We start from the raw sequence: 72,089 nt of genomic DNA, 5'->3' as shown, positions 1-72,089 counted from the left end.
CATTTATATTGCAAGGTAATCAATAAATTATTATTTCAATATTTATTGGAATCTCAGAATAAAAAAGAAGATAGATTACGCAAATTCATCTTCTGTGATTAATGGATGTTCCAGCAGAAGGCATACACTGATGGAGTAGGTCAGTATGCAGACTATATTACTGAATATTTCAGCCCGGGTTGTAAATATAGTATCTGTTTCTCTTAGGGACTGTCACACTGAGTGCAGTATAAAAGGCAATAAATTTCAACAGATTAATTAACTCTTTGGTTACTGGGGCTGTGTGTCACCTATCCTGGCACCTAATAAAAATTCCTTTAATGCCAAGACATAAAGAAGGGCCTCTTTGGAAATGAGTTATTAACAGCATTTCGTGAATAGATGGAGAAATTGTAGCCGAGCCATTTAAGTGTCATAAAGTGCAGCAAAGGCTGCTGGAGGCCTCTGAGGGACGCCAGGCAATACCATAACAATCAAATCTGAGATGGAAGAGGGATTGAGCTGTCCACTCAGAATTTTTATATTGTCAAAGAGCAGCGAGGAAATAATGTGATCAAGAAGTGAATTAACCTTGTGTGTGAAAGAAAGGGGATGATCTGATGGAAAAGGCAGTAAAGTAAAAATCACTCCATAATGCCTGCATTGCAGGCAAGTCATGAGGGGCTCCTAATGTCTGCAGGCTGTCAGAGGACGGACGCAAACCTCTAAGCACCATAAACCCATTACCTGCATTAGCCTGTAATTGGAATACATTTATTCATGCTTTTGTAGTTCTTCAGGGCCGGCATCTTGTATACCCACAGAGCATTAATTCCTATACGTGTTCTATCTTTGCGGACTCCTGCAAACAGCTAGATAGTCTTGGGTGGGAATTAACATTCAGCAAGGAAAGAGGAAAGTACTCTGTGTGTAGTACAAGATTCATATCCACCTTCCATTTCATACTATGTTTTAATTTAGTACTTTGACTGCTTGCCCTCAAATATTTCTGGATGTTTTCTGATAAATATCTAGCTCTCATAATTGTATGTTTCAGGAAAAGAGTTCCAGCAAGCAGAAAATAATAAACATCAAATACTAACCAATTGTTTTTTACTAATGTTCAGAAAACTATCATCCAAAATGTAAATTTCACTGTGTTACTTCAGGCTTCATCTCAATATATAACAGTTCTACACATAACCCAAGATATATGTAGAAATAATAATAAAATTTAAATCAATAATTTTTTCCTGAAGGCAGCACCTTTAGCCTAGGTTACGTAGTAGAACCCAAACCAGCAAATACTATAACGTAGGTACCTGGTACACAGATAATCTACCATGTACGAGGCACTGCTCTAAATGCTTTGCGTATGTCAACTTGGCTCACCTTGATGACAACCCTATTAGGTGGGTAGAAGTATTACTAACTTCACTTTATAAATTAGGGAAGTGGAGGTTATGTAAATTCCTCAAGGTCACACAGCTAATTTGAAACCCCAACAATCTAAGAGTCTGGATTTTTAACCACTTCGCAAAACTGTCTCACCAAAAAGTGGACATCCTATGTATATTCCAATAAATAATTAATTCTAAAATTACATTTGGATGTGCATAAATGTGTGTGTTGTTCTTGGGAATTTTACACCTTCATCTTCGATTCTTCATCTACACCTCCTACTTCGTTTCTCCTGCATTATCAATCATTTCCTTTTTCAAGGGAAAGTTCCCATTAGCATATAGTTGTGCTTCAGGCTTTAGTGTCTCCTGGCTTTAGCCTCAATCTCCTTGACCCTACCTAAGCTGGTAGCTATCCTTGCCTCTTCATGGCAAACTTCTCTAGGGAGCTGTGTTTGCTGTCTTTACTTGCTCTCCTCCCTCTTCAGCCTCTTGTGATTCAGCCTCCTTCTGCACCACTCCATAGAACGGCCGTGCAAACCCAGAGGCCACTTTCATGTCTTCATTTTGATCAACCTTTTGGCAAACAGGACACAATTAACCACTCCTTCCTTCTTAAAAACATGGCCTTTATGGCTTCCGGGACAGCACTCTGCCCTCCCTCATACCCCTACCTACCTGGTTTTTCCTTGGCTGGCTCTCTTGTACCAGCTCTGAGATGTTGAGGTTCTTCAGAATGTGGCACCAGCCTCATTTTGCTGCCTCTCTTCCATGGCCACATAGTCAAATCAGCTACTCCACATATCCAAACCATCTCTTTGCTATGTTTACATTTTCATTTCCTCTTTTTACTCCAGATGTAAATATCCAACTGTTCCCTGACTTCTTGATTTTGTCTTATAGACATCTTAGATTTAATATATACGAAATGGAACTTTTAATCTTCCCGCCACACACACACACACACACACACACACACACAGAAAACAAACAAATAAACAAACAGTGGATACCTACATTTCCATATGCTTAAGCCAGAAATGTAGGTATCCTATCCAAAGTCCCTGCTCTCTCCATCTCATTTGCCAGATATTGGTGTAAGGACAATGTGTTACCCAGTTCCGGCCACCAAGAGTGAGGGAAAGATTTTCAGTATCTAAAAAGATGCCGAGGAGGAAATGCCAGTTGTATTAAATATCAAGTTATAAGAAAACAATGAGTTTTTAACAATACTCTATTCCAACTCCCTCATATACAAATCTGCTAATTAAGCACATATAGTCATGAAATATCTCCTATACAGCAAGCACTATATCAGACAGTGAGGATTAAACATATGACATGGTCACTGGTTTCTAAGAGCTCACGGCCCAGTAAAAGAGTAAGGTGGTGGGAGAAGCACAAAACTGCAAACACACTGTGATTACTGCGCTAATAGAAGCAAACAGAAGTGAGTATAAGAGTTGCGGTGCCTCAAGAGGGAGAACTGTTAATCTACTTACCAAACAGGAGAATGGTGAGGGATCTATAAGAAGATGCTACTTCTCACAATCATAGAACTTGAGAATGGTAAAGCTTGGTTCAAATTCAGATCTTTGGATTTCCAGATAGTATTTATTTTGCTACACTGTCCCCTCACAATTTGATCAGAGATCATCAGTACTATAGCTATTGTATACATGTACAGGAATGAGATTTACTTTCAGGCATGCCTTGCTAAAAATTGCTTACTTCACAGAATGAATAAAGACCTTTTAAGAAGCTCTACCAAAAGCATTTAACACTCATGAACATACACAGTATGATATACATATGCATGTATATGTAGTTTCACATAGAAGTTAATAGATATGCACAGCTAGTGAGAAGTGTTATCTCAAAACAAGTCCAATTCAGTTTATTTACAATCACTTTGGTGCTGAAAAGCTTATAAACTAACCAACTGTCAGACTATGTTGTTACAAAACTCTTATCCCAGCAGGGTACTTAGATTGGAAGCAAGAATGAATGTTTTCATTATTGCCATCTCTCTTATTTAACAGAATGTGTTTCAGAGGGATCACCTTGCTTAAAGCAGGTAATTCAATACAAAACTGAGTTGGCTACTTAAATTGTCCAAATAGCCTATCCTCTCCAAATGTGTGCAAAGCAATAAAAACCTCTCATGTTACTTGTGATAAGAGGTAAAGTACTCCAGCATGCCAAATGTCAATTCCCAACAGATAGCCAAAGAAAACATTTAGCATTGTAATAGATAGTCCTTACTCTTTCCAGTAACTGAAAATACTGAGGCAATACATTGCTTTTAAAGGGATAGCGACACTCTACTCAGTCTTAGAACCAATAGCAATAATAATGGATAATAATTAGTGAATAATGCCACCCACACCACATTAATGAGAAGACACAGCTTGTGTACAACTTTTGGTATTTTCAAAGCTCAAGAATGATTGTTAATATAAGAGGAAAATGCCATTTATAAAAAACAGAGTGGCCTTTAAGATCCTGGGCCCATTATTTCTTAAAGTGATGTGCAGAACGTCTCCCCAGAGTCAGGTATTCACAGAGGTTATACTCAGCAGCACACCCTTAGAAATAGAGCTGGTAGCTAATGTTTAGTGTATTGTGACACCAGATATGCTCATTCCCCAGTCCCTCTGCTCTTTATGCTGCCACAGATGTGAATGGCACTTCTGCTTTCTAATAAGCCTGAAAAATACCATTTTTATTCCATTACTTTGAACAAACATAAGACAAAAAAATGGGAGGAAAAAAGGTAAGAAAGAACACCCTCTTCTTTATCAAAGCATGTTAAAATAGAATAAACCAAATGCTACAATTTTTCTCCAAACTATGTTGGTCTTCAGCCTCACCCCCTCCTTCTGATTAATCTAATAGAATATTGCTACAAGATATCTTAAGTAATTTTCTTTTTCCATGTTACCTCTATCATAGATCATTTTAAATGTAAATGAATAAAAAAATAGCCATTCTATTTCTAGAAGAATTTACTTTGCTGTTAAGACCTAAGTGACATTAAAATAATCACATACAGCCCAGCTGGCATGGCTCAGTGGTTGAGTGTCAACCCAGAAACCAAGAGGTCACCTATTCGATTCTGGTCAGGGCATATGCCCGGGTTGCAGGCTCAGTCCCTAGCAGTGGTTATGCAGGAGGCAGCTAATCGATGATTCTCTCTCATCATTGATGTTTCTATCTCTCCCTCCCTCTTCCTTCCTCTCTAAAATCAATTAAAAATTTTAAAAAACACAATAATTATTATGATAATAATATATAATATAAACAAAAGAATATATATATATATATATATATATATATATATATATATATATATATATATATATATCTTTTGGCCCGATCCCTGGCCTGCGGGGATTGGGCCAAAACTGGCAATCCAACATCCCCTGAGGGGTCCCAGATTGTAAGAGGGTGCAGGCCAGGTCGAGGGACCCCACCAGCACATGAATCCATGCACCGGGCCTCTAGTATGTAAATAAAATATATGATGATAATTTTAATACAATAAAGAAAACTATGGGGACTCAGCCATTGCTAACACCAGTGACTCAAAAAAATTGAGCTAATTTTTATGGTTATTAATTATCATTATAGTTTTTTACTATATAGTTTTACTATAGTTTATAGTTTTTTAGACTGCTTTTATGGCTCCTGGACTGTGAGTGGGCGCAGGCCAGACTGAGGGACCTCCCCACCCCGAGTGCAAAAATTTTGTGTAGTAAAATAAAACAAGCAAATCAATTTTTTTTATTTGAGCAGATACTGATAGCCAGCAAGGAAGCAAGCTCTTCAGTCCAAAAACTACAAGGAACTGGATTCTGCTAGCAACTTGAATGAGCTTGAAGAAAGAGCCCAAGCTTCAGACAAAAGTCCTTGCCAACATTTTAATTTCAGCCTTGAAAAATCCTGAGCAGAAATCCCAGCCAACGCAAACCTGGACTTCTAAGCTACAAAACTGTGAGCTGACACAAGGGTCTTGTTTCAAGCTATTACTTGTACAGCAATTTGTTTAGCTGTAATAGAGAACGAATATATATGGTAAAGCAATGATGAAAGAAGTATTGTAGAAACGTTAATATTCATCTCACAAGTTGTACAGTGGGTTAAGTCAGGAGTAGCAGATGCTGTTGGTGTCTTGGCTTCCCCATTCTAGGATGCAACCATAGCGCTGAGGGGGGAAAGCAGCCCCTGATAGCTGGGAGCTGCCCGGGCATTATCTACCTGGCCATGGTGTCCTGTTGAACATAAACAATGTCATAGAACACCAACCTCAAACAAGACCACTCATGACCAGGATAGATCAGGACAAACAAGACCACTCAGTAATTGTGTCTGAAGTAAGACAGAAACAAAAACATTGTCGAAACTCCAAAAATGGCCAAACATGCCCCTATCTGAGCTAATGGAGTGACAGCTACTTCCTTACCAATTACAAGTTTATCTTCTCTTTGTTCCTCCTTCCTTATGAAGATAATAACCAATCATAGATAACTCTGTTTCCTGGCGATAGACACATTTCTGTTGGATTTCCGGGAGAAGTGCCCACTTCCTGGAACCCTCCCCCAAATCACCTGACTGATGGTCCAAATTCTTCAAGTCCTTTCTAATACTCCCTTTCTGAGATGCCTCCCAGGTCCCACTTAATATGCATTCCCCCTCAGTGCAATAGTCAGTAGCAGAGTGTTTTCATCCTCAAGCACGTTCCTGCTGGCCCCTGCTTGGAGAGCACTGACAGTATCTTACTGACCCCCTGCTGAGTGCTTTCTCTTGGCTTTGCTTGTTGGCATGGGAGGACTGCAGTGACCATTGAGGCGCTACAGACCTAAAGAAAAGTCCTCATCCAATAGGAAGGAGTTGGAAGATAAGTATCCAAGTTTCCTCACGTCTTGAGGAAAATAACTTGGTGCTGTGTATTATACTGTCCCTCAGCAGTCCCCAGCGGGAAGGAGGCTCAGTTGACCGAAGTGGTAACCTGCTTGATATCACAGCCTTTATTGGTTTCCTTCACTCCGCCAGCTCGCTCCCACTTCCCTACCAGTATTTCCAGGATCCACCTTGCAAACAAACAACTTTTATGAAAACCCTTGTCTTGGAACTGCTTCTGGGGAAACACAGCCTAACACAGTGGTAAGATTGGTGTCCAGAAGTCCAGCCAAGGGCAAGTGTACTGTAGTAACAGAATAATGCCCCTTCCCCAGCATGCTCATGTCCTAATCCTTGTGACCTGTGAATAAATTATGTCATGTGGCAAAGGGGAATTAAGGTTGCAGATAGCATTAAGGCTGCTAATTAACTGACCTTAAAACGGGGAGATTATTCTGCATTATCTGGGTGGAGTCAATGCAATCACAAGGAGGTAGAAGAGTCAGTGTCAGCGTGATCTGTCAGTGTGAGACAACTGACCTCTGCTGGCTTTGATGGTGGCAGGAGACCATAACACCAGGATGTGGAATGTGGATAACCTCTAGCACAGGGGTGGGAGCGTACAGCCTGTGGGCCATATGAGGCCCAAGCAATCATTTGATCTGCCCTGCCAAGGCATTAGGGGTGAGTTAATTGTTTGACCAAATACAGCAGGCTAATTTTTAAGGTGATAATTTTGTATGGCTCACGAATTATGTTATAAATATCCAACTAGCCCTTGGCAGAAAAGAGGTTCCCCACCCTGCTCTAGATGCTGGAAAAGACAAGAATATAAACTCTCCCCTACAGTCTCCAGAGAGAAATTCAGCTCTTTGACAGTTTGAATTTAGTCCAATGAGACTCATTTTGAACCTCCAGAGAAAGACCACAAAAATTGTCTTTTAAGCCACTAAGCCTGTGGTAACGTGTTACAACAGCAACAGGAAGCTAATCCAGCCACCTGTACACAAGATGAACTGAAGTGTACTAACAGTAAGTACAAGAGAAAGAAATAGAAGTAACAGATAATGAGAGTTTCATTGACAAAAATAAAGAAGTGAGGGGAAATACTGTTTAGTGAAAGAAACTGAGGTCAGGTTTAGGATAATCTTAAGGTTATATTACTACATCCATGTCCTAGTGAGCAATTTGAAATATGAAACTAAAGCATAGGTGGGTGGAGAACTGTACAGGAATAAATATAGAAAACATAGTATGTGGCCTAAATTTGAATGTATGCAAAAGATCAGGGATACAAAGATTGAAATATGTTTACTCCGAGGCCAGAGTAGGTCAAGAACAAGTGAGGAAGGAGACCTGAAAGTACAGTATTATGGAAGTCAGTTTCAAAATGAAGCTGTTTGCAGCCATGAAATAAAGAACAGCCTTCAGAAAAGGTTACGTAGGTTGGACAGTTAGCACCACATTCCCTTCAAGAATGGCACTGCCACAGAGGACAGCAGGAGGAAGACGCTTACCGTGAGCCAAACAGGAGCTACCCAATGTTCCACCCACTTGCACCTACAGCCCTGGTAGCAGTCTCAACTACTGCCCAATCCCAAGCTGGCCACAGGCTTTAGCCTCCTTTAAGTTCACCTGAAATAATTCACCTGCACAAAGGCATTAATGAGCAATGCAGATTTACCAAAACTTTTCAGGAAGCTGGAGTGGTAGAATTGCAACTTACATATTTAATGTATAATTAAGTAATTCCAATGAGATACCTGTGCTGTCCCCACAGCCTCCTCTAAGCCAACCTAACCTGATCGTTCTCTTTTCTCTCTTCTTCCTCCATGCAGCTTTGATCCCTGCTCCTGGATTTTCTGTATTACTTTAAACTCCTTTCCCCTCCAAATGTGTCATCAAAATTCATCAAAATGCTCTAAAACTGCACTGTCTAATGCACTAGGAATACTGCCATGTGCTTTTGGGTACCTGCAATGTGGCTCCTCAGAACTGAATAGTGCTGGAAGTTACCATTCACACTGGATTTTTAAAACTTTATGTAAAATAAATTGTAAAATAGCTCATTAATAACTTTTTATTGCATTTTGACATGATAATCTTTTGTCTATATTGAGTTAAATAAAATATATGACTAAAATTCATTTTATTTGTTCCATTTCACCTTCTTAATGTAGCTAGCAGGAATTTTTAAACTGCATAGGTAGTGTACATTATATTCCTATTGACAGCATTGCTCTAAGAAGTGAAAGGAACTTCATGTTAGGAAGACTAATACTGAGTAGCATTCCACTGTATACATGCACCACATTCTTTACCCAGTCATCTATTGAAGGACACTTCAGTTGTTTCCATGTGTTGGCCACCGTGAATAATGCTGCAATGAGCATAGGGGTGTTTATATCTTTGTGAATAAATGTTTTCAAATTTTGGGTGTAGATAGCCATAAGAAAAAATTAAATACTGCCATTTGTGACAAAAGGAGACCAATACTCCATAGAAAGCATTTTAGTAATAATTTTCCAAGAGACTTACCAAACTCCTTCTTACAAACAAACAAACAAATGTCTCCAAGGAGATTCTCAAATCAGGTGTTAAATGGCTAAATACTTCTCCCTGTCATTACAAATGCTACCTCTTTTGTAGAATTTTCCGGACACAAATTATAGTGCTGGGAAAGAAAGAGAGTCGGGTCTGGTATCCAAGTGGCCCAGCTCTGTGAACCTCTGTGCATTTGGGAGAGAGCAAAGCAGAGACTGTAGCCTGGAAGTCAACCAGCCTACAAGGGAGTTGAATCTATAGCCACAGCCTCATTAGCACTGTCTACCACTCCCATCACATCCTGTAGCTAATTATCTTATCATTAACGCCAATCACATTATAATTACTTGTGTAAATAATTGTCTCCACCACAAGAGTGTGAGCTTGGTGAGGGCAAGGATCCATATCTGCCTTATTCATTGACATCTCCACAGTGCCCAGTAGCAGGTATAGCAAGTGAAAATTGAATTAATTAGATTTTCTGTTCACTTCATCCTAACCTACATATCTACCAATGAACTGCCTAGCTTGAAAATGCTGTCTAAGTTATTCTTTATGACAGAAATAGAAAGAGGCAGCTGGTGATACTAATATGTAAATGAAATGAATGAAGTGTAATGATAGTAAATCATATTAATAAAAATAATAGCTAACATTTACTGAAGGCTCATCAGATGATAAGCATTGTGCTAACCATTTAATCCTTTTTCACTGAACCATCACAACAACCAGCCAGTTAAGTACTATTATCATCCCCATTTTACACATAGGGAGACTGAAGCTTAGAAGATTGAAGTAAGTTGCTCAAAGACATCCAACAAGCAAGTAGTGGTGTAAGGATTTAAATTTAGTCTTACTCTAGAACCTAACTCTTAATGCTATGAAAGATGATTGCCCAGGACATAAGAATGTGAGAAACATGGAAAAGGCATCCAAAATTGTCCTCCTACTGGAAGGCAGGAGCATTTATACATAGGTGCCCATCCCCCACTGGTGGATCACTGCCTGGAGATGTTCACTTCTCCAAACCATCTAAGCAGCAGCTGTGTGTGTGTGTGTGTGTGTGTGTGTGTGTGTGTGTGCGCGCAAGTACATGCATGTGTATGAGAGATGGGGGTGCAATGAGCTCTTCAGGATTCTGCAGCATCACAAAAGCAGAAAACAAAAACACATAATGCAAGCTTGAGACAATACACTGCAGCAGGAAGTGACTGGGTGAGATTGAGAACATTCAGTCTCTACAGAGGATTTAATATCCAAGGTTTAATAGGATAAGCTAGAGGTCCGACTGCTGCCACCTGTCCTGAGGCTGTAGTTGATAGCTACCTTCTCATTCATCCACCATCCATTCTATATTTATCTCACCCTTGGTCAGCACTACAACTGATTGATAGCCTATTGGGGTGCCTTTTCACTAATTTGAGCATGAAAACACCAAGAGACACTCCAGTGAATCCACCAGCTTTGTAGACATATATTCCCCTTGTCCCCACTAGGTGGAGCAGCATTCATAATACTCAGGGTCTACTATGAAGCAGGTCCTGCTAAGAACCCAGGTTTCTTCTCCATCTTCTTTCTTGGCCACTAGTGTGAGGCATCTAAATGATCACGTGGTACATATATTCATTGACTCCTATTATAGTCCATAGTAGAAGAGTTTTTTCCAAGATTTTCTCTAATTAGTAGAGAAATGAGAAGCACAAATTCTGCAATTGAGTCGCTGGGAAGCATTGTGAGAGAGATCAACATTATTTCCACTTCTTGGCTCCCAAATTCATGTATTCTAGTTATTGGAAGCACAAGACCATATCTGTCAGCCTAGGTTTCTTTGCCTATAAATATTCAGACAATGACCTCTCAACCCTATTGGTGTATTGCTCCTGAGGAGAACTTAATGTTCCCTAGACCATGCCATTGTCCTATTAGGCCAGCTGCCTCCAGGTGATGCAATGTACAGTAGGACCAGTAGATCCCATGATCATGTGTCCATTGTCACACATCCTTTACCATAAAGCGGGTCTCAATCAGAGGCAATATGTCAAAAAAATAAGTATTTGGAAGTTTATCAGACTGCAGCGCTGGCAGAGGCACTATGAACAGGACAGAGTCATATCAAGAGAGGTGTCAATTACACAAAGACAAATCACTGCTCTCTCCAGGAAAAAAAAAAAGGGCTTTTATGTAATCAAGCAAGTGGCTTGCTCCTCCTTTTTTTGGATTTACCATCAATCTTTGCTGCTGACAGGCTGGACATTCTAAGAGGCAGTAGTTGCACCAGCTTTAGTAAGCAGGAGCGTTAGCTGCTTGGCCAGGCATGTGCCACTCCTTAACCTCATGCTTTTTCCATATGTGAGCATATCAGGCAAGCACTGAAGCTGCTCACAACAAAGGCTAACACACATTGGACAAGTCATCCTGTCTACTTGCTTACTGTGTGCCTCCCCTGCAGTAGGGCTTTACATAGGGCATAAAATGAGACACAAAGATTCAGGACTTTGTGCCCACTCCTTAGGTATATCCACATACCTCTTCCCCAGAACTCCTTGTATTCAATCTGCCATTTTTATACCTTCTTGTCCCCTGACCAAAGATATACACTATTCAGGAGGGAGAGGCAAGGCCATTTCTCACTCTATACCAAGTGAATATCAAGTGTCCACAGTTCTGTGCACTGGAGGCATTTCACCTTAATGTCTTTTTAGAACCACCCCTGAATGGGGCAACAGTAGAGCAGTAATTCATTTTCAGCACACACCAAGGTATCCAACCAACTGATCTTTGAATAAAGGTCCATGTTGTGATGGTTGTTGTTGTTTTCTCTTTCATTAATTAGTCACAGGAAAGGCCTTCCTGAGGCCATAGGTGTGAGCTGAGGGAGAGGCACTGGTGCAATACAAGTAGGTAATATGAGAGTCTAGCCCACTCTCTCATCTAATTTATTTTGCTGCCTAAACTTGCTCAGGCCTAGTCCTTAATGCACCATTTTCATCTTACAGCAGATTGCTCCTGCACCTGTCTGTCTTTATGACTCAATGGATCTGAATTTCACAACAGCGAGGTCATGATGGGCACCTGCAATTTCATAGCCACTGGATGTCCAATGGTCAGCACCCAGTCTCTGGTAGACCCCAGAAGCATCACGGGAGCTTAAAGTTGAGCAGTTCTCAGCTACAGAAAGTGGGGGCCGGTCTTCTAATCTGCCAGTATTCACTATAATTCTTCTATTGGGGTTTCCAGAGTTCCATTCAACAATATCCACCACAGATTCCTCGACCCATTGAATCTACTGGGTCACACAAATCCAGTGGCAGAGTAAGCTGACAATCCAGTACAGCCTAAATCTTGCTCTGGGCCCCACTGTGCTGAAAGTTAAGTCGCCTAATGAATGGAATGAAGCAGTGTGGTATATGTGGCTCCGAAATTAAGGGCCATCAAGTGCTGGATCTCTCTTTTTTGCAATAGGAGCTACAAAGCGCAGTAGCTTTTTCTTCACTAAAGGATGTAACCAATGCTTCTGTGCCCACATGACATCCTTTCAGTAAATCTCTGATTTAAGCCATAGTCTGGAGAACATTTTTGTGGACAATCTGATCCACTTTTTACTGACAGTGTTTCAGCTCAAGCAGGCACTGCAAGTCTTTCTGCTTCCTGTCTTGTGGTCTTCTTTGATACTACAGATGTCCTTTAGAAAGTACATTCAGGAAGTCTGAGCAACAGGCGCTGTGGAGAAATGTTTCAAACTCTAGTCCTTCAGGCTTTCAGTTCCTGAGGGAATTGAGCCCCGCTGCCCAGAGCAGCTTCCTCCATATGAACCCTAATATGCCTTTGCGTTTTCTCTCTCTCCCTCTCCTTTTTGTTTACCTTCTGCTTCCTCGGATGACTTTCCAAACAAACTACCTGCACACAACTTCTTGTCTCAAATTCTCACTTCAGGTAAAACCAAAAGAGGATGCCACAGACTCTCCCAAATCATTAGATGCCCCTAACTTTGGCAGGTTCTAAATCCTTATAGGTTTTCTTTCTCCCTTGGTGGAACACAGGTATCTTTCTAGAGTATCCAGACTTGTCTCTTTTTCTCTAGGTCCAATTAGTATGATGTCAATAGTACAGAGGAGTTCATGACAAGAAAGATTCCTACAGGACTCAATGTTAACAGAGTGGGAAGGTTGTCCTAGCCCTAGAAAAAAGACAGTGAATGCCTACTGAAGTCATTTTCACAAAGGATAAAATTGTTCTGCTTTTGTTCTGCTTTACCAAACATTTGCCAGCTCAATAACTACATAACATATATGAAATGCTATTTTTATCTATTTTAGTAAAAATACAACTGGCACAATCGCAGCTGCTATTAGAGCCACAACTTGTACAAAGTCTACCAACATGCACCATGATCCACCTAATTTTCCCAAGGGCTAAAAAGGTGAATTGAACGGGTGTATGATGGAGGTCATCATCTGTACATTTTTGAAGTCTTTGCTGGTAGTACAATCTGCATTTCTTCCTAGGATGCAAATGCTTCCAATGTACTCTCTTGGCCCAGGGAGAAGAGACGATTTCAGAAGCTTCAACTTGGCCCTTCCTACCAGAAGAACTTTTATCACAGATGAGAGAGGGTTCTATCCGTTGCTAAGCATGTCAATACCAATTATACTTCAGGGAACCCATAGACCAGCCGTGGGCAAACTACAGCCCGCGGGCCAGATCCGGCCCATTTGAAATGAATAAAACTAAAAAGAAAAAAGACCGTACCCTTTTATGTAATGATGTTTACTTTGAATTTATATTAGTTCACACAAAGACTCCATCCATGCTTTTGTTCCGGCCCTCCGGTCCAGTTTAAGAACCCATTGTGGCCCTCGAGTCAAAAAGTTTGCCCACCCCTGCCATAGACCCATTGGACATGCTATGAGACAGATTTTGGGCAGAACTCCTTTTATCACCTGGCCTCCATTTTGAATTCTTCATATCATTCAATATCCATTTAGTCCTTGTATCAAACAGCCCTTGAATCTGGTAATTCATGTTGCATACTAGTATGCTTGTCCATGAGTAAATGGCTTTTGGTACCTTAGGGGATATATTGGGAATTCATTGTAGATAACTCATGGTGGCATTGCAAGATTCTTCCTCAAGGGACTGGGATCCCCCTCCATTGATGGGTCAGGGTATGAGGTTACTTTTGTTAAGGCAATTAGTGTCAGCCTTCTGCTCACTAGTTCTTTTGTTTGCTTTCATGGTTATTCAAGGCAAACAATATTCTTAAGGTACACATCTGTCTCACCCTTAGGAACACTTTGATTAAAAGCCTGTGGACCAAGGCAACATGGTTGCCACTCTGGCTTTGCTGTTATTTTGGTAATTACATCCACCTTGCTTCTATTGGCCAAATGACGTCACTGGGCTTCTGCTCCTCTAGAATTACATCCCCCATGTTGTCCCTATTGGTTATTAGGGATCCTACATCCATGCATCTTCTACTTTAGCCTTGTTTTACAGAGGACACTAAGCTTCTCAGAGATGCCAACATCCTTCTCACTAGTGTATTCTGTGTTGCCTTATTGAAGGCAGCAGTGTCCACCAAGCCTTCCCAGGGAACATGGGCAGGTGTTGGGTTCTTTGTTCTCACATAACAAATTCATTCTAAAAACACCATCTCCCTGGGGCTTCTGATTCCTTCCTCAATATCACCAAGGTCATTTCACGATCCCTGCTTCATTTATTGTTGACTTTCTGCATTCAAGCTTCAAGGAACTGTCTCAGCAGGTCATTGGGACTAGCTATAGGTGTCCTCATCCCCTATTAAATTCTGAGCCATAGAGATTGCTCCTATGTCCTCCCTTATCCAGCCTGATATTCTGTTCCCTATTCCTCTCTCCCCAAGTCCAATGGATTCACTCCTGGATTCTGGTATGTGGTCTCATAATTCTTGTTATTTGTTACCAGCTAGATTTAGTGATATTTCGCGTGACACAGCTATTTCCTCCCCAAAGTGAGCTGCACTTCCCCACTCAGGCTATATTGAGAGCTGACCCTAATTTTTGGTCTGGAGACAAAAATTGGAGGTTGGAGCAGACCTTGAGAACAATCATGATCTTGTCAGGCACCTGTCTCTGATGAAGCTTTTTCATGGTGTTCAGGTGAGGGAAAGTTGTTCTCCTGATCAAAGGGAAAGGATTGCTTCTACCATCCCAAGGGGCTCAAGGGGATTTAGAGGTTCATGGTTCCTAGAATTGCCCACTCAATTGTCCCCTTCCTAGAGCTCATGGTCCTTTTCTTCCCCTATCAGGACCCTGACTTTAGCATAGAGATCTCCAAGGGTATACATTTAATCATCATTGCAACCTTGCTACCCTTATAATTAAATCCTGAACTGATGTTTAGCGGTCTTTCCTGAGGCTGCAAGAGATGAATGTCTCTTTAAATTCTAATATGGAGGCTTTCCAGCCCTTGCATTGAGTACTGAGCTGATAGCTGGCTGATCATGAACGTTTAAAAGAAAAAATAGCCAACAAATTTCCTCATTCTTGTAAGTACCATTGCCCCTTTCCCATTCACATGTCAGAACTACCATGCAGATTGTTTCATGTTCATCTTCTGGCCACCACAGGTAAGAAGAGCCTGAGCAATCGCGATGCCGTAGCACACCAGGGGGTATTCCTGCGGTCATCTGAGTGAGGAGTGACCCTCTTTGAGACTGGGGAGGCTGCATTAAGGCTTTCTTCTTACACCAACTTTAGTGACGTGGTTTTTCCACAAATGCAAACTTAAGACAATTACTTCAGTGAAGTTAGATCATTTGGGTGGTGATCCTAGCAAGAAGCAGTGAGGAAAATGGGAAGAAAATATAAAAGATGCAAGAGTGTATTATTAAAGTTGTTGCTGTGGGCAACCAGCACTCAGTTTCACCAGGACCACTTGACAAGTCCACAAATGGCCTACAAAATTGTCTTGCTAAGGAAAATTAGCCCTTGGGAGGCAAGGTGAATTTTCACAGATGAGCTATTAGCAGTTTTCCTGTTTAATTATGCTTTTATAGATCAGCATATTAGCAATTCTATAGATTGGATTACTGCCTTGTTGAATGCCTCTGTTTATTTTGGTTGACTTTGCTTGGACTACCCTTTCTTCCCCTCTTTTCCCCATACCAAACCCTCAGCATCATTTAGGTTCTGCCTTCTAAAGGAAGCTTTCATAATCCACTCCAGTCAACATTTTACTACTTCTAATTTCCATTCGGCTGTCTTAGCACTCATTTGGCACTTAGTCATAGTCATTCATGAAGTATTTACTGAGTGGAGGCTATGCCCCAAGCACTCTGTTCTTGATGATGGTAGTATAGCTGTGAATAAATGAGAGAAAATTCCTGTTCTGTGGAACAAAATTGCAGCAGCACAAAAGATGTGGGGGAGCTCTAGATGGTTTGACTCAGTGGATAGAGCATCGGCCTGCGAACCAAAGGGTCCTGGGTTCCATTCCAGTCAAGGGCATGTACCTTGGTTGCAGGGTCCTCGAGCCCTGACCCTGGTCGAGGCTCATGCAGGAGGTTACCAATTGATGTGTTTCTCTCACATCGATATTTCTCTCTGTCTTTACCTCTCTCTTCTACTCTTCCTAAAAATCAATGAAAAGATATCCTCCAGTGAGGATTAACAACAACAACAAAAGGTGTTGGGAGAGACTGACAATAAATATGTAGGAAGTGATCAAAACTGCTATGAAGACAAGTAAAGCGGGGTGAGGACAGTGTGTGTGTCTGTGTGTGTGTGTGTGCACGCACTCACTTGCAGGGGTTAACTCTCTGAGAGAGGGAAGTCATGAAAGAACTGTCTGATCAGTTACCTTTGAGCACTGGCCTGAATAAAATGAGGAAGTATGTGTTGTGGACATCGGGGAGGGCAGCATTCCATGCAGAAGGAACAGTAAGTCCTGAGCACTGATGCTTAATATGCTTGGAGAGGGTTGGATGGCTTTTGAAGAGTAGCTGTGGATGTGGTCAATCCATATCAAGTTCTTTCTTAGAAATCACAATAAGGGTTTTGAACTTTAATCTGAGTAAAACCATAAGCCATAAAAGGTCTTTCAGCAGAAAAATGTATATTTGGTCACAGATTCTGAAAGGATCATTTCAGCTGCTGAATGGATTTGGATATAGAGAAATAAAGGGAAGTAGAAAGACCTGTTAGGTTACTGCAATCATGCATGCCTGAGTGGATGGTACCTTATGACACCTCTTGTAATGTAAATTGTTTTGTACCAACATTTACTTTTTTGTCATGTATATTCATAACTCCTTGAGGGCAGGGAGCTCATACTGTTAAATGATGGATCATGTATATGACCTATACACATGTCTATTTAACACAGCTCAATAAATTATTTAAATGCCTAAGAGTAGTATTAAGTCCACATTATTTGGTAACAGTATGGGATCACTGAAAGCCTTTGTCACTTACTATTTCTTTAAGAAATTTTTGTTCTCCAAGCCTAAATTTCAACATTATAACATGCTTATAACACCTACCTAACCTAGTCTGTTGTAGGTGGCAGGAATAAGACCAGGCATTAGACCACTGGGATCAGACCAAACCTGGGTTCAGCAACCTCAGTACTTCAGTTCTGGTTAGGAAAGAATTATTCAGAGCCAAGACTCAGCCATAAGAGAACATTTATTTATAAAATCACAGAGGTGGAAGAAGTAACTCGTAAAAGAAATGAGCTTAGGAAACAAGTTATAGAGGCCGAGTTTGGGAATGAGGAAGCTAATGGTAACAAGCCTGGGGGGGGGGGGAGGGAAAGACATGGATGGGCATGTTCCTAGAGGGAGAGCTCACTGGATCCTCCATCCTAAGGGTTTCAAGAGTGGAGATTTTAGGGGAGGTCCCAGGGGAAGATCTTAATAGAATATCCATCAGCTCTCCAGGTGTGTCCCTTCAGGGTCTAGGTCTCCACTGATTGATTGGGTGGCACCAGGGCAGGGGGTCATTATCCAAAGCAGGTCCTGAGGTCAGCCTTGGTGACCCTTGTCTGGTTTTGCTGCTTTTCTGGGACTAGAGCTGAATACAACTGAGGCCTAGATGTTATCCCTAGGGAGGAAAGGTCAGGGGGTCCAAACCAAATGACCAAAGATATGCTAGGGGAGGAAAGGTCACCCTGGCGGGGGAAGTCCCACCCAATAATTGTCCTCTGCTAGGCACCTGGGATTTTTGCCCTGGTGACCTTCTGAACCTGCCCTGGTGGCCTTCTGAACCTGGCCCATTGTCCTTGCTCTGCTCCTGTCTGTCTAATTGCCTACTACAAGTCAATAAGGATTGAATGAAAATGCCTGGCCACACCCACCACTTACAATGGAAGATATCTGTGTTACTTCAACAGAAACCAAACACCCAATACAAAACACACATGCTCTTTCTGTAAAATGCCTGTGAGATTTTAAAAGCTTTACATAACTGACTGGATTCTAACATATATTAATCCAATTCATTCCTTCCTAGTTATACAGAGCATGCACTTAAAAATGTTCCAGCTCTGCCTTAGCATCTTTGCCTTCGGTATCATTTTAGTGCTAACTAAAATCAACTTATCACCTCTCCATCCCATCTTGGTTTGTCACATCATTACATCCCAGTAATTGTGGGTGTAGCCCTAAACTCGAGGTAGATGTTTGGGAGTTTGATAGATGGTCAAGCTATGGAATCTACATTCTGAGCCTTAAGGGACGCTGTCAAAGCTATGCTGGCAACACTTCTGTTGTGTTGCAAGGACCGGGTTGCGATAGCTCCAAGCTGAACTATAATGTCAGAGGCAACCCAAGCGTTACTTCAGTCCATTTACACCGGAAAGCAGGTGCAAGTCAGGTAAGAACAGGGAAGCCGAGAAAGGTACATCGACTTTGCCTCATCTCATTAGGATCAAGTAGAGGAAAGAGGGAACCCCAGAGATTTCTAAATGCGGGTCATCTTTCTCCTCTTGGCCGCCTTCTCAAATTTCAGTGCAGGGCCCTTGACAGTGAGGTCCCCTCCCGCTTGGGCGCCCACGGGGCTGGAGAAGCCAGGGAGTCCCAGGCCCCTGCTAGCAGGAGGCTGCAGAAGCTGAGGCTTGCACCCAGGAACAAGCGGAGCACACTTGCCCCCACTGGCGGTCTCCGCCCCTAGGCCATGTTTAGTGGGTATGGAGCGCTGTCCTCGCAAGGTAGGGCCCACCTCGGCTGCACGCTTCCCGCGCCCCGAGGAGAGCGAGCATGCGCGAGAGGTAGCCGGGCGCGGCAGCCGGAGGCCAACCGGGAGGCGGGGCCATGAGGCTGCGCACGCGCGCCGAGACACATAGGCGGAAGTGGCGCGCGGGCGCCGGCACCGCGAGGACCTTTGCGTGGAGGCGGCAACCTGGCGGACAGTGCAAGATTAGTCCGAGAGGAGGAGAAGCCGGAGGTGATGGCGGCGGACGTGGGAGGGGGAGATGCTCGTCTGGCTGGCGCCACCCATTCTGTGGTCACCTGGAAGGCTCCGGAGGGGACGTGCCGCACGGGCCTTGCGTCCTATTTGGGACCCGACCGCCCCGCCCCCCTGCCCCCCCCCCCCCCCCCCCCCCCCCGAGAACCTCTCCTCATCCCTCAGGAACCTGCGGGGAGAGGCTGAGGCTGGCGTGGAGAGCGCGGGTCATTTCCTCCTGTGCAGACCGGAAACCCGCTGTCACGGTTTCTCGGGAGGAGCGCTGCTCTTGGCCCCATTCCGCCCTCCCTCCTGCCTGGTCCCTGGGTCGCAGGTCTGCGGCCACGCTCAGGGGCCCCTGGAGGAAGACCCGTCCCCCGGGGTCCGAGCCCGCATCTTAGTTGGGAGCTTCTTCCGGTTCCGCGCCCAGGAGGGTGCCGCTGGCCTTTTGGTTTGCAGGGCAAGGTGATGGTTCTTACACGTTATTAAGTGCGGGTCTTCAGCCTCCCCTGGAAGCTATGCCGATCCTCCCGTCCCTGCAGCTCAGTTCTCTCCCCAGCCGTTTTATTTTTCTTTTAAATACGGAACGAAGGCAGGAAGATTTGGTGTGCTAAGAGGGTTTTGATTTTTTAGCGTTGGACATATTCAGGAGGATAGCAGATGTCGAGAATTGTTCGTTGGAATAACTTTCTAAGAATTGAGGTAGTTTGTGACTTGGAAGAGAAAAAGATAGTAGCATTTGAAAATAATTTAAGTGTTTTTTATACTTAATATATATGATATATACATACACACACACACACACACCCTACATTTAGCTTTAGAGCTTGGAAAAGAAGAGTAACCTTCAAAAGGTACCACACGGTTTCTTAAACTTTGTACAATGAGGTGTGTACAAAGAATTGGATAGCATTTATTATTCTCTGTTTTATAATCATTCCCCATAGGTCATGATTACTATCTAGAAACCACTTAATCTAACTATAACAGTAAGATCCTTTTATTTGTAATAATGAGTGTGACAAAATACAGAATCAAGCTTACTTCAGGTTACTTACACTGAAATGGCATAATTTCCTCATATTTTACCCTTTTGTGGGAGACCTTTCAAATGTTGGAAAAGACTGGATTAAGAAATTTACTGAAATACTTTTGACTGCAGTAGGTCATTGTAAATCAACATTATCACCAGTTACTTATAATTTCTTAAATTTACTATGTGCTAGAAATACTGCTTTTTTATTCGGTTTTAGCTGTTACTTGTGCTTTCAGGTAACTAAAATTAAATATCTGGGTTGTCTTTAGTAAGAGGCCTCAGGCAGTGTGTTTTTTTGTACTTAGTTTCAAGAGTTACTGTAAACTTATAAAGCAAAACAAAATGTCCACCATTTAGTTTGAAATGTTAACCAGTGTTAACTTTATGTTTGATTTTTTTTTTTCCTGCACCACAAGGACATTGGCCTAATTTCTTTAGATGTTGATTTGTAATGTCATTAATGTCTGAAATGGAAGGGATATGACAAACATTTAAGATCACAATTATTGGGTTTCAGAGCTCACAGGGTCTTCCTTCATTAGTCACATGACCTGACCAATGATGTTCTGATTAATAAAACTACATTCTAAATGCAGAGCTTTAAAAGGGAGGTTTTCTAATGCTGGTGCCTCAAGTAAGCAACAGAAGTGAATTTATCTTCATGTTCATTTTAGATGCTCTGTGGAAATTTTCAATATGGATATTAATATTTTGGCACAAATGTCCAAGAAGTAACAGTGCTACAGGGATTTATGCGTGTCTGGTATAGGTCTGTGACTCATAAGATTGCCAGTAGGTGTGTTGAAGTGACAAAGTATTAGAAGAAGAATACTATTGATATAGAATACTACGCAAAACAGAGTTTATCCTTATCTTATTAATCATTAATTATTGTATTATTTTTCCATACCATCAACTGTAGACCTACTTTAGTCCCACCATGTATAAATCCAAAGAAAATCGACAGTCATCTATGGAGGCTTCATGATTTTTTTTTTTTACAGGCTAACAAAAAATTGTGTGTTTCTCAGCTTTTTGAAATCCCAAAGAGTTTTTTTTCCAAAGACTTTTTTCTCTTGTTTTTAAACAGCTTTATTGAGGTATAATTGATATATACTTAAAAACAACCTGCACATTTAATATATACAATTTGATGAATTTGGATATATATGCATATGCCTGTGATACTGTCACCATAATCAAAGTAGTAAACATATCTATCACCTCCAAAAGTTTATTTCCCCTTCTGTGTGTTTATATGATTAAGAACGCTTGACGTGAGATCTACCCTTTTAACAAATGTTAAGTGCACAACACCTTGCTTTTAACTATAGGCACTATATTGTATAACAGATCTCTAGAATTTACTCATTTTGTTTAACTAAAACTTTACAACCATTGAACAACACCTCCCTAAAGACTTTTAAAATTATTTTCTCCAAAGAAAAAACTTTTTTTTTTTTTTACCTAAGAGATGCTATTGCTAAAGTATATCCTCCTTTCTGTAGTTTCTGATAAATCTAGCTTTTTAAGTCACTTACAGTTGTTTGACTTTATTTTAAAATGTCACTAGCAACTATATTGTCTTAGTATATGAGAAGCATTAGTTGTTCTTTACTCTTCTGCAAATAAGAATTGACATTAATGTGAAGATGTCATGCATAAACTGTCATGGGCTTTAAAAATTATATTCTTCTACATATAAAAACATAAATGTGTATTTACTTCTTTGATGAAATAAATATGAGATTAGCTTTTGGAAATGAGAATGGTATATGTTTAATGACGTATTGGTCTTTATTAGGTGAAGATAAATTGGAAAGTCGACATGTTTTTGGTTGATTGGAAAATTGAATAGGGGAATTAATATATTAATATCCAGAGACTATGAGATTTATCTGTATAATTTTAAAGTGTGATTTGAAATATTATTTGGAGCATAGTACTTTATGATCCAAATGTTTTGCTTACATGGCCTATTTCCTTCTTTAGGACTTTGCTCAGCAAGCAAAAGAAAAACTGAATAAAGGAGAGGAAACCAACAAAGATACCTTTGGAAAATCTGAATGTGGCAAAATAAGAACAATGGATCTCAAGTTCAACAATTCCAGGAAATATATTTCTATAACTGTCCCGTCCAAAACCCAAACAATGTCACCACATATCAAATCAATAGATGACATTGTAGTGCTTGGCATAAATCTTAGCAGATTTAACAAACTTACTCAATTTTTCATATGCGTTGCTGGAGTTTTTGTATTTTACCTCATTTATGGATATTTACAGGTAAAAATTAGTTATTTGTTTATGGTAATTATAACAAGTATGGTTAATAAGAGCAGTTAAGAGTTTTGTTCAAGATATTTTCCTTTATAAGGTACTGGTTTATTCATAAATTTGAAGTTTTCAGTACAGTAGTAGAAGAGGGCCTCTTAAAAGTAAATCCGCTTCAGCAGAGGTTACGGTTTCGGAATTTAGTATTTTAAGAGGGAAAGAGAGCAAAGACAATCTTAAGAAATTAAAAGTATGAAAAAATTAAAATATTTAACAAAATATAGATAATGTAAGCATGTATTTGTTTTTAAAAGTGAATAATTCAAGTATTGATTGGTTTCTGGAACATAATTCTCCATTAAAATTTAATGATAGCACAAAAGCTGTATTCCAGTTCATTCTTCATTCTTGGAGCTTAAGAATAGCAGGTCAATTTTGAAAAAAGCTTATATAGATGTTTTATATATTTCCAAGGGTGTCTCTTTGATTCTGTGATCATTGAATCCTTTTGTTTTGTTTTTTTGAAACACCTATTGTATTCTCATTCTTGTTAGTTTCTTTTTCTATTCTAACTTTGGCAGAACCTTATTTTTTTTACCTGTGCCAAAATTTCTAACATTTCCACAGTTTGTCTCACATTTGCATTGTGTTATGGCATAGGTGTATACATTTAACCAGCAGTAAATTCCTGACTTTCAAAGACATGGGTTGGATGGGAGGATCTAGGCTAGTGTAAACAGAATTTTGAAATGGACTAATATTATTAATGGTCAGTTCATTAGTATTTTCAGCCATTACCAACTTTGCTTTTTATGCAACTGCCCAACATGAGAGAACCCTTTATAATTCAAGAAAAGGAAGGTGAAGTGTTTTTTTCAAACACAGATATTTCTGGTATGCTGTAGTATTACTCAGAGTGAGCTTAATCATTGTACTCTGACATTGTCTTAAAGATAAAATATAAATAAAGGTGATTTGTGACTATTCCTTAGCTTATAAAAATGCTATGAAGAGTATTAGTGTAAAACAAAAACATGAATTAAAATCTTAATTTTTATAATAACTGATTTTGCCACTACAAAATGCTATAAAAATTCAGATATCACAGTGAACAATAAAAAATAGTAAATTTTATCAAATAAAAGCTAGAATTCTTGCTGAAAACATTTTTTTAAAAAAAAATATCATTCTTACCAATTAACTTGGGAGCAAAGTTAGTCATTGTTGGGAGCAAAGTTAGTCATTGCAAAGGAAAATGAATTAGAAATTTACTGTACAAATTTTATTATATATTAATAATCAGAGACTTTATAGCTAATGTGCAGTTTCTTTTAAAATTAGATAAATTGCTATAAATAAGTTTGTAACACCATTATCATTGTGAAATTGGCGTTGCTACTAAATAACACAATTGCATATTAAAATAGTTTAAAGAAAATGGTTGGAGTTTTGTACTGAAGTTAGCTATATATTTATATAATCTGAATGCCAAAATACTTAATAAAGCTATTTTCATGTTTTATAGTTCATCAACCAGAAAAATCCTAAATACTTTGCAGACTTACTTAACATGAAATCTAAATTTGAGGAATTACGCTGTATCCTAAATGTACACAGTCTAGTTCAGAGTCTGTTTAGAAGCTATGTTTAGTTTTTCTTTTAAAGAAAATTTATACGTAAATCTTATCTTTTTAAAATTTATTTAAAATACAGTTGAAATGTATATTTGTGGGGGAAATCTGATATAGTAAAATAACTATTAGAACACCTCTTAATGACTTTTTAAGAATGTCTTTTAAAAAATTAATGCAAATAATACTTTATGGTACAACATTATGTTTAGGCAAAGTAACCATTTCCTCACAAGAAGTTTTATATAATCTGTGGCACAAGTATTCAAAAAATTAACATTAAATTGATTTGAGCCCTAACAGATTTTGCTCAGTGGATAGAGCGTCAGCCTGTGGACTCAAGGGTCCCAGGTTCGATTCCAGCCAAGGGCATGTACCTTGGTTGCGGGCACATCCCCAGTAGGAGCTGTGCAAGAGGCAGCTGATCTATGTTTCTCTCTCATCAATGTTTCTAACTCTCTATCCCTCTCCCTTCCTCTCTGTAAAAAAAATCAATATATTAAAAATAAATAAATAAATAAATAAATAAATAAATAAATAAATTGATTTGAACTGATTATAGTTTTATAGAAAAACAGACCTGAGATAATAGACTTCTAATGAAATATGCTTTTTAAATAGTAAATGAGCTCTTGAATCAGGTATCTTTCTCACCTTGGGGGCAACTCTTCTAATTTTGGTCTTTTAAAAAAGGAGAGAAAGAAAAGGCCCTGGCTGGGGTAGCCCAGTTGGTTAGAGCATTGTCCCAATATGACAAGGCTGTGGGTTTGATCCTTGGTGAGGATTTGGAGTCAGGTCAGCCAATGAGTGCATAAATAAGTGAAACAAGAAATCCATGTTCTCTCTTTCCCTTCCTCTCTCTCTCTCGCTGTAAAATCAATAGATTTAACAAGAGAAAGAGAGAAAAGCATACAATACTGTTACTTCATTGCTATCCCTAACCCTTTTAATTTTTCTCCTGGTTTTCATACCTGTACATCTAGTGTCAGTTCTTTGGAAAGGCCTCCCAACATCTCTAGTTATACCTCTGAGAAGTATCATGGTTTGAGTGTTTTGTAATAAATGTTGTGTTTATTGGAATTTATTGTAAGGAAATTGGTTGTTCTTTGAACTTAACAGTATTCATGTATCTTTTGACAGGAATTAATATTTTCAGTGGAGGGTTTTAAGCCCTATGGCTGGTACCTTACATTAGTACAGTTTGCATTTTACTCCATATTTGGCCTAATAGAACTTCAGCTTATTCAGGACAAAAGAAGAAGGTATGTGGTTTGTTTTTATTTTTTGACAGTTAAGTTCACTAGTAGTAGTTAAATTTTGTTTTTTAGGCATTACAGAGTGTAATACATGAAATAAATGTAATAAAACATCTAATACCCAAGCATTTTTAGCAGTTTAATCAACTTATTAAAAATATTAAATATGATATTTTCATTATACATTGAAAAACGTAATCTCTAAGTATAAGTTACCAAATAAAAAATATAATTTAGGCTCAACATGTACATATATTTTGAAATGAGAAAGTATTCATATGTACATGTGTGTTTTTATAAATCTCACTGACATAGGTGTGATTACTGAAAGATTTACAGTGCTACTACATCAAAGTGGTGAATTGAAATACCAAAACCTGTTTTTGTAGTGGTTTTTAAAATGTATAGTTAGGTTTTGCTTTGTGAGATATATTTCACTTAACATTGTCATACTTGTAATGTCCAGTGGCTGAAATTGCATTCTTAGACATCAGAGAAATTTCATAATATTCCTTTTCATCAAAACCAAAGGAGCTTGTTTGACAATATGGGTTGATTGTTTGTTTGTTTGTTTTATTTTTGTTAATCCTCACCTGAGGATACTTTTCCATTGATTTTTAGGGAGAGTGGAAGAGAGAGGAAAAGACAGAGAGAAACATTGATGTGAGAGAAACACATCGATTGGTTGCCTCCTGCACGAGCCCCACCAGGGCCCGGGCCAGGGAGGAGCCTGCAACCAAGGTACGTGCCCTTAACCGGGAGCCCAGGACCCTTTGGTCCATAGGCCGATGCTCTATCCACTGAGCCAAACCAGCTAGGGCTGACAATACGTTTTAAATGGGCCATCTGTATTGTAGAAACATCTCCATATATTTTAATGGCATATAGAACAATATACAATAAAACCTTGCCTCTGATTATAATTAGAAGGTGGTAAGGAAATTGAATATGTTTTTGGTAAGTGTGGTTATTCTGACATATCAGAGCCTAATATGTAAATATTTCACATATATATTAGGCAGTTTAAAGTGTAATAAGGCGCTCTGATACTGTACTGGTATTTTGTCTTCATTGATAGAAGTGTTTAATCCTTCAGTAAGAATATAAGATTTTCACAGCTTTTTTCTTTCATGAATGTTTTGGATGTTTGTATGGAGATAACTATAAAATTTTAAATATTTTAATTTGTATCTTCAGTATTTCTTCATGGGTCTAATTTTACCTCTCAATCTCTCTATATTGCCAATAAATTATTATAGCAGTGCTATTAAAAATGTTTGAATGAGGATATCTTCTTCTCTGTTTTCATGCTCTGAAACTCTGTAAGATTTAGCCATAGGTGATAGAATAGAAAATAATTAAATATATATGTCAAGACTAATACATAAGGAACCCTCATGATTCATTACCTATTGCAAACTGCTGGACTTCTGTTGCTTCTAAAGTAAAAGAATCTAATACTGTCTCTATTAAATGAAAAATGACAAAGGAACTGCATCTCCTCAATGTTAAATTTTAAAAAGGTACATCTCCTTCTCAGCTACCCAAATGAGATGGAGAGTGAGCCCGAAGCCATGTTTATCCCAACCATTAAACCACATGATCATACACATTTAAAGGTGACATCATTTGTTTGATTTAAACAAAGTGAAGGGATTTGATAGAATAGATGTATAAGAAATACAATTATGAATTGAAACCTTATTATTCTACAGCCCTTAAAAAACTTTTTATAAAAAGTCTTTGGAAGTCTGTTACAGTGAAAGTACGCCTAATCTGATCTTTCTGAATTCATTTCTGAGAATAATTCATCTCTGAATTTATTTAACACGTTAAGCACCATGTCCGTCACTGGTGACTGACACTATACTTTCCATCCAAACCACGTCAGTCACTGTTGACTGACGATATACAGTTTAAAAAAGTATATTCTTCTATTAATAAATTTTAAATAATTTGGAGATCTTAAAAGATCTTAAATATGACTTGTTACCAAAAAAAATTTTAATGAATATTATTAAAACACGGTATACACAAAAATGGTTGTCCTGTGCAGGTTTCACAGAATGTTATAACTTGTTTTGTCAACTTTCTGGCAATATCTCGTCCAAATCGTGCTGCATTATCTTCGTAGCATTTTTTACAGTATCTTCGAACTTTAGACACTCTTCCAGTTTTTTGTTGCAGTTTGTGACGAGATATTTGAGGTATATTTACAGTGCTGCTACTTGGAATTTCTTCATCCCGACAATTTGTTAGATGGACAGCTAATTTCTTCCCAAATTCTGTGATACTCATATACTTCTTGCTAATATTTTTAAATAAGATATGAGCATTGAGAACAGCATTATTTAGTAGGAGCTCAAAAGCTAGCTTTTTATACCATTTCATGGGTGTTCGTAATTTAATAAATACATCAACTGCTGCTTTTCCTGCATTATAATCCACAACAATTTTTGGTTTCAAGTAGTGACCTGATCTAGTTTCAACATTCACCATCTCTGACGTATGTTTTGTTGAAAGAAGTAAGATATTCCGCTTATCTTTCCATTTTAAACTGGTTATTCCTTTTTGTTCTCTTTTGCTATAACTTTCCCGTTTTAATTTCTTTGATGTTACTTCATGAGGATTTCCCCGTCAATCTGAACGTAATGTTCCTACTAAATGAGTATTATTATCTAGTAATTTATATGGTAAATCTAAACTCGTGTACCAGTTGTCTGTGTACAACATGTGTCGCTTTTTGAATACATCTCTACAAAGAGACATTACAACATTAGTTGGTGTCATATTTTCTTTTTCTAAACTTTTCCCTGCATATACATGAAAAGCATACGTATACCCAGATCTGCAGTACAACATAAATAACTTAATACCATATTTGTGTCATTTTTGTTTTAAATATTGCCTAAATATTATGCGGCCACGAAATGGTATCAAAGATTCATCGGTACATATAGCTTCAGATGAATCATACTATTTTTTGAAATTTATTTCCATGTTGTCTGTTAGTTGTTTTATTTTGCATAAACGATTGGAAACATCTGTCTCCCTATCGTCTGAAAAATGCAGCATTCGTAATATTTCAAATCTATTTCTTGACATTTTTTTCAGGAAAGTTTGCATATATGCAGGATCACGGGACCAATATACATGTAAAGATGGTAGTCTAACTAGTCCCATCCATAGAATCAACCCAAAAAATCTTTTCACTTCATTTTTGTTTGTCACAGTCCACCTACACAAACGCTGCGAGTTTTCAACCCCTAGTTTTTGCGACGCATATAAAGTTTGTTTGGCGACATCCTCAAACAATTCATTAGGCACAAACAGTCCATAAGAATTGTCTACTGTTGCACATGACTTTACATTCAAGTCTTCAACCCTAAAGCCAGACAGATAGGTGAAAGCATAATTCTTGGTTGATTACCTCTCAGATCATGCCATTCTTCAAAATCCTCATCCTCATCCTCTGATGACAAAAAAAGAACGACTCTATGACGTTTTTTAGGAAAACTAATTTCATTTGAATCGCTTTCACATGCTTCTTCTACTGACATTGTCACTGTTATGGATAAAGAAAAAATTTTTAAACTGCACTGGAACACAAACCACAGACAACTGACTGAAGAGAAAGCATTTCTAAAAGAATACAGAGTACAGATTGCGATAAATACAAGAAATAAATCTGAAAATATAGGTGCAGTCTTATCGAACCTTACACAGATCTCCGGCCGCCAGCGTATCAGTGAAATCGGATATCGCGGGCTAAATGGAAAGGAAGACAAAACAGGCGTGGCGCTTAGCGTGTTAAGTGGAACTGCTCTATAGACCTTTGCTTAGTTTTTGTCTTTATTTTTATGAATACCAGTGTACTTGAAAGAATAGAGGATTTGGAGTCAGAAAACAGGGCTTTGAGTCTTGCACTGCCTCTAATCAGCTCTGTCAAGAGCTTGGGGAAGTTTCTTAACTTTTCTCTGTTGCATTTTGAGAATCAAATGTGGTACATGTGTGGTGAAGCACATGGTAAAGTATAATACCCTAAATATACCACTTGTTAATATACAACAAAGATTACCTTGTAACTTTATTACTTTAAGTTACAATTTTCCCACCATATCTAAGGAAGTATACAATTAGGATGTTAAATAAAAACAGAAACAAGGAGAATCCCACAGGCAAGATGATGAACTCAAATTTCCTCATTTACCAATGAGAAAACAGACCTACAGGAGTGCTGGGATTTTCATGAGTTCATATAGCAAGTTGCTCTCAGAATTGGGCCTTTTGAATTTAGGTTTTTTGAGTTTCAGGCTGGGTTTTTTTTCTACCTGTTCTATGCTGCTTTTCTAATCATTCCTTGTGATTTTTCTGGCTGGAATCTTTTATTTTCTGGCCATTGTTTGACTAACGTGATGTCTATCCTTACTGAGAGAAGCAGAGCTGTCCTGCTTTCCTGATGGTATGCACTGGGGATTAAACCCCACGAACAGAGTAAAAATCAGTGTTCATGTACACTGATGCATATGGGCATGCCAAATTATTTCCATGTGACTTTAAATGTTGACCACTGTATTAGTAGTTAAGTAGGAAAAGGCCTTAAAATTGAAATGTAAGTGGAAATGGTGCATTCTAATTGAATTTCTCCAGTAAATTATTTTGCCTTACATCTAGCCATATTAAAATATGAAAGAATTTTGTTCCCTTGATTTAAACATGAACACAAATCCCAAAAGAGAAACTAGATCTAAGGAGGCAGCATAATATAATTATGTGAACAGTGCTTCCTGTGTTAGTCACACCAATGTACAAGAGTATTATTTTAGACCATTAAATATCTACTCAAAGTGAGCATATGCTCACAGTGATAGCTCAAAATTCTGAAGATGCTAAATTAAGAATTTTCTTTAGAAAATCCAAATAGAACTCAAAGTAGAAGATTTGGGATCATAACAAGAGAGATTCCTTATCAGAAAGTTGGTGGTTTTAACATTTTACAGAATACAGACAGAAATAAATCATAACTTATTATAGTAATAAATAGTATGTCCAGAGTTTTAAGCATGTAATTTTTCTAGAGAAATTCTGCTCGGGTTACTCTAGCAGAATGGGTGGATGTACTTTTCCTAATGCTAGATGGAAACATTAAAAAACAACAATTTACAAGTTATAAATTAATTAAGGTGCCTTTTACCATTATAAAGGCCAACATTTATTTATTTTTCTAAATTTAGTCAAGATAGTTTTTATACCTTATACCTACAGTAAGAATGTAAGTGGCTCTCTAATATACCACTTTTTCACACAGTTGGGAGTTCTCAATTAAGATTGATTAAATAAGGTGAATCATTATTTTTAGTGATATTCTCTTATATAATAAACAATGTTATAACTTAACCAATATTTCTAAAAATACTAAACAGAAATAAAAAGAGTAAGTAGACATTTACACATTGTAAAGACATTATCTAACAAGTATGAATTGGATCCCAAAATGAAGATTTTAAAAATTGTCTTTTACAGAATACCAGGAAAAACCTACATGATAATAGCTTTTCTTACTGTGGGTACTATGGGGTTATCAAATACTTCTTTGGGCTACCTGAATTATCCGACCCAAGTCATCTTCAAGTGCTGCAAGTTGATTCCTGTAATGCTAGGAGGAGTTTTTATTCAAGGTATAGTAATGATGTATTTTCATCCTGTTTGAAACTAGTAGGCTATGTTATAGCATCTAGCATTAGGAAAAATATTAAACTTTGGTCAATTTAATGAACATTCTAGATATTATAACAATTCTGAGTGATATCACAAAATAAGGTATTATAAAAATACTAAAACTTGTGATCTACTTTAGTATCTGAAATCAATAATTTGGACTTAGAATAAAAGTAGTGTTTTGTTTTATTCTTTTAGTCTGGAGTCTACTTACATTTCAAGAAATACTGTATTCACATATTAAAAGTATAGCTCAGAAGCACCTAAGCACCTGGAAAGCTCCTTTTTTCAATTCTTCCAGTCCTGTACTCTTCAGGGCTCTGTCTCTACCTCCTTATACAAATGGGCTGTTCTCGTGTTGAAGTAAAGCTTAACCGAAGCAGAACTGCTGTTTTACCAATTCTGCTGGCTTCTTGATTTCCTAGAGCCCCAATCAAGTTACAAGCTCTTTGGAAATAGCAGTAAAAAAGGAGGCAATCAAAGCAAGAAGCAGCAGAACAAGTTGTTCATATCACTGTCATGAGGAATGCTCATGTGTTGATAATCAAGTGTTTCCGTATCACTAAGTGTTTCTGTATCACCAACATCCTTATACAACCTGACTTCATTTTATCCATTAGATGTCTTCCCAAAAATCCCTTTTAATGAAAGCATGTCTGTCAACTACTTTGCATATAATTTCAGGATAACTATTCACACAGGAAAAAACAATGATCTCAGTCCCTATTAAAAACCACATTTAATGTCATAACTAACTGAGCATGTATGATATTTCCTTACATTCCTTCCAAGAAGTTACTACATGGTTTTGTTATTTAAATGTGGCTATATTAAAATAAGTTAATACTCACTAACCTAGTAGTTATTTGATTATGGTATTTGTAAATTTAACAGTTATATAGCCTGAATAATTACTCTGGTTATTCTGTAAATTTGTAAACTAGAAGAAAATTCATAGCTGTATATTATACATAAGGAAAAGGAGGCATTAATTTTCATAAACTTTTTAAATGTTCATATTAAGTTCCATAAACTTTTTAAATGTTCATATTTACTCACTACCATAACAGATAATATAGACTTTCATATCTAAAACATCAGTACTTGCTGATCATTTTATTTTCAGAAGATCTGTGACTATCTCATGCCTTGACATCAGTGTTCTTCATATATTTTTGACATTAGATATAAAAAGACTGCTGACCTCCTTGGTTAAACACATAGATCTAAAACTATGCTGAGTGGGTCTTTCCATTCTGAAGTTGACTTACATTTCTATCACACAGGCAAGCGTTACAATGTTGCAGATGTGTCTGCTGCGGTGTGTATGAGCCTTGGCCTGATATGGTTTACACTTGCTGACAGCACAATTGCACCCAATTTCAACCTAACAGGTAAGGAATTTTTTTGTCTTCCTAGATTTTGTAGGCAGTTCGGTTTACAGTAAGAATTTTTACAACTTCATAAGGATTTTAAATGATGGTGTGACATCTATAAGTCTCATATCTAACATAAAGCTTTCAGACTTTCCAAATAAGATGTAGTAAAAATATTACAACTCTGGAAATATAGCAATTGTTTTAGTACAAATGTATTCTGATGTGACAGAAAGTTGTTTGCTCAATCAAAATCTTCTGTTATCAAGTACAATACATGGTAGACCGATTTCTTATGGCTGAATTGGAAATACACACATGAATTATAGGGGAATTACAGTAATTTTTTTATTCTCATTTTTTTAGGTTGAAACTTGCACATTTATTTGTCACTGTTTTAGCTAAAGAGGGAAGTGTATGCTGTGCTTAAGTATTAATCTGGGTGATATAAATATGATCATAACCTTAACATGCTTAAAGTTTCCACAGTAGTGTGCCATGTGGAATTTTGTAAATTAATTTTAGATTTTTTTTCATGAGCAGAATACGTATGATATGTTTGGAAATAAATAAGAATAAAAAAATGTTAGAATCTTGTTTCCATTCTAACGATTTTATGGAGAAACTGTTTATATATACTTATTGTCATTCTTAACTATTTAGTTTTACTTATAAAATTATTTTAGTATCATCCCATTTCCCCATCTCCTAACCTGATAAAAATTGTATTTAAAATATCTAAGTCTTCAAAGAAACTCTGAAAGAACAGAAAAAAAATGTATATTACATATATATTACATATAGTACAAAGTATAGTAAGTATAATTATTTATGAGGAAAAAGTATTACATAATGAAGAAAGTAATTTACATCAGCTTCATTATTCTTACCTGTTGTTAGTCAACCTTTCTTACTAATCTGTTTAATCAGGCTAAGTTAAGGGATTTAAATTTAACCAGTTCAGCTTCTTAGAGCTGTCAGTGAAGAACCAGAAGATGTGGTAGAGCCTCTTATATCTGTTCTGTCACCTTGGATCATTCTGTGCAAGTGGTCCTTACTTCAATGAGTTTTACTCAAAGAAAACTTACTGTTGCAGGTGTTTCTCACGTGGTTTAGATTTTTCAGAAACACTTCATTTTCATATCTGCAAATCTAAAAGGAAGAGTGTATTTGAAAACTGAGAAAATTGACTCTTACTTGAGGAAAAGGCAGTTTTAGACAAGGCACAGAACTTGCTATCAGTGACATGCCTTCACATTCTGGTCTGTTCACTTAGAAATATAACCATGGCTAAAATGCCACCTCCCTTTGCGTTTTTCTTATCCAGAGGTATTGGTGATAGTGTGCCTCACACGCAGGTGGTGAGAGGACAGAATGAGATGATGAAGTAATGGGTGTGAGAGTACGTACCCTGGTGGGATGGGATGATGGTGGTGATGATAATTATGGAAAGAGGTGGTCTGTAACTTCTCACTTATAACTGAAGTGCTAACTCTGAGTTACATGGAAATACTTGTTAAGAGAATTAGAACCTAACCCTATTTTATAATCTACTAGAGGCCCAGTGCATGAAATTCATGCATGGGTAGGATCCCTAGGCCTGGCCAGAGATCAGGGCCAATCTGTGGGGCGACCGGCAGGGCGATCGGGGGCACCCGCCTTGGCTGGCCTGGTGCCGCCCGCTTGCCGGCCTTGCCCCCTGCCACCACCGACGCCAATCGCCTTCCTCTGCGGGGCGACCAGGGGATCCCCGCTGGCACACACCTTGGCTGGCCTGGGGCCTACAGGCTGGGGACAGCTCTTGCATTGAGCATCTGCTCCCTGGTGGTCAATACACGTCATAGTGACAGGTCGTTCCACCTTTCATTTCGCAGTTCGGAAGATTTGCATATTAGGCTTTTATTATATAGGACTAGAGGCCCGGTGCACAAAAATTTGTGCTCTTGGGGGGAAGGGGAGGTCCCTCAGCCCGGCCTGTGCCCTCTCGCAGTCTGGGACCCCTCGGGAGATAACGACCTGCTGGCTTAGGCCCGTTCCCGGGTGGCAGAGGGCAGGCCCAATCCCTAGGTGCAGCCCCTGGTTGGGCTCAGAGCAGGGCTGATTGGGGAGTTGGGGCACCGCCTCCTGTCATGCACAGAGCAGGGCGGATTGGGAGGTTGCGATGCCACCCTCAGTCACGCTCAGGGTAGGGCCGATTGGGGGGTTGGGGCACCGCCCCCTGTCACACTCAAGGCAGGTTTGATGGGGAGGTTACAGCGCCAACCCCTGTCACGCACAGAGCAGGGCCCATCAGGGGGGTTGGGGCGCTGCCCCCTGTCATGCACAGAGCATGGCCAATCGGGGTTGGGGCGCTGCCCCCTGTCACGCACAGAGCAGGGCCCATCAGGGGGGTTGGGGCTCCGTACCCTGTCACGCATAGAGCAGGGCCGATCAGGGGGTTGGGGAGCTCCCCCCTGTCACTCACAGAGTAGGGCCAATAGGGGAGTTGGGGCACCGCCCCCTGTCACACACAGAGCAGAGCAGATCAGGGGTTTGGGGCGCCTCACCCTGTCACACTCAGGGCAGGGTCGATGAGGTTATGGCTCTACCCCGTCACACACAGAGCAGGGCCCGTGGGGGGTGGTTGGGGCGTCGCACTCTATCACCCACAGAGCAGGGCCGATCAGGGGATTGGGGCGCCGCCGCCACTCTCACACTCAGGGCAGGGCCGACGGGGAGGTTATGGCTCTACCCCGTCACACACAGAGCAGTGCCCGTGGGGGCGGGGTTGGGGCGCCGCACCCTGTCACACACAGAGCAGGGCCGATCAGGGGGTTGGGGCACTGCAGCCTGTCACACACAGAGCCACAGGGCAGTCAGGGGGTTGGGAGCTCCCCCCTATCAGACACAGAGCAGGGCTGATCAGGGGGTTGGGGTGCCTTCCCCTGTCACGAACAGAGCAGGGTGGATAGGGAGGTTTTGGCCCCGCCCCCTGTCACACACAGAGCCGCAGGGCGATCAGGGGGTTTGGGCGCTGCCCCCTGTCACACTGATTCTGGTGCTGGGAGGCATATTACCCTTTTACTATATAGGATAGAGGCCTGGTGCACGGATGGGGGCCGGCTGGTTTGCCCTGAAGAGTGTCCTGGATCAGGGTGGGGGTCCCCACTGAGGTGCCTGGCCAGCCTAGATGAGGGGATGATGGCTGTTTGCAGCTGGTCACACACCCTTTATGGTGGGGGCCCCCACTGGGGTGCCTGGCCAGTCTGGGTGAGGGGCTGAGGGCTGTTTTCAGGCTGGTGGGTGACTGAAGCTCCCAACCACTCTTTTATTTTTAATCTGGGCCAGCTTTAGCTCTGAGGCCTTGGCTGCTGAAAGCAAGTTTCTGGCCTTTGTTTACCTTCTGTATTTGAAACAATGTTGCGATCCTGCTGGCTGAAGCCCAACGACTAAAGCAGGTTTCTGGGGTTTTGTTTAGCTTCTGTATTTGTAACATAGTTGCTTAGAGTTGCAGCTCAGATGCCGGCAGCGGCAGTCGGGAAACGTTGGAGTCCTCCGTCACTGAAGCAAGCAAGCCTCATGTTCGTTTTAAGCTGCCTGGCTGCCGGCCGCCATCTTGGCTGGCAGTTAATTTGCATATCGCTCTGATTAGCCAATGAGAAGGGTAGCGGATGTACGGCTAATTACCATGTTTCTCTTTTATTAGATAGGATACTAATAAAAGTGTAATATGCAAATCAACCAGACAACCAAACAGAAGAACCACCATCCGGAGGACCTTCCGGACGACCACGCTATGACACCCACTGGCACCAGGCCAGCCAAGGCAGGTGCAGTGCCATTGGTTGGGGAGTCTCGCCATCACCCCACAATTGCCCCGCAGGGGGAGGCCCAGGCCACCCTCTGCGGGGTTATTGATTTGGGGGCTCCATGATCAGTCGCACCAAAGAAGGAGGCCTCATCCACCCTCTGTGTGGCGATCAGTCGCAGAGCCCTGGCTGGGTGGGAAGGGCCTCCTTCTGCTGAGCAATCAATCGTGGAGCCCTGTGATCGATCACCTCAAAGAGGAAGGCCCAGGCTACCAGGCCGGTAGCACTGCAGCAGGTAGGTGGGGCCTCCCTCTGTGCAGTGATCCATCTGGGCACCCCACAATCGATTGCCCCACAGAGGGAGGCCCAGGCCACCAGCCAGCGATCCTGTGGCGAGTGTGTGGGGCCAGCCATCGATCGCCCTGTAGAGGGAGGTCCAGGCTAGCCAAGTGATCGCACCTCACGCCTGTGCTTGCAGAGGGAGGTGACCGGTGATGGGGGAGGGAGGGGCAGCACCACACAGATGGCAAGCAGTGGCAGCAGCGGGGGCAGGGCCAGCTGCCGGCAGCCCAGGGAAGGAAAGCCCCGATAGGCCCTGATCACCGGCCAGGCCTAGGCACCCCACCTCAGGGGTCCCAAATTGCTAGAGGATGCAGGCTGGGCTGAGGGACACTACCTCCCTTCCCCCCCACCCCTTCATGAATTTCATGTACTGGGCTTCTAGTTAATAATAGTTGAGCATTTATCATAATCCCTGATCTATAAGAGTATATTATCTAAAGGAGATTAATTAACTATTAAAATGGTTAAGATAGACATAAATAAAACTTTGAATGTATAAAGGGGTATATCAGACTTACTTATTCCATAAATATCCACCTTTAGTATGCAATTCAGGTATTTTCTTTTTATTTCTTTTTTAATTTATCTTTATTGTTGGAAGTGTTATAGATGTCTCCCTTTTTCCCCATTGACACCTTCTAGCCCCCGCCTCCTGCCCCCATAAATCAAGTATTTTCGTAAAATTTTTTCAGCTTTTTATAATGGCCAGTGAGGCTCTGTTGGTTGGGCATTGTCCTGTGCACTGAAAACTTGCCAGTTCGATTCCCAGTAGGAGGCATGTAGGAGGCAGCCCATTGATACTCCTCTCTCACATCGGTGTTTTTCTCTCTTCCTCTCCCTCTCTAAAAACACACACACACACAAATAACAATAAATAATCTTTTTTTAAAAAAGTACTTTATGTTGTTTCCATTGTTCAGAACACTTTTGAGATGTCTTTTAGGAACTAGGCCATGTTTTCAGGATCTTCAATAATACCATGTGTTTTTCTTTTGAGGGTAGATTTGATATTTGAAACAAGAAAAAGAACATTTAGAATCAAGTTTGATGAATAAAAATGCATGGATAGGTAAAATACCTAAGTTAAGTTATAAAAAGCCAAATTGAAGAATAAGTATGAAAACTTGAAAAGTCTCAATTATAAGTGCATATCCTTAAATTTCATCAGACTCACAATTGTAACCAAGGCTGCTCTTTATTCTTTCTGTAAAGGACCGTGCCTGGTGACCAGTATCTAAACACTTGCAGATTAGAGCCTGCTTCTCCAGAGACACTCACGTTTGTATGGGTGTGTTGATTTCTGGATTTGTTTATGCCATTTAGGCCTGTTATTAAAATTATGAAATAATTAAATATTTACTTGAATTATTCAAAACTGAGTGTGGCTCAATGTTTAGAGCTTTGGCCTTTGCACCAAGGGGTATTGGGTTCTATTCCCAGTCAAGAGCATGTACCTGGGTTGCAGGTTCGATCACTGGCCCTGGTTGGAGTGTGTGCAGGAAGCAGCCAATCTATGTGTCTCTCTCACTTTGATCTCTCTCTCTCTCTCTCACTTCCTCCCTTCCTCCCTTCCACTCATTCTAAAAACCAATGGAAAAAATATCTTCAGGTGAGGATTAACAACAGTGGAAAAAACAGTTGAATTTGAAGAAAGAATTGTTTCTGTAAAAACTAAGTTAATTGAAACAATTTGGTTGACAAGTTAATAAAATCAGTGTTGAATTACATTTGGATGGAATAACTATAAAAATTGGGGATATCATATAAATATGAAAGGATTCTGCACCCTAATTGTTTCAGAAGTTCCTGAGTTTTTGGTGTACTTTTTTAAATTCCAGTGTTCATGATAATTTATAGATAGATAGATAGATAGATAGATAGATAGATAGATAGATAGATGATAGATAGATAGATAGATACTTTTTAACCAGAACAACTTGGAAATCATAGAGAGTTGTTTTATGAGGGTGGTTTAAACAAAAGAGAAAGTGCAGAATTTTAGTACCTCTATTGAAAGAAAAGGCCTTCACAACTGTATGCCTGTTTGTGTTTTAAATTAAACATTTTAATAATTTTATTTTTTAATGATTTCCCTCTCCATCTGACTAACCACCAATCCCAGTAAATGTAGGAACTTCTTCTATATTTATTTAATACAGTATACCTTTCAAACATAAAATCTAGTTTAAACACAGAACTATTATTTGACATGAGAGTGAAGCACAGTAATGGTGACAGCATTAATGCAGTTTCTTAGTGTTAGCTACTTTTTTTTTATTAACATCACCTATGTGACTTATGTGCCTGTTACAACTGGTTGTGGATAAAAATGCTCAGCTTTATGAAACAAATGTGAATAAGATCTGCTTTTACTTTTTAGCCCAATTGCATCTCTGAAAACTCTTGATTCTCATTCATATGTTTAAATAAGGAGGTTGTGTTTTTCTTGTGCCTTCCTGAAGGTGTGATCCTTATTTCCCTGGCACTATGTGCTGATGCTGTTATTGGAAATGTTCAAGAGAAGGCTATGAAACTGCACAACGCCTCTAACTCAGAAATGGTAAATATTCTAGTGTTTTTTTTCTTCACAACACACAGACTAAAAATGGTGATATATTTAACTTTATGAAATAGTTATGGTATTGAATACTGGCATTGCATTTTAAAACTAGTTTATCGTTTTCCTAGCTGGTTTGGCTCAGTGAATAGAACATCGGCCTTCAGGTTTAATTCTGGTGAAGGGCACATGCCTGGGTTGCAGCCTCCATCCCCAATAGGGGGCTTGCAGGAGACGGCCAATCAATGACTCTCATCATTGATATTTCTATCTCTTGCTCTCCCTTCTTCTCTGAAATCAATAAAAATATATGTTTTAAAAAAACAAAAAACTAGTTTATCATTATTTTCATAAAAGTAATGCATTCAAACATAGGAAGGTAAAAAAATAAAAATGCTACTACCACTGCTAATAGCTAATGGTATGGTATTTGATAAATTTTTCCTCAATGATTTATACTTTTTACATATTAGAAAGATCCTTTGATACATAATTTTTCTCCTATCTTTGTATTTGGTATTATTTTCCATCTAGAAGTTTATAATTTTTATGTGGTCAGGTTTATCTTTTCTTCATGGCTTCTGGCTATATATTATGATTGAAACAGGCTTTCCTAACACTAAGATTTAAGAATTTTACTGATGTTGCCTATTAATTTTATGATTTCCTTTTTTAAAAAAAATTATATATATATATATATATACATATATATATATATATATATATGTATATATATATATATATATATATATATATTTTTTTTTTTATTGACTTCAGAGAGAGGAAGGGAGAGGGAGAGAAAGATAGAAACGTCAATGATGAGAGAGAATCCATTGACTGGCTGCCTCCTGCACGCCCCCAACTGGGGATAGAGCCCACAACCCGGGCATATGCCCTTCACCGGAATCAAACCTGGGACCCTTCAGTCCACAGGCCAATGCTCTATCCACTGAGCAAGACCAGCTAGGACTGTTTTATTAAAGCTTTGATCCACCCAAAACCTTAAAAATTTTCTTCCACATGGTTGTTCACTCATCCCAATATCACTTACTGAATAATCCACTTTTTTAGCTTATTTTAAGTGCCTTCTTTATTACTTCATATTCTAACTTAGCATATTGAATTATATTCTTTTATATTTATGTCTGCACCAGAACCATATGATGACAGTAGTTTTATCCAGCATTTACCATCTATTAGGACTAGCCACTATTGTTCCTTTTATTTTTCAGAATATTACCATCAATAGTTATTCTTGGGTATTCATGTTCCGAAATAAAGTAGAAATGTCATTGGTATTATGATTGGTATGGCATTGAATTATAAATTAGGGAGAATGGAATCTGTGCCTTTAATTCTTTCAATCCAAGAATTAAGGTATGAGTTTCCTTTTCAAGTTTTTTTTTTAAATGTCCCTTAGATTCTAAAGTTTTCTTCATATAAATCTAGCATATTTCTTTTGAAGTTAATGTTAGATGTTTCACCTTTTTGCCATTGTTACTGTAAATAATGCCTTTTCTTCCAATGTATCTTCTAACTGGTCGGTATTTGTATATAGGAAAGTTACGGTGTGTGTGTGTGTGTGTGTGTGTGTGTGTGTGTGTGTGTGTGTGTGCTTACATTCATTTTATAGCCAGCCAACTTGCTAGAGAGACAGAGCAGACTGCATAAAGGAGTTACAGGACTGGCCTTTCCTGTTTCTTTGTCAGTATAGTGGGATGCTCTAAGTCTCTAGGAACATAGGAACTTTAATCTTGTCATCATTTCCTTGATCATCATCATCACTAGTCCTAGATAAGGTAAAGAAAAAATAATTAAGAAAGTGTAAGTAGCCGAAACCGGTTTGGCTCAGTGGATAGAGTGTCGGCCTGCGGACTGAAGGGTCCCGGGTTCGATTCCGGTCAAGGGCATGTACCTGGGTTGCGGGCACATCCCCAGTAGGAGATGTGCAGGAGGCAGCTGATCGATGTTTCTCTCTCATCGATGTTTCTGACTCTCTATCTCTCTCCCTTCCTCTCTGTAAAAAAACAATAAAATATATTTTAAAAAAAAAAAGTGTAAGTAATCAGAAAGTTAATGTAGTACAGTGGTTATGACCATAGGCTCTGGTCTGAGATGGCTTCAGTTCATATGCTATTTTTCCTAGCCCTCTTGTTTGGTGAAGATGACAATATATGTTTTAGTTTCTTCATCTGAAAATTGGGAAATGATGATTAAAAGTACTCACGTCATAGGTTGGTTGTGAGAAATAAATGTAATAATTGATATAGGGCATTAGTAGTACATAACAGTTATTTAAGTTTGTTTCTGTTTCTGCATATGAGGAGTGTAATACATTGGGATAGAAAGCTTGGTAGGAAAATTGAGAAATTAAGCAATAAATATGCAGTATACTGCTTATTTTTGTTATATTTTAATGTCTTTGCAAACTGAACGTTTGGGTTCTTTTATGTTAATAAGTAGCTATAAAGATTTTTTGTTGTGTTTGTGTATGTTTTTAGAATCCCAACATTCAAATCTGGTTTGACTTTAGTAATTAAACCAGTCAAAAAATGAATAATTATGGAACTGTTGTAGGCTACAGGAAAGGCACCAGGTGTTAGGCCAGTGAGGTCAGGCCGGACCTGGGTTCAGCAACCTTGGTACTTGGGGTCTGGCTAGACAAAGACCCAAACTGTAAGAGAACATCTGTGTATAAAAGGCTACTATGCTAAGTGTCCGACCGTTCAACCGGTAGCTATGACACACACTGACCACCAGGGGGAAGACGCTCAGTGCACAGGCATGGAAACATGGAACAGACTGATGAATCTCAGAGAGAAGGGGGGAGGTGAAGGGCAGGAAGAGATTAACCAAAGATCTTATATGCATACTAGAGGCCTGGTGCACAGATTCATGCACAGGTGGGGTCCCTCATCCTGGCCTGTGGGGATCGGGCTGAATCCATGCACTGGGCCTCTGACATCCCCCGAGGGGTCCTGAATTGCAAGAGGGCGCAGGCCAGGTCGAGGGACCAGGCCAGGTCGAGGGACCCCACCGGCACACGAATCCCTGCACCGGGCCTCTAGTTTATTTATAAAGTCACAGAGGTAGAAGAAGTAATTTATAAAAGAAATAGGCTTAGGAAACAAGTTATAAAGGTAAAGGAAGGGCCCTTGGAGCTTGGGAGTGAAAAAGGTAATGGTAACATGCCTGGGGGGAGAGTGAGGGAAGGGAAAAGCTCACTGGGTCCTCAGTGCTAAAGGTTTTAGGGGAGGTCCCAGGAGAAGATCTCGTGGAATATTCAGCAGCTTTCCAAGTGGGTCCTTTCAGAGTCTAGGTCTCCACTAATTGATTGGTGTGCACACGGGCAGGGGGTTATTAGTCAGTGCAGCCGGTTGGTCCTGAGGTCAGCCGGGTGTTCCTTGACTGGTTTTGCTGCTTTTCTGGGCCAGGAGCTGAAATACAATTGAGGCCTGGATGTTATCTCTCTAGGAAGAAAGGTCAGGAAATCCAACTGAAAGGTCACCCTGGAGGTGAGGGCCCACCCTACAGTTGTCCTTTTCTAGGCACCTGGCGCTTTCCACCCCAGTGACCTTCTGTACCTGGCCCATCATCCTTGCTCTGCTCCTGTCTGTCTAACTGCCTGCCACAGGACCATATATGAAAGGGTTAGTACTCCTGTGTTATATTGCACATAAAATAAAGCATAGACTTTTAAAGAGGATCAGCCATCATTTCCAGAAAGTTAAGCCATATTGAAACAATGATGTTACTTTAAAAATGGTTTGTTCTACAAATTTAATTTAATAGATTAGTTGAGCCACATGTTGAAAATCCTTCATTTTCTACCTTTGGTTTAATAGCACTTTTTTCCATTTTATTTTTGTCTACTCTAGGTTTTGTATTCGTATTCAATCGGTTTTGTGTACATTTTATTGGGATTGACATGCACTAGTGGATTAGGCCCTGCAGTAACATTTTGTTCAAAGGTAAACACGAATCACATTTTTAAAAATAAACATCTTTCATTAAATAGTTTCCTCTGTATATCTGATTCCCCTTGTTCAAAGTACTATTTTTATGTAATTTGGTCACTCCTTTATATGTAGATCAAAAATTATTTCAGAATTGAAATAATTTATACTTAAATTTGTTTTATCCTTGTTCTACCCTATAATGTAATGTTTAAGCTATTAATGATGTAGAAGTTGTGGATTTTAAATTTCATCATTGTTTTTCCAATGATCAGAACTAAATAAGAATCTTTGCTTGACTGCATTATTTGAATGGCTTATTATTGCTCAATAAGTTGATGAAAGTGTGGTTTTATTTCATTTGTAATACCTCAGGGTTTGTTTTGCATTTTTCTCACAGGCTTTTTTATATGTTGCAGAATCTAATGCGAACCTATGGTTATGCTTTTCTTTTTTCCCTCACTGGGTATTTTGGAATTTCCTTTGTCCTGGCTTTGATTAAAAATTTCGGTGCACTTCTTGCTGTAACAGGTAAGAATAATATACCTGCTTAGATTATAAAATAAGCATTTAAATTTTCTCTGATGCTCTTTTTCAAAAGATAAGTATAGTACCTAATCTTCATTAAAAAGAGAATTGTCATATTTTTCCAATTCCTGGGCTTATGGTATGTTTTTTTAATTTTAAAGAAAATGATGTTTAATCTTAATTTCTTATCTGAAGGCTTAATTTTAAAGTCAAACATATGCATTTATCGAAATAATAACCTTTAAATACATTAAAATAAGTTTTTATTAAAAAGTATAATGGATGAACATCTGCATAGAAACATAGTAGCTTTATACACTGTATAACTGAAAATTTCAGTTTTGTTGAAGTTAAAGTATGACAGATCTGTTTTGAACAAAGCTTTTTGGACACTTGCCAGGACATCAACCAAATGAGCTTTTCTTTTCACTAGCAATTATTAGGCACCTGCTCTGTGCTGGGACTTTGCTTCCACTTTAGAGGCATGGAATTTGTATTTGTTCTGCTGTGCAGGAGTGAGGAAAACAGATGAGGGGCTACAGGTGAGGCCTGAAGAGGGCAACAGATGGCTCCCACTACTACCTTGAATTGTTTGCCACATGAACAGTACAGATGATGAGTGCTCTTGGCATCTCCCATGTGGAGAGAGCCCTGACGCCAGGATTGCAAGAAGTAGAAGAGCTCTGGCTTGCATGTCAGAGAAGGCGGAGCCCAGTCCCAGCTCTAATGCAGGTTAATGACTTGTGACCTGGAGAGCGAGTCTCCCCTCTTCTGTGGGCTTCATTTCTCTTTTGACTAATGTATATTAGTCAATTTATCTGATTTTAATTTTCTTTGGTTCTAGAGAAATACGTATTTTAATACCACAGAGTTAAACAAATGAACAAATACCTCTGTCTTTGTAAGAGTATATTTGCTTTCTAACTTTTCTCTTTATTTGCTCTGGTATAACTCTCCTTTTTAAAATTTACATCCCTAATGATAAATAGAGGGAATTTGGCTGTAGAATAGGCCATATAACTAATCATTCATTTCATCTCATGCTGTCAAGAAAGATTGCAAATTTATATACTTAGCTTGGGTTCAAATTTTGCTTGTAAGATAGTGATTGTTTTAAACAGTTACTTATATCAATTGGTATGCATTGATTGAACCCTGATGTTTGTATAAAGAAATGTGAGCCCTGGATGGCTTGGCTCAGTGGTTAGAGTTGGCCCCCAGACCAAAGGGTCTCGGGTTCCATTCCCAGTCAAGGGCACATGCCTTGGTTGCAGGTTTCCCAGAGCTGTGCAGGAGGCAGCCAGTATTGCATCTTTGCCACGTGGATGTTTGTTTCTCTTTCTCCCCCCCCCCACCCCGCCCCTAGAAATTAATGGGAAAATAAAATATCCTTGAGTCAGGATTTAAAAAAAGAAAGAAAAGAATTGTGAGATTCAGTCCTGGTCTTGAAGGTTTAGGCCGGTCTATATCTAGCTTGTTAAAAGAAATCCAGAAGTGGTGATAATAATTATAGTTAATGCGCACATAGCCCTTACTTTGCACCAGTCACTATTTTATGTAGTTTACATATATTTCATCTTAATCTTTGCTCTTACCCCATGCAGTATACTGCCTCTTAACCTGGTGTGGTGTCTCCATGCTCATCAGGAATCCAGGCTTCTTCTATGTATTCTGCCATCTTATTCCTCATTCCAGTCAGTGAGATGGAGAGAAGATGAAATACACATTTCTCTTTATGGAAAATTCCTATAAATCACACTCCTAGAGACAGCACTTTTTCTCACATTTTCATTGACCAAAATCTAATCAATCACATGATCACACCTAGTTGTAGGAGAGGCTGAAAGTTATGCCCATTTAAAAAAAGGGGGAGAGGGGTCCGTTTACTAAAGTAAAAGAAAAGACAGATTTGGGAATCAGGCTCTGATACATATTTCCAAAACAGTTTCTTCATTTTGTATTCATTCATTCATGCATTGAACAATAAGTGCCAGGAATTAGAGAATCTGGAAATATAAGGATGAATGAGACAAGGAATTAAGTAAAGTACACAGTCTAATGGGAAGATAGCAACTGATAATGAAAAGTAAGGGAAAAGCTGTAATGGAGATTTATGCAGTTGCTTATATCTACCTGCGTAGGACTAAGGAGGAAGGTTTCAGGGCTTGCAACAGACTTCATTTGAAGTAATAACTTCAAGGTTAAGTAAAAGTTAATACAGCTAAAGAGGATTGTAAGGATTACTCATCAGCTTTATCAGATATGACTGCTATTAAGATATTAGATTGCTACTTTTAAAGACTAACCCCTAATCATATCTTCTTTGGGAAAGCTTTGCTTTCCTGCCAAACTAAGTCTCTCTAAGGCAGAGGTGGGGAACGTCCGGCCTGAGGGCCATATAAGGCCCCAAAATCATTTGGTCTGGCCCTGCCAAGGCATTAGGGGTGAGTTAATTAAATGTTTAACCAAATATAGTAAGCTAATTTTTTAAGTTGATAATTTTGTTTGGCCCTCAAATGATGTTATAAATATCCAAACGGCCCTTGGCAGAAAAAGGGTCCCCACCCCTGCATATGCCTCCATCATGTCATGGCCTCCATGTATTTACTACATGGCCTCAAGTATTTACTACCGGTGTGCTTTAACATTTATCTGTAATATTTAATGTCTGTACCCTTACTAGACTATAAATTCCATAGGAGCAGCAACAGTTAGTTTTTATTTGCTTTTATTTAACTTTATTTTTTTTAATATATTTTCATTGATTTCAGAGAGGAAGGGAGGAAAGAGAAATAGAAACATCAGTAATGAGGGAGAATCATTGATTGGCTGCCTCCTGTATGCCTCCTACTGGGGATCAATTGAGCCCGCAACCTGAGCATATGTTCTGACCGGAAATCGAGCCGTGACTTCCTGGTTTTTAGGTCACCACTCAACCATTGAGCCACACGGGCTGGGCTGTTTGCTTTTTGCTTTCCATTGTTTCCTTGCACCTCATAGATCCTAGCACATAGTAGGCTTTGTAAATACGTGTTAAATGAATGATTCCAAAATTATTTCCAGGATAATAGGCACATTCTAAACCAACCTTTCTTCCCACAGTGACAACAGGAAGAAAAGCCATGACCATTGTACTTTCATTTATATTCTTTGCTAAGCCATTCACATTTCAGTAAGTATGTTTAATTCAACAAGTTTCTCAGCTTTTAGATACTTTGTTCCACACTTCCTCTGAAACAGCCTTAATTCTTTATAAAGCGTATTTTTTATCTCTATCCCTATTTTATTGATGTCTTTCTTCTGTTTCAGAAGTTTATGTAATTATTTTGAAGAAATCATTTTGTACACTTAAATTCTCTAACCAGAGTCCCAGGGCAAATGTGATCCTGTTTGCAATATAAATGAATATAAGCTATGTGTTGAGATTAAGGGATTCATTCCCCCTTGTCCTAGTGCAAATATATAAATTATATATATATATATAATTTTTTTAAAATTATTGGTTTGTTTCCCTGCTTTTTCCTGCAAAGGAGTGAGGTAGAGAAGAATTCTATCTGTTGTGCCCTAATGATTTAGTTAGTTTGTGGCTTTTTGTGAAAGCCTTTACTGTTTTCTGTACTGTCAAGATGTGTTTGAAATTAGCATCATTTAAAGCAATGATGCTAGCAATTCCTAATCAGTCAGATCTAATCTGATCTAAAGAATCACTTACCTTGATTAGGAATTGAGAAGATTCAAACCTAGAAATTATCAATATATAAAATTAAAGGTAACTACAAAATAAATTTCCATTCATATATTTTGTTTTCTATAAAGTGATTACATGTGGAAGGTATACATTATGGTAATCTTTGCCAATTCATCTTTCTCTGGATGTTTCCCTTTTTATCTTCATATTTTCTACCCACCTGGGATAACTAGTTGTATTCCCAAGATGGCCATTGGCAGATTTACGAATCCAGGGCTTTTAAGTGTACTCTTAAGACTTCTGGTGGGAATTGGACTTTGAATTTTCTATTATCCAAAAATTCAAATGAACTATATTTTGTAGTTTGTAAAGTACCTTAATTCTATATATACACTTAGCATACTAGTAAAATATGAAATTCTAATCTGATCTAAAACTATCTTTGTTTTAACACTTATTGCAGGTTTCCCATTTCAAAATTTTATTTTATTGCATGATTTTTGTGAATTTATCACCAAATTCTGTGGTGAATAATAAATTGTTATCTTAATATTAAACTTTTTTTAATATATATTTTTTCTCTTAGGTACATATGGTCTGGTTTGTTAGTTGTCCTTGGTATATTTCTCAATGTTTACAGCAAAAATATGGATAAAATAAAACTACCATCGATATATGATCTGATAAACAAAACAGTGGAAGTGAAAAAATCAAGGACGTTGGCACAAACTGTGTAGGCGATGATGCCTGCTGTTTCATATAGAATTCTAAGGACCAATCAATTAATTCACTTGCCAAAGGGATTATTATAAAAACCAAAGGAACTGACGGCATTTGTGACTGGATTATATATGAAGTCAGCCCTTTTCCTCAGAGCACTTTTTGAATGTTCAGCTTCTGAAGCAGTCGAGAGCAGCATCTGTCACACCTTAGAATAATATGTCAATATAAAGGACTGTAATTATGTGAGCAGTTTGTTGAGAATTTCACTGGAAATGGACCATGGTGTAAGACTAATTAGATATCATTATGGCATATCAGAGAAACTGATATGTAATAGACTCTTTTGTCTTCATTCCATTTTGGTGGCATTTAAATTGATTCTCTGTTATAAGAGTGAACTGATGATTTAAAGTCTAGTGATAATAACTTCATTATAAATAAAAATTATTCTGTGATTATTTTATTAAAGAATGTATTGATAGAATTTTGTTATAAAGAGGGAAGTAAAGATTGGAGTAAGGCTTTACATAAACTTTAAAACTTAGGGCTTTCTCTGATAACTTAAAAATATTCTTTAGAGAAAACATGCTTTAATTTTTCTGTGAAATATAGCCAGTATAGTAAAAAGAGACAATATACTGCACCCTATAAGTATATATCACAAGAAAAACTTGCTACTATTCATCAAAGAGGTGCTAAAAGATTTAATCATTAGGATTCTTTAATTGAAGGCAAAATAATTGATGTCTTAAATTATTATAAAATAAAATTGTCATCATTTTTCTTATACAATTGAATTTGGAATTTATTTTGTCAGGTTGCAGATGTAATAAGGTAACCTTAAGAAATACAAATAGATACAGCAAATTTGTACAGTTTGTTGCTTGCAAGGTTTTCATCTAAACTCATAAGACTTTTGCCCTTATGTTTTAACAGTGAGTTTTTGAAATTGCTTCCACTATATTTTTTAAAATGCTACTAATCTTCATTTTCAGTGTAAGTAATGTTGATTAAAACAGTATCTCTGCTATTGGTGATAATACTTGTATTTTGTCAGTATAATATACTTGGAATATTTAATCTCAATTCTTAAAATTCTATTGTATGATGATGGTGACTTTAACCTGTTATGTGCTTTTGTACAACAGAGCTCGTGGTAATTTAAGAATCTAGCATAAGGAATTTGGACTGATTTTTATTTGTTATATGTTAAAATACTGTGGGTGTTTTATTTCGAAGTGGTAATCAGTTTTAAGTTTCTATATTTCAAAATGAAAGGAATCTTAATTTCTACTTTATAATGCTGCCTTAAACTCTAAGACAATAAGGATTTGTGCTTTTAAAAAAAGTTATTTTTCCAAATCCTTGATAAAATAGTATAATTTTAACTTAATATGGACACCATTTTACCTCTATGCTTTTCTAATTTTTTTACCACTGTTTGCCTATTACAAACTCATCACATCCCCCAATTTTAAACTGTTTAAAAAATCAGTTTTCTAGCCTAACCCTTTATACTCCATTTCCTTTTTTTACCTGCCATCAGATGGAGATAAACTTTATCTCACTTATTTGTATCCATGGAGTTGTATTAATGAATAGTCTGAAGTATAGAATAATTTCTAGAGCAGTGGTTCTCAATCTTGACTGCACATTAGAATCACCTGGGAATCTTTTTAAAATCCTGATTTCTGGGCCTCATCCTCCAGAAATTCTGTTTCTTTGTTATGGGATGGGGCCACAACATTAGTAACAAAAGAAACAGAATTTCCGGAGGATGAGGCCCAGAAATCAGGATTTTAAAAAGATTCCCAGGTGATTCTAATGTGCAGCCAAGGTTGAGAACCACTGTTCTAGAGTAAAGGAAATCAATGTTTGTATATTTGTACCAGATTTTGTTATATGATCTTTGATTAATATTATGTCATCCCAACAACCAAATAATAATAAGGGGATTAAAAATAATAATTGAAATGGTTAATGTTTAAGTGTTTGGTAGGTGTCAGGCACTATTATAAGTGCTTTATCTGTGATAACTTATTTAATCCTCACAACATGTCCATGAGGGTAAGTGTTTTCCTCCTCTTATAGATGAGGAAGCTGTGGCCCCAGGGAGTGAGTGACACTCCTCGCCTTACCTAGCTGCAAAGGGCCAGACCTGTCTGTCAAGCACTCTGGTTCCAGAGTCCATGCTCTTAATCACTATGCTGCCTCTCTCAGTAGATGTGATTATTCATGTTCACATTTTTGCAAATACAGAAATTGAAGATGAGTTCACAATTACATAACTGTTATGGTATATTTCTATCCATTGAACCCCACTATGAACATTTAAGTTACCCAAAGTAACATTAATTAATGAGGTGTCTCTCAATAAAGAATTTGAGACATATTTCAATGAATAAGCAAGGATGTTTTTCTTAGAACATTTGTTAAATGCAGAGATATATGTGTGTCTTAAGCAGTATTAGATATAAATTGTTTCATCAGCTATGTTCACATTAATTGTGTATCATACAGTAGGCACTCAGTAAATATCTGTCACATAGGACTAAGAACATCAAAGAATATCAATAGATCAAAAAAGATAATTGGATAAATGACATTGTGAATTTTGCCATATTATGTCCCCTTCTTTGGCATATTCAGTCAACAAAACACATAGCAGAAGAATCTGGCTAACTCTTGTGGATCATTGTATTAAGATTGGACCTAGAGGTGATCCAGAGCCCTCAGTAAGGCCATGTTGCGTAATAAAGAATCTGGCTGACCTTCGTCCCTGTTCTCTGGAAGGGAACTTTTAATCTTTGGAGTTTCCCAAGTGTTGGGAGTGTCTTTGTTATTCATGGTGGGCCCTTAGATAATGACAAGGTGGAGACCGATCTTGCTAGAAAGACTAACCTTGTGACTCTAGGGTTGGGGTTTTGAACAACATTGTATCAGCCCAGCCTGTTGGGGGGCAGGGAGGGGAGAAGGTGTTTGGAGATTGAGTTCAATCATGTGGCCAATGATACAGTCAATCATGGCTGTGTAGTGAGACCCCAATAAAAACCCTGGACACCAACTCTTGGGAGAGCTCCACTGCTTGGAAATACACATTGATATGACAGGACAATGATTCATCCTGAAAACATGGAAGTTTAGTGTTTGTTACTCTCCCAAATCTTGCCCCATCCGTCTCTTGTCAGGTCCTAATTTTTATTCTTTATAATAAAATAATGGAAATTATAGTGCTTCCCTGAGTTCTCTGAGTTGTTCTAGCAAACAGTCAAACCTGAGGGTAAGTGGGAACCCCTTGAATTTGTAACCAGTTGGTAACAGGTGGGAATAGCCTAGGAACCTCAGAGATTGCAGCTGGTGTCTCAAGTGAGGGCAGTCTTGTGGAACTTGATCTAACTCCAGATAGAAGTTCACTGCAGGCTTTATGCTCAACAAATGTTTTTAAATAATTATTAGTATTCTCTGGACTATAATCTAAATCTCTTAATTTTCTCAAGTGATTTCTCTTAAATCCACTTTACATTCTAGATTCTGCCTTGATCAAAAAGAATTTTAGTAAGATTCAACTAGGATAATGGACCATTAATATGGCTTAGCATAATGAAAATATTTGTGCATTTCACCCTCGCCGGTTTGGCTAAAGGGCCCCAGGTTCGATTCCAGTCAAGGACACATACCTTGGTTTCAGCTCCTCCTTGGCCCAGGCCCTGGTCAGGGTGCGTGCAGGAGGCAACCAATTGATGTGTATCTCTCACATCAATGTTTCTCTCTTTCTTTCTGTCTTCCACTCTCTAAAAAAATCAATGGAAAAATATCCTCGGGTGAGGATTAACAAAAAATAAAATATGCATTTCGATATCACATTTGCTCTGTAAACTACACAGTTATCAAATTATCAGCCTATTATCAAATTATATTATAAAATTATAATATTGCTCAGAATCTTTGTGTGCTGCCTTCCTAATGAAGCACATGACAATTTTTCCAAAATGTTTTGAGCAAAATTTTCATATTTTCACTTATTCTTATCATGTCCATATTGAATGTCCTTGTGCTTGTCCACTGAGCCAACCGTCTTAACCTTTTTAACAAATTGTGTAGCATCACTGCTCTATTTTTATTTAACATCGTTTATTCCTCCAGGCCAGTATGAGCTAGGCATTATATGAGATGCTGAGCATGCAGAAAAGAATCTATAACCTTCACTCAAGGCATACCCATTCTAAAGAAGATTGCTGTGATATCTATTTAAAAATATATTACTATCCCCAGCCAGAGTGGCTTAGTTGGTTGAGCATCATCCTATGTACGGAAAGGTTGCCAGTTCAGTTCTGGCCAGGGCACATGCCTGAGTTTCAGGTTTTAACCCTGGTTGTGCACATAAGGAAGGCAACTGATCGATGTTTCTCTCCCCCTTCCTCTTTCTAAGTGTGTACTTGGATGAGGATTAAAAAAATAAAAAACACATGTAGGTTATCTCATTAACATTAAGTTTTCAAAATAATAATTCCCCACAGTGATAGTGATTCTAAAATTTTAATGTGTATGTGAATCACCTGAAGATCTTAAAAAGGAGGATTTTAATTCAGTAGGATTGGCATGGGGCCTGATATTTTGCTCCAACAAGAAACTGATGCTACATCAATTTGGTCCATGGACTACACTTAAGTCTCAAGGCCTTAGAGAATAAACTCCAGAAGTTTTCAGAACCAGGACATCTTGAATTATTTGGATAATGTTCTCCTGATTTCCTTCCATTTCCTAACTTCCCATTCTGTGTAACCTAATCTGATTTAAGAGACTTTCACAGTCTCTGTCCAAATGCAACAGAGTTGCTTGCATAAGTGAAAAGATTTCTTGAGTCATTGTAAGTATATAAAAGATTTAATATTCATTACTTTCTCTATAAATGTTACTTTTTAAAATCTCCACGAAAGTAAGATAAAACCCATAATTTCCCACCAGTCATGGTCTGTTGTTTTAATTTCATGGCATGTAGTTAGAGTACTTTTTGTGCTATTCTGCAGTGACATTATGAAGAAAAGGTTTGCTTCAGTGGTTCACCACTGCTTCAGAAGGAACTGGATTCCAGCAGGTTCAGGAAGTAGGACTTAACACTTAAGGGATTCTTCTGAGACTTTAATCACAAAATGTGTTTTATTAATATCTTAACCCTGTGATACCCCCAACATTTCTAAATTATAATTAGATCATTTCAATCAGTGTAATACAATGGATAAGACTTACATAGATAAAACAAGTAAAGAAATGTGGGTAATTTTTCATGATGACGATAGAAATGAGACCTTGGAGTCTGATTATTGTAGATCTCATTGCAGGACTCATCTTCCATTTTCTCCTAATGCCAGGTGCATTGAAAGGAACAAAAGCAATCAGGTATATAGTGTGTTTCATTTCTGACTCAACAGAATATGAGCACTTGAAAATGGATTTTTATGTTCTGATAAGGTTTATTACTATGTACCTTAATTGTGCCCCCCCCCCAACTGCCCTCCCCTGGTGGCTTGATCGCCCACAACTGCCCTCCCCTGCCAGCCTGATTGCTTTTGTTCCTTTCAATGCACCTGGCATTAGGAGAAAAGCAGGGGAGGGCAGTTGGGGGCAACCAGGGCAGTTGTGGGGGGGGGGGGGGACCAGGCCTGCAGGGGAGGGCTGTTGTGGGAGGGGGACCAGGCCGGCAGGGGAGGGGCAGTTGTGGATGATCAGGCCAGCAGGGGAGGGCAGTTGGGGTGGTCAGGCTGGCAGGGGAGTGGTTAGGGGGTGAACAGGCTGCAGGCAGGGGAGCGGTTGGGAGCCAGCAGTTCCGGATTGTGAGGGGGATTTCCCGATTGGAGAGGGTGCAGGCTGGGGTGATTTAATTAACAATTCTCTGATTACCATCCCAATCCATATAAATATAGCTTGCTGGCTGTTAATTCAATTTATTTTTAAAATACTGGTTTATTTACCAATTTAAATTAATAAAACTTCACATTTAAGCAATAACATTTGTAATGTTTAACAATTTAAGTATAGATTTAAAATCCTTTGGAAGGAAAATTAACTAATAGAAATAGAAAATGAAATTCAGTCATTACAATAAGCTTAAATTTCATATCATGATTAATTAGATAAGATTGTTTTTAATATAATTGAGATTGGAAGACTTTACTTCACCTGAAAGTATTGATTATTTGAGATGATACCAATTCAAATATCTTGTAAGATTTCTCAATTTTGCTGTTGTCTAGTTCACAGTGAAGAAAGCATCACTTGTACAAAACCCAGTGAAATTTGAAAGGCAGAAATCATTTCTATTGAGCAGATGTGGAACAGGCCTCAGCCAGACAAATGACATGCCTAAGGTTCACATGTAGGAAGTGGCAGAATGGACCTGAATCCAGTTCCGTTGACTCCAGATCCTAATGCCTGTCTAATAGCCTGCCATTCCTGAACCTCTACCCTTCCCAACTTCATTACCACCTTAGGATGGCATCCTCTCCACTCTTTCTTTGTCCTCCCAAAGAATGAATGCTGCCTTCCTTCTCTGGACCACTTACATTGGGCAAAACTTTACCATGGAAGGACTTTTGTGAGCAATCCTGTTGGTGTATTTATTAACCCATCTCAGAATACCGACTTCCTCAATCAGGCTTTAGGAGGGATGCACAGACAGAGGTGAAAGAGCAAGGGATTTTCTGCATGGTGTCTCTGATCAGCCAATCCACCTATGCATCAGTGCAATAGCCCTGTTTTGCGTGTAGGCATAAGGGCAGTTTATCAGCAGGTAATGGAAATCAATCATAGGGAGAAGTGTTTAGGGACAACGGGGTGGGGAGTAGAATCAAAGGACTGATCACAATCTGAATTTTGTGAACCAAGGAGTGCTCAACAAAGAGCCAGAGCAAGTGTGGTCAGAGCTGAGAAGACATCAATGGAAATAGGACACATGGCAGAAGATTAATTACCAGGGGGGAAATAGACAATGTAGCCTCCAAGGTCAGAGGTGAACCAAATGGAATATGACTTGCTAAACTGTGGTCCATTAGCCTCCCCCAGCAGGAAATCAAAATGGGACTAAACCTAGAGCTGGTGTAGAGATTAAAGGTAATTAACAATGGCAATTTCAAAAATATGGCATGTAAGAGCGAGATCAAAAGTTATACTTAATGACTTCAGGTGACTCTTCTATGTTAGATGGAGGTATTGTTACCATCATATAAGAAAGAGAGAATTGGGAATCAATACTCCTGAATTATTGTCAGTAATATGATGAGATTTAGTATAAATTGCTTGATTTTACTAACTTTACCCACAATATTGAAAAAGAGATGATTAAACCTTCACCACAGAATTGAAGTTTTTTGTGATAGTTTTGTTAAATGGCATATAATTTGAAATTATAATATTGAGAACTCATATGATCCTCAGCTTCTCTAAGCATGCAACTTAAATAATATTATGATTTCACTATATCTTCCAAATAGACATAAATATTCAAATGAGGTGGCTATAATGTCAGAAAGCTTCATTGTAAGTGCATGAACACGGACTTTTTCTAGAGAGCAGAGATGATCATAAACAATTCAGCTCCATTTTAAAATGACATTGACACAAGTCCACTAAAATTAATAGTCCCATCTGAACTGATTTTTTAGAAAGGTTAATAATAATAAGCCATGACCCACATGACCTCTCCACTAAAAGTATGAATTATTAGTGATTGTAATAAGTAATGGAAAAATAGTGAGCTGTGGTTTTTCTGTAGTTGTTTTTTTCTGATGACATCCATTGACCCAAATGTCACTTTGCTTCATCCCTTCAACAAATATGTATTGAGCAATTTGCAAGGCTCTTAGAATATATAGTCCAATGAAAGACTGAGAAATTGCGACAGATTGGAGGAGACAGAACAACTAAATGCATCATGGTATTCTGGTATTCTGGATTGAATCTTGGGACAGGAAAAGAACAATAGTGGAAAATTTGGTGAAATCTGAATAAACTCTATAGTTAAGAGTATGATATCAATGTTAATATCTGAGTTTAAAAAATGTTTGGTATATTTGATATGTTAATACTCAAGGAAGCTGGATGAAGTGTATATGGGAGCTATTTGTATTTTTTCTACTCTAATGTAAATCTAAAATTAATTCAAAATAGAATTTTTTAAAATAAGAGGGTTTATTAATAAAAAGGATATCACCAAGAACGTAAAACTGGGAGCCACAAAGTAGGAAAAGAAAATTACCACACAAAACCAAAAAAGAGCTCATATCTAGAATATGAAACTTGAGACATTTTACAAGAGGATGGCCAAATGTTCATAAACATATGAAAAGGTACTCAATGTCATGAGTCATCAGTGAAATATAAATTTAACTTCAAGTGAAAGAGTGAAAGTCTACTACAAACTTACCAAAAAGGCTACAATTAAAGATATCTAAATATACAAAAAGAAAAAAAGAAAAAGTTGCAGATCCATCCCCAGTCAGGGTACAAGGACACATACCTAGGTTTCAGGTTCGATTTCCTGGTTAGGACCAGTACAGGAGGCAATGATCTCTCTCTCTCTCTCTCTCTCTCTCTCTCTCTCTCTCTCTCTCTCTCTCTCTCTCTTTCTCTCCTCAATAAACATATCCTTGGGTGAGGGTTAAAAAAAATAAAAGAATATTTGGAGCAGCATCACTAATAAAATAGAAACAGACTGGGAGATACAGAGAACAGACTAACAGCATTCAGAGGGGAGGGAGTAGAGGGGCTGGGGGCAGTTAGAAGGGGGCAAAGGGGGGATAAATGGTGATGGAAGGAGACTTCACTTGGGGTGGTGAACAAAAGAAAAAGTTGATTTATTATATAATTATACCCCAAAACCTATATAATTTTATTAACCTATGTCACCCCAATAAATTCAATTTTTTAAAAAGAAAATTTACTAGCGCTATCTATCCTATCTAATAAAAGACAAAAAGGGTAATTGACCATACCTTCGCTACACTTCCCGTTGGCTGATCAGCGTGATATGCAAACTAACCACCAACAAAGATGGCGGCTAATTTGCATATGTAGGCACCAAGCAACGGAGCGAAGCCGGATGGCCCCAGGCAGGAGCAGCAAGTGAAGGCCGGTGTGGCGAGCAAAGAGCAAAGAGGGAAACCTGCTGCGCCGGCCCCACCCCCAGAGCCCATGCAGTGGGCAAAGAGCTAAGCCCCTTGCCCGCCATGCTGGCCTCGCCCCCGGGGCCGGAGCGGCCAGCGAAAAACGAAGAGCAAAGCCCACCATGCTGGCCCCTCCCGGCAAAGAGCGAAGGCCTGGGTTCCAGGCGCCGGAAGAAAACTGGTGCCAGCAGCCAGGGGAAGGGGCCCCCAAGGGGCCCCAGACTGCGAGAGGCACAGGCCGGGCGGAGGGACCCATCCAAGTGCACAAATTTTTGTGCACCGGGCCTCTAGTATATATATAAGCCTAAGCGATCGTCATGACTGAATGACCAGAATGACCGGTCGACCAGTCACTATGGTGCACACTGACCACCAGGGGGCAGACACTCAATGCAGGAGCTGCCCCCTGGTGGTCAGTGTGCTCCCACAGCCAACCTCCCACGGCCCACCAACCTCCCACAGCACCTCCCCCCAGTCAGCTGGACCCCCATAGGTCCCAATTGGGGGGCCAGCCAGCCAACCTCCCAGTTTCCCTCCCCCTGGCAAGCCGGCCCCCTGATAGGCCTCAATCTCCAACCAGGCCAAGGTACCCCACCTATGCACAAATTCGTGCACCGGGCCTCTAGTAGGACAATAATTGTCAATGTGTGCTGCCTTAAAAATAAGTCATTCATTATCTCTTACTGAAGTCACTTCCAGGTGAGGAGATTTTAAATGTACCAAAACCTATCTTCCAATTAGTATTGTTCTCATAAGTATTAATAAAAAAAAATAAAAATAAAAACAAAAAGAGCCCTCAATTCCTTGATACTGGAGACAGAAGAGTAGGAAGTCTTTTTTAAAAAAAGAAAAAAAGTTGTTAAACTCATAAATTGATAAACTCAGAGAAACGTTTCTCTAGTAAAATACTGTACAACCACTATCTGCTGACCTGATTTATCCCAAGCATTTGTTCAAATCTCATTTATATTTTATTAGTGACTTACTTTAAAACAAACAAAAAGTTAGGCTTCAGGAGAAGGTAACTTGGAGTCAAGAAAGAAAGATTTCAGAGCCAAGTCACAGCCAACCTCATATATGATTGTCTCATGGAGTTTCCTGTGTCCTCCATGCTTGTCTAGTGGACTTTCCATCATAATTATCCATTCAAATGGGACACCTGAGACCGAGTGCACCCGGGGCATGCATATTCATTACCAATATTTGAGGAAATGCCATGTCACACCCCAACAAGGGCAGCCTTATGGAAAATAAACATGTCCTCACCCTTCAAATTGAATTACCTGCAGCCCATGGCATTTTGGGACTGTAACATTTAACACAATTCCTAAGCTCAGAACTTCCCTCTTCAAAATAGCTTTAATTTAATTGTTTGGTGTAATTCCATTTTCACATTTACCAAAGCGAAAGTCCCATTTGTTCTGAACCCATTATGGCAAGACATGTCTCATAATCTATATTCCCCAAAGCTCCTCTGTCCACAGAACCTATAGATAGATCTCTACTTAAAGGGATGAGGACAGAGAAGTATCCAAAGGAAAAGGCAGTTGGAAGAATTTTAGGATTAAATAGAACTACAGAAAGATTCACTCTATTGTCAAGTAGAGTTGTAGATTCAGATATATGTATATAAATGATAGATAGATATAGATATACTAGAGGCCCGATGCACAAAGATTCATGCAAGAATGAGCCTTCTTTTCCCCAACTGCCAGCACTGCCTTCGCTCCGGTACAGAGCCGCCTTTCTGCCTTTGTTCCAACCCAGAGCCGCATTTCTTCCTTCCCACGCTGCCCAGAGGCCTGGAGCAGCTGGAGCGGTGCAGAACAGGGGCGTCCCACCCCTCCCTTGGCTGCTCGGTGCCTGAGTATGCAAATTAACCCACCATCTTTGTTGGGTTAATTTGCATACTCACTCCTGATTGTCTGTGGGCATCATGAAGGTATGGTCAATTTGCATCTTTCTCTATTATTAGTGTAGATGGTATACACACTTTAACAGCTGATAGCTCAATTTTGAAAATGAAATGATGAAATTTATTTTAATAAACACTGCCTTTATAATTATACATATATACATATACATATATATATATTCAATTGGAAAATATCAGAATTCTTTTAACTTACACACCCTGGACAAATATGTATTACAAATATGGGCATGAAATTAATGAGCCCACAATGTCTCATCTTGAAGTGTATTAAAAAAGCATCTCAGTACAACATAAAATTTCAAGTAAAAGAACTATTGACATTTAATCATTGCATGCCAAAAAATAAGTACAAAAGAATATAAACTGTATGACTGCATTTATACAAAGTTCCTAAGGAAAAAAAGGGCAAAGCAAAGCTATAATGTTTAGAGACGCATTAAATGAATGTAACTTGCCTACCCCCATACGTGTGTTTCTTTAAACACTCCTGTAAAGATATATATTCAGTCCCAGATACTTTTTCATCACATGCTGCATTTAATGTTTTCATTTAGAAAACAGATCTAAAGCACTAGTCATATCATTCTTCTGTTGGCAATCTAAATATAGTATCCTGCCAGTATTGCATCCATTAAAACAGTCTAGGAAATTAAGCACTAATTCCCTCTTTAAATGGCCATTTCTGGTTTTTTATTTTCTAATTATCACTGTAATGAAGTGGCCAGTATTATGCTAGGAAGTGATTTCAAAGGCAGCCATTCTTCTTATGAATCATAGACTTTATTTCCCCCCTAATGTGAGTCTGCCCCAGTTACATAAAATTCATGTGCAAACTCCATATCTGCTGAACGAAGACAGTTCTGGAATAGCAAGTCATACTTTCAGCTCAGAGAGCTCACCAGCATTTCACTGGAGGAAGGCCATGTATTTTCCCTGTTAGGTCATTTCTGATCACCCTGATCTGTTCCTCTCAGCAGTCGATTTTCGCTATCTTAAAACACTGCTATAGTATTAACACATCTGATAAGAACAACTTGTATCAAAAAAATATACCCATTTTAACAACTGTTAGCTCAATTTTGAAAATGAGATGTATTTTAATAAACACTGCCTTTATAATTATTCAAAGTGTGTATATGAGAAAACTACAAAGCACTGTGAAAGTATTCGTTTTTGTTAAGCTATCGGTCTGCTCATGCTCTCCCATACCATTGGTCATGCCATTCTCTCAGCTTCTCACATGACTCCTCTTTCTGTTCCCCATACTTGTAAAAGCGAGACCTAGCAAAAGTTATTTGCCTTCAGAATCAAAAGGGGATTTCTTTTTTAACTTGGATCATAGCCCATCTGATCTTTCTATGTCCCTTAAGTTTACTTTGCAGCAAATGACTGCAATGTGGTCAAGCGAAGGTCAGGGCTTCTAGCCTGCAGATTGCATGTGGTAACGTTGAGTCCTGCTTTCAGCTGCTGTATTACGCTGGTGTCCTGATCATTTACTCCAAGACAAACAGTGTTACTCATGCACTAGCAATTTTAAATGGGAACAGCATCTAGAAATGGGTCGTTAAGGTATCTATTTGAAAATGAGCAGTGCTGAGGTCTACAGTTTGAACTCTTGACTAGGTTTTGTTCTGATGGAAAAATACAGAAAATGATAATACTGACCACTGCAATTGTCTTTACTTAGACTATATATTGGATGTATTGGATGATTTTATCATTGTCATATGTAAGAAAGGAATAACCTTTTCTAAAACAAATTTTTATAAATATGTTTTTATTGATTTGAGAAAGAGAGGGTAAGGAAGGAGAGAGAGAAAAAAAAAATTTGTTGGCTGCCTCCTTCATGCTCCCTACTGGGGATCAAGACAGAAACCTGGGCTTGGGAATCAAACCAGTGACCTCTCGGTGCACAGGATGACACTCAACCAGCTGAGCCACACTGGCCAGTGTAGGAGTGGCCTTTTACTAAGCTTACACTACTGCTGGTTGCACTTGGTACTAAAGAGAATTCAGCATCTTTCACGGGCATTTCTGGGTCTATCTGGACTCTCATTTATTTCCCAAGGGTGGATCTTCCTCCTATAGCTTTAGTTGACCAGTGATCTATTCACTGCAAGTTAATGAAAGAAGAAAATACAACTTGGTCCTTGAAAAACACTACAGCTAACTAAAAAAAATCCAATCTGTGAACATTTCCTAACTATGCAAACTAACTTACATTTAATGAGATGCTTTTTTTTCATTTTAAGGAAATAGGGATCTGCCTTAAAAGGTGATAAAATCTTTGCTGCAAAATAGACAAGGACAACAGTGTGCTGATTGCCAGGGGAGCGGGGGCGGGGAGGGGGGGGGAGAGGCGGGGGGGGGGATGTAGGGGAGTGGGTACAGTGGTGATTGCCAGGAGATGGGAGGGAGAAGGGGATAAATGGTGATGGAGGGAGACTTGATTTGGGGTGCTGAACACACAATACAGTGTATAGATCAGTGGTCGGCAAACTGTGGCTCGAGAGCCACATGCGGCTCTTTGGCCCCTTGAGTGTGGCTCTTCCACAAAATACCGACTTCTGCGCATGGGCCACGAAGTTTCAATCACACTGTACGTGCACGCCTGCACGTGGTATTTTGTGGAAGAGTCACACTCAAGGGGCCAAAGAGCCGCATGTGGCTCGCAAGCCACAGTTTGCCGACCACTGGGCTATACTAACTGAACTTGAGGTTAAATTCTAATTTTGTGATTTTGTAAAAAAATTTATTAACAAGACTTAAATATTATTTCAATGATAAACATAGTCAACTCCTTTTGAGATGTCCAAAAGTCAAATAGGACAATAGAGCAAAATAACTTTTTAATGAAGCATATGGTTCCATTTGCATAATAGAAGGACAAATACAAATACTCTTTTCATGTACTTATGACATCTTGATTATCAACTAATTAGTCTTGGTAAATTTTTCTTTCTTTATGAACTTCTTAGCATTATTATCTCTATTTTTGTACAACCACCATTCTTAGAAAAGAAAAGCTCAAAGGAAAGGCTTAAATTATCAACTTGTTCTTGGGAAATTATATAAAGATTTTAAGCTTAAGTATAAAAAGAATACTTTTTAGGGGGTGTTTTGGCTCCTTTATCAATAATTAGTTGCCCATAAATGTGTGTGTCTATTTCTGGGTTCTCAATTCTGTTTCATTGGTCTGTGTGTCCATTTTTCTGTCAATACAATACTGTTTTGATTATTGTACCATTGCAATAATCTGAAGTTAGGATGTGTGATACCTCTGGCTTTGTTCTTTTCTCTCAGGATTGCTTTGGCTATTCAGGGTCTTTTGTGGTTCCATACAAATTTGATGATTTTTTTTGTTCTATTTCTTTGAAATTGGCATTGGGATTTTTATGGGGATTGCATCAAGAAGATACTTCTATATAGAGTGGTACTTTGTCAATGTTGGCTGCCATGTTCTTTATCACTAATATCAGGTGAAACATAAGGCCCTGGCTGGGTGGCCCAATTAGTTGGAGCATCATCCCATACACCAATAGTCTGCGGGTTCCATTCCTGGTCAGGGCACATATGGGAGGCAACTGATCAATGTTTCTCTCTCACATTAATATTTCTCACTCTTCCTCCTCTCTCTCCCAAATAAATAAACAGCCTTGGGAAAAGATTTTTAAAAAATAGTATGGCAACAGATTGGGGAAAATAGGATAGTTTCCCAAAGTTCCACTCTCACAATGTAGATATTTAGCATTTAGCTTTTGGATTAAGGGGCAAAGGCCTCCACCAGTGGCCTGGAAAATAGCCAGGAAAGTCCAAAGAACTGGGAGATGTAAGGCGAATACTGGATTTCTTTCCACCCCTAGCCCTATCCCTCCCTCTTATCCATAATGCTAAGAATAACTAATCTGATTTTGTGCATTTATCTTTCTTTAAATAGCCAGGGAATTTAGGTGCTCCTCTCTCAAGTCACTGAGATAGCCCTTGCTAAGAGCCAGAACTCTTAAATTGTCTATTTGCAGCTCCCAATGTTCTTCTACTCTTACTACACAGAAAACAAAAAGCAATTGTTAAAGCTTGAACTTAAGAAGAATAGATTCAAAAAACAGAGAGAGGATCGTGTTTTCATGGCAAAAATAAACAATAGATGACAATACTTGATATAGAGATATTTATAATTAATACTAGAGGCCTGGTGCACAAAAATTTCTGCACTCGGGGTGGGGGGGGCCCTCAGCCCAGCCTGTGCCCTCTAGCAGTCTGGGACCCCTCAGGGGATGACCACCTGCTGGCTTAGGCCCGCTCCCCGGGGGATTGGGCCTAAGATGGCAATCAGACATCCCTCTGGCAGCCCGGCAGCCCTCGGGGGATGTCCACTTGCCAGCGGAGAGCAGGCCTAAACTGCAGTCGGACATCCTTAGCACTGCTGAGGAGGCAGGAGAGGCTCCCATCACCACTGCTGTACTGGTAGCTGGCAGCCTAGCTTGTGGCTGAGCAGAGCTCCTCCCATGTGAGAGCACACTGACCACCAGAGGACAGCTCCTGCATTGAGAGTCTGCCCCCTGGTGGTCAGTGTGTGTCATAGCGACCAGTCATTCCCAGTTTTTCTGCTGTGAGGGTCAGTTTGCATATTACCCTTTTACTATATAGGATAGAGGCCTGGTGTACAGGTGCGGGCCGGCTGGTTTGCCCTGAAGGATGTCCGGGATCAGGGTGGAGGTCCCGCTTGGGTGCCTGGCCAGCCTGGATGAGGGGATGATGGCTGTTTGCAGCTGGTCACACCCCCTTCAGGGTTGGGGTCCCCACTGGGGTGCCTGGCCAGTCTGGGTGAGGGGCTGAGGGCCATTTTCAGACTGGTGGGTGACTGAAGCTCCCAACCTCTCCTTTTTTTCTTTTCTTTTTTTATTCTGGGATTTATTTACCTTCTATGGCTGTCACTGGTACTGAGAGCCGGCTTTAGCTCTGAGGCTCAGCTCCAGCTCTGAGACCTCGGCTGCTGAAAGCAGGGATCTGGGTTTGTTTGGGTTCTATAATTGTAACACTGTTGCGGTCCTGCTCACTCCAGCTCTGACGGCTGAAAGCAGGTTTCTGGGTTTTGTTTAGCTTCTATATTTGCAACATTGTTTCTTAGACTGCAGCTCAGAGGCCGGCAGCAGCAGGCAGGGAACCTTGGCTTCCTCCATCACTGGAGCAAGCAAGCCTCCTGTTCTCTTCAGCTGCCTGGCTGCTGGCCACCATCTTGGTTGGCAGTTAAATTGCATATCTTGCTGATTAGCCAATGGGAAGGGTAGCAAAGTTATAGTCAATTACCATGTTTCTCTATTATTAGATAGAATATAAAAACAAGCACATAAAGAGCATATGAAAACATGGGATTATATGTTAATATATTTGGGTAAATGACCATGAGAAGAAAACTGCCTCACCTAAATTCTTCAACTCACAAGGAGTTTGTTTAAACCAACACAAAATAAAGTAATATTTTAAACACATTTGGAATTTTATTGCTGGTTTTCTGAAAATATATGCTGCATCTTGATGCTTAGAGAACCTGAGCCAACTTTTATTATATAGTGTGTTCGATTTTTATTCTATAGTTATAACAATGCAGAAAATAAAATTTAACCAACCTTTTTCCCTATTCTAACATATTTAGCAAAATCTTGAGATTGTAATGAAACCTGCAGATCTACAATTAACCAAACATAATGTAAAGAAAAATTTAAAAACTTAGTGTCAGCCCTTCAATTTTGTTATTCTCCTTCAATATTGCGTGTCCAACTGCTGTTGTCTGGCAGAGTGCCTATCAAATAACAGATACGTAATAAACAGTTGCTAAATAATATGAAATAAGGAATGATTGAATGCATGAAATGCATGTTGACAAAATTATGATTAATTGGATAAATACCTGGCAAAATTATAATCCCTATGTTTTAAGAAAATAAAGTGTGCCTTACATTTTGTAAAGCCTGCATTTGACATTCCAGGATACTATACTGTCAATTTATGAGACTCAGGATTCTCATGATCAAAAGTGTTAAAAAAAAAGACTAAAGAAGATATTATGAGTTTAAGGACTACATACTAAAAAGATATTCATATACTAAAAAGGAAATTCAACAGAGTGTTTACATGGTACCATTTTTAAGATTTCATAAAATGTTAGCTTTTTTACCAATCCCATCCAAAGTACCTAAATCTTGCTATCTTAGGCATCTTGTATTCATAATCTGTACACCTTATAGTAACACTACAAGGGATACACTGATATTTTTACTATACACATGAGGAGGAAGCTATCAGAGGACTTAAGTTACCCCGTGGTCGGCAAACTGCGGCTCACGAGCCACATGCAGCTCTTTGGCCCCTTGAGTGTGGCTCTTCCTAAGCCTTAGGAGTACCCTAATTAAGCTAATAACAATGTACCTACCTATAAAGTTTAAGTTTAAAAAATTTGGCTCTCAAAAGAAATTTCAATCATTGTACTGTTGATATTTGGCTCTGTTGACTAATGAGTTTGCCGACCACTGGTATAGATGATGTGTTATAGAATTGTATTGTATACCTGAAACCTGTATAATTTTGTTAAGCATTGTCACTGCAATAAATTTAATAAAAATAGAATTTTGATGCAAAACTATAGTAACAGGAAATAGTTCAGTGGTTGCCATGAGTTGAGGGGGAGGGGAAGAATGAATAAATGAAGCATAAATGAAACTATTCTGTGAGACATAGTGATGGTGGATACATATCATTTTAATATGTTCTGTCAAAACTCATAGAACTATACATCACAAAGAGTGAGCCTTAATGTAAACTACAGACTATAGGTAATAATAATGTATCAGTATTGGAACATTAGTTATAACAAATGTACCACACTAATGAAAGGTGTTAATAATAGGGAAACTGTGTGTGTGGGAGGGGGCAGTGGAGTGTGTGTGTATGGAATGCTTTGTATTCCCTGCACAATTATTCTGTAAGTCTAAAACCTAAAACTAGGAGGCACCTGGAGAGCATTATGCTAAGTGAAATAAGCCAGCTGGAGAAAGATAAATATCATATGATCTCACTCATTTGTGGAATATAATGAACAACATACACTGATGAACAAAAATAGAGCCTGAGAAAAAAATAATTTAGAATATAATAGAAGTAATCCTGTTATTTGCAGATTTTTAATATTTCCTTACAACTTTTGTGATATTATACTATGTTATTACAGCTTTGATATTATTATATTTAAAATTGTTTTTCTTGCCGAACCGGTTTGGCTCAGTGGATAGAGCGTCAGCCTGCGGACTCAAGGGTCCCAGGTTCGATTCCAGTCAAGGGCATGTACCTTGGTTGCGGGCACATCCCCAGTGGGGGGTGTGCAGGAGGCAGCTGATCGATGTTTCTCTCTCATCGATGTTTCTAACTCTCTGTCCCTCTCTCTTCCTCTCTGTAAAAAATCAATAAAATATATTTAAAAAAATTGTTTTTCTTGAAATATTAATGTTTATTGCATGTAAAAAATAAAATAAAAGATAAAAAAAGTAAAAAAAATAAATAAGAATAAAACCTAAAACTATACTAAAACATAAAGTTTATTCTTCTTTTTCTTTTTTCTTATAAAAGAAGGGAATGAAGAATTACTCTGGTAGACAAGAAATATCCTAATCTCTTACTCAAGATCTCAGAGAAAATCCACAACCCCAGCCTTGTTCTGGTGTGAGTTACATATAAAATTAAAAGCTTTGCAAATATGAACAGACTAAAAAGAATTACAACTTTTTTGAAGTTATACAATTCCTATGTTTATCTAAACTATATCAGAAAAATAAAGCAGAAGAGAAAACCATTACTTATTCATTAAGGTGTTTTACCAAAGGTTAGATGTTCTAATTTAAAAAGATTTACTTGCTCTTTGAGAAAAATTGAAAGAATGGGGAAATACAAAAACAATTTTAAAAGTTAAAAATATATAACATTTGCTGCATAAATCTGTAATGACAAGAACATAAAAGGCAGAGACCTAACAACCCAGCACTAAAAGGTTGGACAGAGAAGTGTGAGTAAGTGAAGATGACTGACAGCAAAGGGAGCACAGCAGGCTGCAGGTAGTCGCTGCCCATGAAACCTGGATTTCAGTGAGGGCTCAGTTGTAGAAGAAGGTGGGGGAGGCCTAGGAGTTTGGGTTTTGCCCTTTGAGAGTAAGAAGCCATTGCAGGGCTTTCAGCTACAATAACATGGTCCAGCCTGTGCCTGGGGACACAGCTGAAGGGGGAGGGACTGGTGAGGAGAGGTATTAGAATAATGCAGATTAGACTTTCTGAGGCTGTGATGAGGGGATACAGAGGAAGGGAAGACATTGAGAGATATAAAGCAGGAAAAACAGTGAGACTGAGTGAACACCTGAAGTTGAAGATGGAGGAAAAGGGCTTGGAAATGACTCCCAGGTGCCATGTAGGACATAGAGAATACAGGAGGAGCACTGGGAGGTGCGGAGCAGGACGCAGTGAAAGCAATGAACTCCACTTGGGGTATGTTGAGACTTAGTTTAGTGTGGGTCATCCAGGCAGAATGGCCCCATAAGAGGAACTGGCATCTATGATTCTGCATGTCAAAATGATCTGTACCAAGGGTGAAGTCATCGGTCTACAGAAGGTAGCAGACACTGAATGCATGAGATCACCTAGAAGACATCATATACGCTCAGAAGAAAAGATGCCCAAGGACAGAACTCAGGGAAACACCAGCATCTAACGGGCAAACAGAGGAGATGCCCCCGCAAAGGGTCTAAAAGGAACTGGAAAGAAAGAAAAAAGCAGGAGGCTGGTGTCATGGGGGCAGGAGAAAAGAACAGCTATGCTCTAGTAAAAATGTAACCCAGTTTTTTTTTTCTTCCTCATTTCTAGAGTGTTTTAAAAAGTCATAAAAGAAAATTGTGGGCTATATATCTTCTAACTTTGAAATATTAAAAATATAGCTGAGTAAAGTCAATCTAATGATAATTGATTGCCAAACGAGAATTAATTTTTAAATTGTTATACTCAGCCTGATCTGTATGGGTCAGTGGTTAAGTGTCACCCTATGAACCAGGAGGTCACAGTTTGATTCCCAGTCAGGGCACATGCCCAGGTTGCCGGCTTGATCCCCAGTAAGGGGTGTGCAGGAGGCAGTGGATCAATGATTCTCTCTCATCATTGATGTTTTTTTCTCTTTCCTTCTCCCTTCCTCTGAAGTCAATAAAAAAAAAAACAAAAAAAAACAACCACAAAAAAACAAACAAAAAACTTGTTGTATTCAGCTAAGCACTAGAGTTCAAGAGAAGAAATAATGCTGGCATCTGTTAATGTGATTAACCACACCGTCATGGCTTGTGGTTAATTTGTGAACTTCTAAGAGAAAAAGTAAAGCAATACAATGTGCACCGGCCTTAGAGTCAGAATATGACTCCTGTCACTTACCAGCTGTGGGTAATTCATTTCACCTCTTCCAGGTCCAAGAGGAAGATAGAAAATTCAGGAAATTAAATACATGGAGTATATGACTTGTACAATCCATTTAATATTTCCTAACTCTTTTATATTCATTATGTACTTCCAAATACTAAAATATTTGATGGCATTTTGGAGATCAGCTCATCTATCTACACTAATAAAAGAGAAAAATGGTAATTGGCATACGACGATACCCGTTTCATTGGCTAATCAGGGCTATATGCAAATTAACTGCCAACTATGATTGGCAGTTAACTGCCAACAAGATGGCAGTTAATTTATATATGTAGGCACAATGCAGGGAGGCGAAAGGGAAAGCAGGAAGAAGCCCCCTGCCACTGACAGTGATCAGAAACCCAGGGGGGAGCTAAGAGCTGCCCCCCAGCCATGATTGGAGAATCAGGCGCCTTTGCTGCCCTGGCCAGTGATAGCAGGAAGTAGGGGTGGAGCCAGCGATGGGAGCTGGGAACAGTCGAAACTGGCAGTCCCGGGAGCTAGGGGTCCCTTGCCTGGGCCTAAAGCGGAGCCCACAATCGCGGGGCTGCTGCAGCTGCAGGTCCCCGCTGCCCGAGCCGGACGCCTCAGCCAGAGGCGTTAGGCCTGGGCAGGGGCAGAGCCTGCAACCACGGGGAGCTGGGGGTCCCCTGCCCAGGCCTGACACCTCTGCCGGAGGCCTCAGGCCTGGTCAAGGGGCCGATCCGGTGATTGGTGATCGGAGGGTGATGAGGGTCAACTCCTCTGGCCAAGGCATCAGGCCTGGGCGGGGGGCTGAGCCGGGGATTGGGGGGATATGATGATCCCCTTGCCCAGGCCTGAAGCCTGGGTCAGAGGCGTCAGGCTTGGGCGGGGGGTGGAGCAAGCGATCAGAGGGATATGGGGGTCCCCTGCCCAGGCATGATTCCTGGGCCAGAGGCCTCAGGCCTGGGCGGGGGCCAGAGCCAGTGATCATGGGGAGAGTGGGGGTCCCCTGTCCAAGCCTGATACCTCTGGCAGAGGCGTCAGGCCTGGGCAAGGGGCCGATAAGGTGATCAGAGGGTGATGGGGGCCTACGCCTCTGGCTGAGGCATCAGGCCTAGGCAAGGGGCAGAGCCAGCAATCGGAAGGGTCTGGGGGTCCCCTGCCCAGGCCTGATGCCTGGGCCAGAGGCATCAGGCCTGGGCTGGGGACAGAACCAGTGATGGGGGGAAATGAGGGTCCCCTGCCCAGGCCTGACACCTCTGTCAGAGGCGTCAGGCCTGGGCAAGGGGCCGATCCTGCGATTGGAAGGTGATGGGGGTCAACGCCTGAGGGCTCCCAGTATGTGAGAGGGGGCAGGCTGGGCTGAGGGACACTCCGCCCCACACACACCCAGTGCACGAATTTCGTGCACCGGGCCCCTAGTATAAATATAAAAAGGTAATATGCAAATTAGACCAGGACACCGTAACGGGTCACAACTGGAAAGGAGGAGGTTGAGTGCACAGGTGAGACCCGGAGCAGAGATGGAGACAGAGACAGGGGCCCTGCCCAAGCCAGCATGGCGGCTCAGGTGGCCCCAGAGCGGACACCTGAGGGAGCCGGGGTATGCTGCGAGTCAGGAGCGGGTCTCAGCCCCCGCAGCGCTGGTCTAGCCTGACTCTACGGTGGCTGGCACACAGGTACCCCTAAGATTGAAGAAGTTTCTCCTTCCTCTGTGAAGATTTTAGTGCTCATATGTAGAAGCCAACTGGTTGAGAATGACTTAATTATGCTGATTTTAAATGCAAAAATTGGTGTGCATTTTTATATCTCAACTAGAGGCCCGGTGCACAAAAATTTGTGCACTCGGGGGGGAGGGGGAGTCCCTCAGCCAGGCCTGTGCCCTCTCGTAGTCTGGGACCCCTTGGGAGATAGCGACCTGCTGGCTTAGGCCTGCTCCCGGGTGGCAGAGGGCAGGCCCATCCCTAGGTGCAGCCCCTGGTTGGGCTCAGAGCAGGGCCGATTGGGAAGTTGCGATGCCACCCTCAGTCACGCTCAGGGTAGGGCTGATTGGGGGGTTGAGGCACCGCCCCCTGTCACACACAGAGCAGGGCCGATCAGGGGGTTGGGGCGCCACCCTCTATCACCCACAGAGCAGGGCCAATCAGGGGGTTGGGGCGCCTTCACCTGTCACGAACAGAGCAGGGCCGATAGGGAGGTTGTGGCCCTGCCCCCTGTCACACAGAGAGCCACAGGGCAATCAGGGGATTTGGGTGCTGCCCCCTGTCACGCTGATCCCAGTGCTGGGAGGCATATTACCCTTTTACTATATAGAATAGAGGCCTGGTGCACGGGTGGGGGCCGGCTGGTTTGCCCTGAAGGGTGTCCTGGATCAGGGTGGGGGTCCCCACTGGGGTGCCTGGCCAGCCTGGATGAGGGGATGATGGCTGTTTGCAGCTGGTCACACACCCTTCAGGCTGGGGGTCCCCACTGGGGTGCCTGCCCAGTCTGGGTGAGGGGCTGAGGGCTGTTTTCAGGCTGGGACTGAAGCTCCCAACTGCTCCTTTTTTTCTTTTTTTTTTTTATTCTGGGCCAGCTTTAGCTCTGAGGCTCCAGCTCTTAGGCCTCTGCTGCTGAAAGCAGGTATCTGGTTTGTTTTGGTTCTCAAAACTCTGTATCAACTCCAGCTCTGAGATCCCAGGCTGAAAGCTGGTTTCTGGGGTTTTGTTTAGCCTATATTTGTTACAATGTTTGAAACTGCAGGCTCAGAGGCCTGCAGCGGCAGGCGGGGAACATTGGAATCCTCCATCACTGAAGCAAGCAAGCCTCATGTTAGTTTCAAGCTGCCTGGCTGCCGGCCGCCATCTTGGCTGACAGTTAATTTGCATATTGCCCTGATTAGCCAATGGGAAGGGTAGCAGTCATACGCCAATTACCATGTTTCTCTTTGATTAGTGTAGATTAAATCTAAAAATTTGAAATGAGATTTCTCTAAAACATTATCTATGAGTTTGTTGGGTTATTTTTTTATCACACAGTTTACTTGATGTACTATATAACAAAAGCCCAGTGACCAAAACAGCAGAACAACCAAAAGGACCAGAGACCAGAACGACCAGGCACCCTCGCCCTGGCTGGCCCCGCCCCCCCAGCAGGGACCCCCACCCCAATCGGGGCATGGCTGGCCTGCAAACCCCCGCCACAGCCCCTCGCCCTGGCCGGTTCCACCCCCCCCCCCCGCCCCCAGCAGGGACCTCAACCCAGATCAGGGTGTGGCTGGCTGGCAAACCCTCTGTGGCCCCTTGCCCCAGTCAGCCCCGCCCACAAGCAGGGATCCCCCACCCCAAACCAGGGCCCCCATCATGCCTCTAACCTATATAATAAAAGGGTAATATGCAAATTGACCCTAACAGCAGAATGACCAGAACGACTGCTCAACCAGTCGCTATGA

The 72,089-nt window shown here is 39.8% G+C and overlaps 1 protein-coding gene across 2 annotated transcripts; it reads left to right on the top strand.

Annotated features, from left to right (window-relative positions):
* The first annotated feature begins 19,110 nt into the window (after positions 1–19,110).
* SLC35B3 (solute carrier family 35 member B3) lies at positions 19,111–49,310 on the top strand. Of its 2 annotated transcripts, none has more exons than XM_059688569.1 (10): positions 19,111–19,249; positions 22,278–22,571; positions 25,331–25,452; positions 30,970–31,124; positions 32,451–32,558; positions 39,133–39,230; positions 43,106–43,198; positions 43,603–43,714; positions 46,814–46,883; positions 47,986–49,310. In XM_059688569.1, exons 2-10 carry the CDS (start codon positions 22,371–22,373, stop codon positions 48,134–48,136), a joined length of 1,110 nt encoding a protein of 369 aa, XP_059544552.1. In that variant the 5' UTR covers positions 19,111–19,249; positions 22,278–22,370; the 3' UTR covers positions 48,137–49,310. The 2 variants fall into 2 exon arrangements, with proteins under 2 accessions (XP_059544552.1, XP_059544553.1); XM_059688570.1 differs by lacking the exon at positions 19,111–19,249 and adding an exon at positions 19,503–19,714.
* The last annotated feature ends 22,779 nt before the right edge of the window (positions 49,311–72,089 follow it).

The sequence above is a fragment of the Myotis daubentonii genome, chromosome 3 (genome assembly GCF_963259705.1).
Source record: "Myotis daubentonii chromosome 3, mMyoDau2.1, whole genome shotgun sequence".
NCBI lineage: Eukaryota > Metazoa > Chordata > Mammalia > Chiroptera > Vespertilionidae > Myotis > Myotis daubentonii.
The sequence above is the reverse complement of the archived record's forward strand: the minus strand, read 5'-3'. Positions and strand labels throughout refer to the sequence as shown.

Excerpts from the sequence above, each read along its gene's own strand:
- SLC35B3 (XM_059688569.1), top strand. The coding sequence starts at position 22,371 with ATGGATCTCAAGTTCAACAATTCCAGGAAATATATTTCTATAACTGTC. Across the intron at positions 25,453-30,969 it reads ATTCAGGACAAAAGAAGAAG|AATACCAGGAAAAACCTACA; the intron begins GTATGTGGTTTG and ends TGTCTTTTACAG. Across the intron at positions 31,125-32,450 it reads AGGAGGAGTTTTTATTCAAG|GCAAGCGTTACAATGTTGCA; the intron begins GTATAGTAATGA and ends TCTATCACACAG.